Below are 72,089 nucleotides of genomic sequence, written 5' to 3' on the forward strand. Positions count from 1 at the left end.
CAAAATAAACAGGATAGGGTTACTTTTGTTTCCACCTATAGTGTAATCAGTGGACAAGTTGAACATAATATTAGACGATTTGCTACTCTCCCCATTGCGGTGAACAAGCGCTGTGAGCGCGAAACGGACGTCCGCAGGGGGACCCAGACCTGGCGCCCACTTAACCTGCTCTGAGCATCTGGCTGTCATTCAACTGTAAGTGTCTTTTTCTACAATAAAGTACCCTAACTGCAGTGCTGGCTCAAGCCCCCTCTCTCTACACCTATAATATTAGACGACCCTGCATTATATACAGCCCTGTCAGTCAGTCGCAGCTGGCCTTTGGCCCCTTGGTGGTATAATTACTACTGTGCCAGGTGCACATTGTAATACCTATCACTGCATATACCTACCTGTTGTTCACTTCAGTGCACCCACCTACCTATGTGAGCGCACGCAGTATCACTGTGCCTGTCCGGTACCTGTCTGTGTGTGACAGGTGCACATTGTAATACCCTTCACTGCATATACCTACCTGTTGTGTTCAGTGCAGCCACCTACCTATGTGAGTGCACTCAGTGTGATATACCACTCCATGCATACCTGCCATGCCACTCAGCAGGCCTGTTCGAGGTCACGCTGTCATGATTTTGTGCGGCCCTCGACCAAAGTACAGTGTTTAGAAGAAGGCACATGCCATCAACCCCCAATATTGTCAGGAAGTAGTTGACTATTTAACACAGAACACCTCATCTTTCTCAGCTTCCGCACGGAAGCGTGACATATCTTCCTCCTCCTGCTCTGATTCTGGCACCCCACTTAACACTCAGTCGGCCGCCACCACCAAAGTGCCATCACCCCAGGGCTCAGCGGTGTGGAAATTTTTTTGTGTGTCTGCCTCAGATGAGAGCAATGCCATCTGTACTCTCTGCCACCGAAAGTTGAGCCGTGGAAAGACCAAAACTCGCGTAGGGACAACTACCTTACGAAGGCACATGATTACAAAGCACAAACTGCAATGGGATGACCACCTGAGGAAAAGCAGCACACAAAAGCAAAGCCACACACCGCAGTGGAAGATACCAGGCCGCAATTTTTTCTCAAAAAAGGTGATACCTAAACTGTACTTGAAAGCCAAGTGGTGACATCTCTGGCACACAGCATTGGGTCAAGGGTCCATCTGACCACGGATGCCTGGTCTACAAAGCACGCTCAGACCTGCCCAAAGACTAAGTCAGTCCCCACACAAAGCATCTCTGCCTGCACGCCGTGTGACTGCCTGCCCCAAGACTTAGTTGCTCCCCACACAGCACCTCTGTCCGCAGGCCGCTTGACTGCCTTCTCTGCCACCACCAAAGGGTTCCAGTACTCCAGGTGGATTTCTGAATTTTTAAGGCCGCTGCTAGCAGCGGCCGCTATACTACTTTTTCTGGTGCCTGTACATGCCTGCCTAATTTTTCTGGCTGCCAATTCCCCTTCGTGGTCATTACCTTGCCGGGGTGAAGGGGCTTGCATATCACAATGAAGCAATGACCGACGGCTATATGAGTGTCTCGTGAGGGGGGGGGCACACCCACGATAATAAGGTCGTTGCTTCATTGTGGACAGACCAAATTTGATCAGCTGTACAGTCACTGTTGTTCTATCATTGAGCTACCACAGCCCGGCGACCATATGGGCTTGAAAACCACTACAGCCTGAAATCTCGCCATGCTGCGCACCAGTCCAGCACGGCCATCACTACACAAACAGCTGTTTGCGGTGCGTTACACAGTGAGTTTGGTGTGTCAGTGTGAAGCAGTACTCTAATTACACTCCCTGATTGATGTATACACATGCAAGATGTTTTAAAGCACTTTAGGCCTGCAATTTAGCATTCAATGTGATTTCTGCCCTTAAAACACTGCTTTGCGTCAAATCCAGATTTTTCCCTGGGACTGTGATTTCTGCCCTTAAAATGCTGCTTTGCGTCAAATCCAGATTTTTCCCTGGGACTTTTGGCGTCTATCCCACTCATCCATGCAAAAACTCAGATGGTAGACCCCTTGAAACATTGTTTCCATCACTTTTGTGACCAGCTGTAACAAATAGTGGGGCAGCTGTGGCGAACAGCGCCATCACCGCAGCTGCCTCTGTCTCCCTGCCTATCTGGTCACCCGTGACTCGGGCGTCTAGCACGCCGAGGACTGGTTTGTCTGTTGCCCATAAGGTCGCATTGACGCGTGCGCTCGCACACCGTCACGACCTTTATGCGGCGAAGAGGCGTCTCAGCTGACCTGCGGGTCGGCTGACGTCACGCCATGCGCCCGCCGCCGCTGATTGGCCGGGCGCAGGGGGGCGTGCCTCAGGGTCTCCTCGGGCTCTTAAGCCCGGAGGATTCAGTTACAACTTGCTGTTGCGAATACTTCGTGTTAGCGCTCAGACCTCGATAGCTATAATAATAATTGATTGTAGACTATTGATTTATCTGTGTATGACTCTGGCTCGTTCTGACTATCCTTTTGCTCCACGCTCTTGTACTTCTGCCCATCTGATCTTGTTGCCGACTCTGCCTGCTAAACCTTCTGCCTCTGCCTACCGATTTTGTACCTGATCTGTCCGTCTGTTGCCTACCCGATTTGTCTGACCACTCTACTCACCAGTGAGCCCTCGTCACTGGTGAGGTGTTCGCTGTGCTGATAGTTCCCACCAGCTCCTCTGGTGAGGAATAGTCAACTCTATCAGTATTTACTGTTGCACCAAAACACTACTGTGCATTAAAGCTATCACACCTATCCGTGGCTATACCTGTATTATTGGTGATTCTGCAGATCACCGTATAATCAGGTATAGCATCTGTATTATTGATGATACTGCCGATCACCATATAATCAGACATCTGTTTTGCTGACACCCAATCGTTACACCAGCATAAGTGTTTCTAGTTTTCAAAGTTTGCCTCCCCATTAAAGTCTATTGCGGTTCGCGTGAACCGAACTTTTGCGGAAGTTCACAAACTCGGTTCGCGAACCGAAAATCGGAGGTTCGGGCCATCTTTATAAGGGAGTTTTATGAGAAAAATCCTGAAAAACCCAAATTGGAGTGTCCGAAGTCCACTCCTAAGGGAGGGGGTACTGTAAAACCTTGCCGCATATGGCGGCGGAACGCTGAGAATCACGCTGAGGCGTAAGCCTGGGTCTCGGCAAAGCTTTGATGTCAGTAGAGCGCATGGCACTCCTTCCTTATTGGCCAAGTGGCGGACGCGTCCTCAGTATGCGCTCCGCCGCTGTAAACAGTAGCAGCATGCGTACCGGCGTGTCAGCTTATTTGCTGACACGCCGCAGAATGATTGGTTGTTTTGGATTCCGTTGCTTTTGATTGGTTAGTTCTAATATAAGAGTCTCAGTCTTCACCCGTGATAGCCTATGCTGGGCTTATAGCTGAGATTGCGCTCACACCAAGTGCCTTGTCTTGCTGCAGATTTCTGTCTGTCTCTTGACCGAGCTTCTTGCAGATCTAATATCTTGTTGCCGACCCGGATTGTACCTGACTACATTTCTTCTGATCACCTGTTAATGATCCGGCTTGTGCCTGACCTTGCATCTTACTGGATCTCCTGTTGCCAACCTCGGATTGGTAAAGGACCTTGCATGAACGCTGCCTGTCCTGATCCCGGCCTGCTTTGATTACACATCTGTATTGTGAATACACTTTCGTCTATATTGCCTCAGTCCATAGGCTGACTATTCAATAGGTGACTAATAGGTGACTATTCAAGTATACTGTGTCTGCATTACTTTGCTGTGTTTGGTGAATGCTATGTGCCAGGTTGTATGCTACATCTACCTGCAGGGTTGTGTAGTTTGTTGTTGGTTAGGAGTGTATGCAGGTGTTAGGGCTGCGTTATAGGTCAGTCATATGAGCATACAGTCTGACCTATTGCAAGTAACCAGACAAGCCTGACAAGAAGACTTTGTTGCACTCCTGCCAATGTTCCAAGAGAATAGTGATGTGCATAAAAGTCTCTGAACATGCAAATCTCCACTGGAGAAGTAAACTGAACCTTGAACCTAGCTAGCTACTGATTCATTTGCCAAACACCTGCTGATTGGCTCAATTCTTTCTCTTGTTGGATCAGTAAAAATATGAATATTTGGAGAATTTTAGTTTATCACTACACTAACATTCTGCAAATTATTTTTTTTAGCAATGGTAACTGGAAAATCCTTGTATTGGGCTGCTAATGCTCTTTTTTTTGTTTGAAAAAAGTTCTAGTAAAAGCTTGTAATGATCCGCTCAGCTGGCTGCACAGGCAAACAGCTGTTGACCATTCCTCTAGTCTGTGGGCTGCAGGTCTCTGGAAGAGAGACCTGTCTTTCCTTTGCAAGTTTCTGACCTGATGTGAAGAAACGCGGAAGAGCCGCCGCTATAAGTCAGCTGGAGGCGGCTCTTTCTGCGCACGGCATGGCGGAACGCGGAAAACTAGCATGCATAGGCTTGTTGCTAACAGTCTGACCCAGTGCGGGGAGGCCGCCGCCGGTGCTGATGGCGGTGCGACCAACCCAGCGCACAGGTCAGCAAACACATCACAAAACAGTACTGGTGTGGCTGGGACTGATAGTCCACCAAGGTTCAGAATGACGCGCTTGCGCGCAGAGAGGCAGAACTTATATGGCAGTCAGAAAAGGGTCAGCTGACCAGGCTGGTCAGCTGACAACTCTGCTTCGTTTCATTGGTCCAGCTCTTAGGGAGGGGCTGGAGAGTGTGTTAGTATATATACTGCTGACTGTTCAGTTGCTGGTTGTCTGTCGTTGCGATCACAACGTGGTAGCACTCAGGCCTTGTTCGTATCTGTGTTCTAGCATAGTTTCCAAAGGTGTTGACGATCACGGACCTCACACCTTAGCGTTAGGAATTGAACTGTATTATTTGTTATGACCTTTTGCCTGCCTGACTATCCTCCTGAATTCTGATTCTGTACCTTGCTATTTTCTGTTACCCTGTTGCCAAACTCTGCTAGTACCTGAACTCTGTATTTGCCTTCTGACTCTGTACCTCGCTACCTCTGATACCCGTTGCCGAACCCTGCCTGTCTATTGGATTACGAATCTGTCTCCTGAATCTGTACCTTATAGGTCTGTGTGTTAACTACCTGGATTGTCTGACCTCGAGAACTGACCTTACTGTTAGAGGCAGTTCCCAGACCTGTTAGTGACACCCCCTCTTTGGTGTCACTCACGCTCTGTCCTTCCTACTCCCAGCCTGGCTCCGCCCCTTGGGGAGCATCAGACCATTGGAAGGAACCTGTTCTCTGAGCAGTATCTCTTACTGCCTGGCTCTCCTCAAAGTATATTGTTACACCAAACACTCTTACTACTCAGGAGTCCAGAGGTTAGTAGATATATCTGATTATCGGTGATACTGCAGATCATCTATAATCGGGTATATTCTGTATTCTCGGTGATACTGCAGATCACCGGTAATCAGACCCTCTCTGTGTAACACCGATCGTTACAATCCCCTTGGAAAAGATTGTAAGCAATCTGACCACTCCAAGTGGAAATATTGGATTACTGGAACATTCGGATATAAACTCATCTCTGGTTTCAGAGTCCAGTATCTTAAACCTCTTAAAGACACAGCAGGACCCATATTTGACCAAATCGTACAAATCGGAAATTGCCTTTACACTGGGAATTTCGGTTTGGCTGGTCATACTGTAACGATTGTGGAATTCTCTCCGTGATCAGCGCACAAGACGTGCGCTGACCCTGCGGAAATCCTCCACAAGCGTATAATTTGCGGGAACCCAGCAAAAGGTGCAATGGACCTGTAGAGGGAAATTCCTGTTGACAGGGGGAGCTGTGGAGTGCAGAGGAACAGCTCCTCTGCCTTGCCACACACGCCAGACAGGAATTGCATGAAAGGAAGAAACGCAGGGCAAGATAGCCCTGAAAGAGAGAGATCAAAGCAACAGAGGGTATGCATTTTCACCAAACTAGTTGCCACCCTGTGACGATGAACACACAACCATGAAGACAAAGCGAGAAGGCAATCGCCAGAGATGGCGATTGCTAACAGCGACACAAGACCGAATAAGCACAGATGAGGAATGTATGTATATCCACCAATATAGCCGCCAACCTGCGACGGTGGACACACAACAGAAGAAACCAAGTGAGAACGCAATCGCAAGAGCAGCGATTGCGGAAGAGAATGAGCACAGGGACAGATTGTATGTGTGTGCACCAAACTAGTCGCCAACCCGCGACGGTGCATACACAACAGCAGATACGAAGTAGGAACACAATCGCGAGAGAGGCGATTGCCAGAGGTGACACAAGGCTACAGCAAGGCAGAACACGAGAGTAGCAAAGGCACAGCAAATCATACAATGAGGAGATAAGGAAAATAACAAACGCTAGCTAAACGCGAACACCGCACTCATTCGCAACAGTGCACGCGTTTATGCGCGGTCTCCGCGTGATAAGCACAACAGAGACAAGCACGCCTAACTAACCACCGACAGACAAACATGAAACAGAGGACGCGAGCGATTGCTTAACGGTTACCTCACCGAGCCTCCAGCAAGCGTTCGTAGCAGACAAGACAGACACACGAAAACAGGAACAAGCGAGAGATAGGATCCACAGCACCAGCGAAAGAGGCTAGTGTGATCCAGGGAGACAGAACAGAAAGATCCACAGCACTAGCGCAAGGCGAGTGCGATCCAGGCAGACAGAACAGAAGGATCCACAGCACTAGCGCAAGAGGCTAGTGCGATCCAGGAAGACAGAACAGAAGGGGCTACCAGTAACAACCGCTGTTCAGGTTAGCACCCAGACACACAGAACGATTTGCTGTCGACCACCGCTGGGACAGGACAATCGCAACAGACAAACAAAACAGATAAGCAATCCTAACTGCACTAGGGAAACTGCCTAGTGCAGTTCCAGGAATACTCTAAGCTAATCTTCAAACAATGAGCAAGGCTGATACTCCAGGAGTGTTACACAGGACTAAATCCTTATGACCAGCAAAGGACTCTGGGAAACATAGCTCTTTATACTGCCAGTCATCAAAGGAGGCAGGTAGGGGATTTGCATAACGAGTGTATGCAAATTTCTCAGCAGCAGAACAGACCAGAAACTTGTAATGGAAAGACAGGTCTCTCTTCCAGAGACCTACAGCCCACAGACTAGAGGAATGGTCAAACAGCTGTCTGCCAGTGCATCCAGCTGAGCGGATCATTACATACTGTCTATACTGACCACAAGAATTTGTAGTACATTGAGGGCGCTAAGAGACTTAGCCCCCGACAGGCTCGGTGGTCATTGTTCTTCTCGAGATTCAGATTTGTAATCACGTATACCCCTGGTAGTAAAAACATCAAAGCTGATGCTTTGTCCAGATGTTTTGAGCCCGAGACAGCACAGCCCTCAGACCGAGAAACCATTCTGCCGCAGAAAGTGGTTCTGGCCGCCACTGAGACCTGGAGGGACTGGACTAAGACGTTGAGTCCTTTCCAACAGGATGTACCTGAGGGAAAGCCTGAAGGAGTCATGTTTGTACCACTGCCTTTTCGTCTACAAATACTGCAGTTGTTTCATTCTCACAAGAATGCTGGGCATCCTGGAGCCACCAGAACTCAGGACCTCGTAGCGAGATGTGCCTGGTGGCCTTCATTGGCAACTGACTGCAAAGAGTATGTAAGAGAATGTGCAGTGTGTGCGAGAAGCAAACCCTCCCGTTAGGCACCTTTCAGGACATTGCAACCACTGCCAGTCCCGAGGGAACCATGGACCCATCTGTCCATGGATTTCGTGGGCGAATTCCTCAGGTCTGAGAGCATGACGGTCATTTGGGTGGTAGTCGATCGTTTCAGCAAGATGGCCCATTTTGTCCCCCTTAAAGGACTCCCCTCGGCCCAAGAGTTGGCCGATCTCTTCATCCAACATATTTTCCGGCTGCATGGTATTCCGGAAAATATAGTGTCAGATCGGGGAGTCCAATTTGTTTCGAAGTTTTGGAGGGCATTCTGCCATTAGTTAGACATGGAGTTATCTTTTTCATCAGGCTACCACCCACAGACCAATGGCCAGACTGAGAGAACCAATCAATCTCTGGAACAGTTTTTGAGATGTTATGTGGCAGATGTTCAGACTGACTGGGTCAAATTCCTGCCATTTGCAGAATTTGTACACAACAACTTGAAGAGCTCCTCCTCAGGTTTTTCTCCATTCCAGGTGGTAACTGGAAGATCACCTAAGTTCACCCCATTGCCAGTGGCTGCCACCCCGTTTCCAGCCCTGGAGGATTGGCAGAGGTCCTTAAAGCAGACGTGGGGAATGGTAGAAAGAAACTTGAGGAGGGCTTTTCAGAGTCAGAAGAAACAGGCTGATAAAAGACGTTCCATAGAGTGGGAATTCCTTCCAGGTGACTTGGTCTGGGTGTCCACACGACATTTGGCTCTGAAGCAACTGTCTCCCAAGTTAGGTCCCAGATTTGTGGGTCCGTTTCCTGTGATCAGGAAAATCAATGATGTCACTTATGCCATTGATCTCCCCACCAGCATGCGAGGGGTGAGATCATTCCATGTGTCCTTGCTCAAGCCGGCAGTGCGCGTGAATTCCGCTCCCCCCCTGTGTTGATTGATGACCAACCTGAATAAGAGATTGAGAAGATTCTTGACTCCCGACTTGTGCAGAACTCCGTGCAGTATTTAGTGCATTGGAAAGGGTATGGCATTGAGGAGAGAACTTGGGTGCCAGAATGTCGTATGCATGCAGAGGAGTTGAAAAGGGAGTTTCATAACTTGCATCCTGAGAAGTCGGGCAGGAGATGTCTGGAGTCCACTCCTCGGAGGGGGGGGGGGTACTGTGAGAGATCGCGGAAAAGCTGCCGCATGTGCTACTAAGGAGCTGCTGATTCCGCGTCCAGTGCGGCGGTTTGCACGCGGAAGCGTGTGTCTGGTGGCAGGGCTGAACGCGGAAATGCCGCTGCATGCAGCAATAGTAAGGCGGCTGGTTCCGCGTCCAGCGCGGCGGTTTGCACGCAGCAGCGTGTGTCTGGTGTGGCTGAGTCTGTTAGTGCACATAGGCTTAGGAATACACGCGTGCGCGCTGAGAGGCAGAATTCTTATACAAAGCAGGAAGAGTCAGCTGACCACGCCGATCAGCTGACTCCAGAGCAGGATACTATTGGTTGAGCAATTAGGGGTGGTGCTGGAGAGCACTACTCCATATATAGTTTCTGCTGGTCACTTGCAAGTTGTCTGCCGTTGCGATCACTACGTGGAAGCACTCAGACCTAGTCAGATCCTTCAGTGTGTTTGAACCAGGTGGACCTGGGAATTCACACTTAGCCAGATTATTTGAATTGTATTCTGTTTATGCTTAAGCTAGTTCCAGGGTGTAGAGACCAAGGACCTCACACCCAGCTTAGGGAACTGTGTTATCATCTGTGTTATACATTCAGACTAGTTCCAGGGTGTAGAGACCAAGGACCTCACACCCAGCTTAGGAAACTGTGTTATCATCTGTGTTATACCTTCAGACTAGTTCCAGGGTGTAGAGACCAAGGACCTCACACCCAGCTTAGGGAACTGTGTTATCATCTGTGTTATACCTTCAGACTAGTTCCAGGGTGTAGAGACCAAGGATCTCACACCCAGCTTAGGGAACTGTACTACCATCTGTGTTATATTTCAGACTAGTTCCAGGGTGCTGAGACCACAGACCTCGCACCCAGTCTAGGGAACTGTATTATCATCTGTGTATATTTCAGACTAGTTCCGGGGTGCTGAGACCAAGGACCTTGCACCCATAATAGGCATTGTTTGTTATATGTTATGACTTATAGCTGTAACGATTGTGGAACTTTCTCCGTGAGCAGCGCACAACCCGTGCGCTGATACAGCAGAAATCCTCCACAAGCGCATTATTGCAGGCACCCAGCAAAAGGTGCTACGCACCAGTAGTGGGAAATTCCTGTCGGCAGATGGCGCTGGGGAGTGCAGAGGAACCAATCCTCTGTACCTCCACAAATGCCAGACAGGAATTGTACGAAGTGCAGAACGCAATCGCCAGAGAAGCGATTGCGAATGAGAACGAGCAAAGGGACAGGTTGTATGTGTGTGCGCCAATCTAGTCGCCACCCCGCGACCGCGCACATACAACAGCAGATACGAAACAGAAACGCAACCGCAAGAACGGCGATTGCCAGAAGTGACACAAGGCAGATCAGAACAGAATACGAGGATAGCAAAGGCACAGCAAACCATGCAATGAGGAGATACGGAAAATAACAAACGCTAGCTAACCGCGAACACCGCACTCATTCGCAACAGTGCACGTGGTTATGCGCGGTCTCCACGTGATACGCACAATAGAGACAAGCATGCCTAACTAACCATCGACAGACAAACATGAAACAGAAGACGCGAACGCTTGCTTAACGGTTACGTCACCGAGCCTCCAGCAAGCGTCCGTAGCAGACTAGACAGACACACGAAAACAGGGACAAGCGAGAGATAGGATCCACAGCACTAGCGAAAGTGGCTAGCGCGATCCAGGAAGACAGAACAGAAGGATCCACAGCACTAGCGCAGGATGCCAGTGCGATCCAGGTAGACAGAACAGAAGGATCCACAGCACTAGCGCGAAGCGAGTGCGATCCAGGTACAGAGTAGCAGAACAGAAGGATCCACAGCACTAGCGCAGGATGCTAGTGCGATCCAGGGAGACAGAACAGAGTAGCAGACCAGAAGGATCCACAGCACTAGTGCAAGGCGAGTACGATCCAGGAAGGCAGAACAGAAGGATCCACAGCACTAGCGGAAAGTGGCTAGCGCGATCCAGGGAGACAGAACAGAAGGATCCACAGCGCTAGCACAAGATGCTAGTGCGATCCAAGTGAGACAGATCAGAAGAGATAGCTGGTAGCAACCGCTGCACCAGCTATACTCCAAGAACAGAGATCAGAACGATTTCCTGTCGACCACCGTTGGGATAAGACAATCGCAACAGACAAACAAAACAGATAAACAATCCTAACTGCACTAGGGAACCTGCCTAGCACAGTTTCCAGGAATTACTCTAAGCTGATCTTCAAACAAAGAGCATGGCTGACACTCCTCCAGGAGTGTTACAGAGGGCGGAATCCTTATGACCAGCCAAGCATTGTGGGAAAGACATAGTACTTATAGTACACGCCTCCAATGAATGTGGCCAGGCAATTTGCATGACAACGTATGCAAATTCCTCTGCAAGCACAAGCTGCAAAACTGACAGAAGCTCTTCTTTCCAGAGTCCTGCAGCATGCAAACCTAAACAATGGTCAAAAAGCTACCTGCCTGCACAGGCAGCTAAGCGGATTCTCACAGTACCCCCCCCCCCCCTCCAGGGTCGAATTCCAGACGACCCTCAAAACTGCTATTAGCAAAAGACTCCAACCGAAGACTCATGAAGGTCGGGACAGCCCGACAAGGTCCAATTCCAGAGTCAGTCCACCCGAAACCGACCTCATCGGAAACAGAAGCCACCGAAACATGCCCAGTAGCACTGCAAGTCTCAGCGTAACACCCATCAGGACTGTGGATACCAGAGAAGAAGCCACCGACACCCTCCAGACAATACCCACCACCTTCCAAGGAGCGTCCGAAAATACCGAATCTGCCACAAAACCTGTTCGAAGTGTCCCTTACAACACAAAAGTCACCGTTGATCTTATCCAGGGTACCAAGCAAAATTTCTCCCGGAATCTCCCAGAACCTTTTGAAGCTCCACAGAGATCCCAAGAGGGCAGAACAATCACCAGGCTCACATGGAGAACTATCAAGAACCCCTATGGAACCAATGACAATTCCAGACTCAGAATTACGAGGACACCCATCAAGATCAAGACTTTCAGGGACCACTTCTGGGCAAGGCCACATTGACTCATCCAGAGTACAGGGTGCAGAATCAGCACTTCCCTCAGAGCAAGAAAGGGGCTCACAAACGTCAGTGTGAAAGGAAAACATGTTTTCATTCATGGTACAGGGCAGGTTCAGAGAAAGCGTCTCTGAATAAGGCAAAGAAGGTTCAGCTCACAAACTATGTCCCAACAGAGGACCTAACCTATATGTACAAAATAAGTGACATGAGGAGTCACTGGTCAATCAGCTGGATTGTAGTCTTGTAAACCAGTGATTAACAGGTCTCCAAAAAACATATATACAAGTATGGGGAGAGACTTGACACAAGTGTCATAACTGTCAGTCTCACTTAAGTACTGATACACATATATACAGTGGTGTGAAAAACTATTTGCCCCCTTCCTGATTTCTTATTCTTTTGCATGTTTGTCACACTCAAATGTTTCTGCTCATCAAAAACCGTTAACTATTAGTCAAAGATAACATAATTGAACACAAAATGCAGATTTAAATGATGTTTTTTATTATTTAGTGAGAAAAAAAAACTCAAAACCTACATGGCCCTGTGTGAAAAAGAAATTGCCCCCTGAACCTAATAACTGGTTGGGCCCCCCTTAGCAGCAATAACTGCAATCAAGCATTTGCGATAACTTGCAATGTGTCTTTTACAGCGCTCTGGAGGGATTTTGGCCCACTCATCTTTGCAGAATTGTTGTAATTCAGCTTTATTTGAGGGTTTTCTAGCATAAACAGCCTTTTTAAGGTCATGCCACAACATCTCAATAGGATTCAGGTCAGGACTTTGACTAGGCCACTCCAAAGTCTTCATTTTGTTTTTCTTCAGCCATTCAGAGGTGAATTTGCTGGTGTGTTTTGGGTCATTGTCCTGCTGCAGCACCCAAGATCGCTTCAGCTTGAGTTGACGAACATATGGCCGGACATTCTCCTTCAGGATTTTTTGGCAGACAGTAGAATTCATGGTTCCATCTATCACAGCATGCCTTCCAGGTCCTGAAGCAGCAAAACAACCCCAGACCATCACACTACCACCACCATATTTTACTGTTGGTATGATGTTCTTTTGCTGAAATGCTGTGTTACTTCTACGCCAGATGTAACGGGACACACACCTTCCAAAAAGTTCAACTTTTGTCTCGTCGGTCCACAAGGTATTTTCCCAAAAGTCTTGGCAATCATTGAGATGTTTTTTTAGCAAAATTGAGACGAACCTTAATGTTCTTTTTGCTTAAAAGTGGTTTGCGCCTTGGATATCTTCCATGCAGGCCGTTTTTGCCCAGTCTCTTTCTTATGGTGGAGTCATGAACACTGACCTTAATTGAGGCAAGTGAGGCCTGCAGTTCTTTAGATGTTGTCCTGGGGTCTTTTGTGGCCTCTCGGATGAGTTTTCTCTGCGCTCTTGGGGTAATTTTGGTCGGCCGGCCGGCCACTCCTGGGAAGGTTCATCACTGTTCCATGTGTTTGCATTTGTGGATAATGGCTCTCACTGTGGTTTGCTGGAGTCCCAAAGCTTTAGAAATGGCTTTATAACCTTTACCAGACTGATAGATTTCAATTACAGTACTTTTGTTCTCATTTGTTCCTGCATTTCTTTGGATCTTGGCATGATGTCTAGCTTTTGAGGTGCTTTTGGTCTACTTCTCTGTGTCAGATAGCTCCTATTTAAGTGATTTCTTGATTGAAACAGGTGTGGCAGTAATCAGGCTTGGGGGTGACTACAGAAATTGAACTCAGGTGTAATAAACCACCTTTAAGTTATTTTTTAACAAGGGGGGGCAATTACATTTTCACACAGGGCCATGTAGATTTGGATTTTTTTTTCTCACTAAATAATAAAAACCATCATTTAAAACTGAATTTTGTGTTCAATTAGGTTATCTTTGACAAATAGTTAATGATTTTTGATGAGCAGAAACATTTAAGTGTGACAAACATGCAAAAGAATAAGAAATCAGGAAGGGGGCAAATAGTTTTTCACACCACTGTATGCATGAAGAAAAAATAAAAATACGTTGCTGTGAGGTGCGAGGTGCCAAGACAGAGCAGCTCTGTCTTGGGCTATATTGCTGTGGGACTTCTTGTGGTGGGGGGATACTTTTTATGATTTGTACACTGTGTGTTCTATTTCCTGACAAAGCTCTTGTTTTATAGAAGTAGCAGTAGGGTATTGTACCGTGTTAGCCATCAGTAAAAGCAAGAAGTTTTAAATCAGGATGATACCATTTATTGGCCAACTACAAATGAATAAGAATAAACAAGCTTTCGGCCTTGCAGCCTTCGTCAGGTTTACATCCTGTTAGTTTGCAAGCTGGTTTTACAGACAGCTTATATACATGCAACATCAAAAGGGAAAACAGATATTTTTTTCAAGCATAAATACATCATTAAGATGCCTTAATACAAACAGACCATCTAAATGGGGTAAGATAAGGATCCTTGTTTACTTTATTGCTCACAGACCTGGTATTAGGATTGACCCAGAGTTATCGTAAATTCTTAGTTCACAAGTTCAGCTAGGGTGGCTGAGACAGTTCATATATCATCAATCTCATACCAATATAGAAAGTTGTTGTCCTTATTCAAACCCTTCTGCACAGCTTTGAAACAATTTATAAATTTTGTTTCTGCTATTAATCGGTCATTTGACGTTTTGAAGCCGCCCTTCAGGGCAGTGACATGAAGATCATCCATGCTGTGTCCGTTGGACCGAAAGTGTGTAGCAACTGGGAGTCCAGATCTGGTATCATTAATAGTGTGCCTGTGTCCATTCATACGTTTGCGCAGAGTTTGTCCAGTTTCTCCCACGTACATGACATTGGGGCATTTAGCACACATGATCAGATATACCAGATTGGTGGACCCACAAGAAAATTTACCTTGTACTCTGTACTCCTGTTGTGAACATGGTATCGTTACCCTTGTGGCTGGAAAACATCTTGAAACCTCTTGTCTGTAAAAGACCCAGCTACTTACAGGATACCACCCACCTCCTGAACAAACTGTCAGCCATCGGCCCAGTACCTAAGGGAACCATACTGGCCACGATGGACGTGGAGTCCCTGTACACGAACATTCCCCATGATGATGGTATTGCGGCCTGCCGTAAATATCTTCAGGGTCAGGGCATACCTGTAAAGCCTATTACTGGACTGATCAAATTCATTCTCACTCATAATTATTTCACTTTTGGACAGGACCTCTATTTACAGCAGATGGGCGTGGCAATGGGTTCGCGATTCGCTCCACAGTATGCAAATCTATTCATGGCCAAAATCAAAGAGGAATACCTCAATGCATGTGGCATAAAACCCTTGGCCTACTTCCGCTTTATTGATGATATTTTAATCATCTGGTCCGCAAGTGAGGATGATCTTCTCCAGTTCCACAGGAACTTCAATGCCTTCCATCCTACAATCAAATTGAAACTTATCTACTCTCACACAGAGATTAACTTTCTGGACACCACCATATACATCAGGGGTAACAACATACAAACCTCTGTGTATCGCAAACCTACAGACCGTCCCACATACCTAAGATATGACAGTTTTCATCCCAAGCACATTAAGAACTCTATAATTTACAGCCAAGCTATAAGGTACAACTGGATTTGTTCTGACAGGATGGACAGAGACAAGCACCTGGATCACCTTAAGAACACTTTCATTAAACAAGGTTACAGTCCTCCCATGGCTGAGGCCCAAATCAGGAAAGCCAGCAACATCCCCAGGACTGAACTCCTGAAATATAAGCAAAACCAGAAAGAGGAACGTGTCCCTTTGGTTGTCACCTACAACCCACACCTGGAAATCTTAAGAACGATTGCTAAGGAACTTCATCCCATTTTACACAAGGATCACAGACTGAGAACGACATTCCCTAAACCTCCACTCTTGTCATATCGGCAACCACACAATCTAAAACAGATGATTGTCAGGAGCTCTTTGAATAGGCCTCAACAAAACGGAACATCACCCTGCCGACAAAAAATATGTGGGACCTGCAGACACATTTACTCCACTGACAGGGTAACGATACCAGGTTCACAACAGGAGTACAGAGTACAAGGTAAATTTTCTTGTGGGTCCACCAATCTGGTATATCTGATCATGTGTGCTAAATGCCCCAATGTCATGTACGTGGGAGAAACTGGACAAACTCTGCGCAAACGTATGAATGGACACAGGCACACTATTAATGATACCAGATCTGGACTCCCAGTTGCTACACACTTTCGGTCCAACGGACACAGCATGGATGATCTTCGTGTCACTGCCCTGAAGGGCGGCTTCAAAACGTCAAATGACCGATTAATAGCAGAAACAAAATTTATAAATTGTTTCAAAGCTGTGCAGAAGGGTTTGAATAAGGACAACAACTTTCTATATTGGTATGAGATTGATGATATATGAACTGTCTCAGCCACCCTAGCTGAACTTGTGAACTAAGAATTTACGATAACTCTGGGTCAATCCTAATACCAGGTCTGTGAGCAATAAAGTAAACAAGGATCCTTATCTTACCCCATTTAGATGGTCTGTTTGTATTAAGGCATCTTAATGATGTATTTATGCTTGAAAAAAATATCTGTTTTCCCTTTTGATGTTGCATGTATATAAGCTGTCTGTACCACCAGCTTGCAAACTAACAGGATGTAAACCTGACGAAGGCTGCAAGGCCGAAAGCTTGTTTATTCTTATTCATTTGTAGTTGGCCAATAAATGGTATCATCCTGAATTTAAAACTTCTTGTTTTATAGAGTGAAACTAGTCCTAGTCGAACGACACTAGCACTGTAAATTGTATATATCACCCATTTCTACCCCAGCTCTATACCTTCTGGGAAGGCATTTGTTTCATGGCTATAATACTACTGTGTAGGAGCATACAGGTCTCTCTGTGATTGATGGCAGTCTCACACTTAGCCTCCATCACAGTTATGTTACAATACTCCTATTTTGCCATGTGCTTTTGCAATTACTTTTAACAGTACTTTGCTGTGGTGGGACTAGCTACACCCCAGTATCCTCTGACTGATTGCCAGCACTGGGGGGGATCAGCAAAGACCTCGCACCTCACAGCAACGTATTTTTATTTTTTCTTCGTGCATATATATGTGTATCAGTACTTAAGTGAGACTGACAGTTATGACACTTGTGTCAAGTCTCTGCCCATACTTGTATATATGTTTTTTGGAGACCTGTTAATCACTGGTTTACAAGACTACAATCCAGCTGATTGACCAGTGACTCCTCATGTCACTTATTTTGTACATATAGGTTAGGTCCTCTGTTGGGACATAGTTTGTGAACAAATATTACCTGTACTCCCATTCGGTTTGTTTATGCTAAAGAAGATTCAGCATCAGATTTGCAAAACCGAAGCGCTGTCTCACTCTTAGATTCGGCTAACATCGTCGAATCCGAGGAGTCAGAACGCAAAACCTGCGAATCAAAATTCCCTTTAGGTTGTGAAACTGACGCTTCCCTAGCGCAAATCTCCGCGATCTGCAGAGCAGACTGCAAGGCATCTAGGACCGAAACACTGGAGCAACTGTCCCCAGGCAACGGGCCCTTACAGGTGTGAACAGGGTGAGACAGAGACTCATTTGCAGAAGAAATAGTGACATCAACAGGATAAACTTTATTAGGCATATTAATTTTACTTTTGACGCTGCATAGTCGAGAAATTTTTCCCATAGCAGGGTGACAGACGGAAGATCTCAAAGATCTGTTTCTAAATGACAAAGGATCCCACACATCCTTGAGGAAACCGGCAGACTCATGCCGATCACAATCTGCAGGAACATCCGAGAAACAGGCATCAGATCGCACAGATTCAAACTGCACACTGTCAGGAGAGAATCCTTCAGGATTCGCACAGGAATCAACCACAGCGGCACACTCATTCATTTCAGATTGCACAAAGTCAAGACTCTCATGCTTTACCCCAGAAAGGCAGGAACAATCATACGACAACGATGTCTCTTTATTGGAATCAATTGGTTGGTGTGTGTGCAACTCATCCAAAATCGTTTGCCATACATAGATCACCAGATCCACATCATCCTTGTCACATTCATCGGAATCAATCAGAAGGTACATAGAATCGAGACAAGCATTCAAGACATCTTCGCTTTTTGCGATGTAAAAATCGCAAAAGGCTTTCCAATCAAAATCAAATTCCTCCAATAAGGCCCCAACATCCCAGGAAGCAAATGGGGGTTCAAACAGGCCAGTATCCAGATAATCTCCATATGGGTGGAGTTCAGGAACAAGAACAGATTTTTTAACTGCTTTAATATAGTGTGCGATCCTACCTATAGCAGGATCCACATAAGCTTTGGATTGGGGCAAAAAACCTGGAGATTGAGCAACATCATCATACACATCATTAGGGAGTGTTTTATTCAGATGCTTGCGCTTTTTAGTTTTTCCCTTTTTTGTAACTTTGCATGTCTGCTGTTTAAAACCTGAAGTGGCAACAGACACATTGAACTTATTGTCATACCGAAAGGTTTTGCATGGAAGGGAAAGATCAGCTGACTTATCAGCAGCTACACTGTCAATCAGAGCAGGTGGAAAACCAGGAATTTTAAACCAGTGAGAGAATATCACTGCAAGAAACTGGTACAGATTATCATTCCAAGAATTGGTTTTTAGCACATCATATGCCCAGGTGAACAAATCGTCTTTTAAGAGCACATAGGCAAACAGAAGAGCCGACGTGGACGGATCAGAAATCTGAAAGGTGGGATTCAGACAAAACCTCACACATTCAGAAAGAAATTCCGCCTTGGTCTCTGAATTTAGCCTTTTAAAGCTCTTAAAAACACAGGACCCAAACTCGACAAAATCGTACAAATCAGAAATTCCATCTACACTGGAGTTTTGGGTTGGGCTGGTCATACTGTAACGATTGTGGAACTTTCTCCGTGAGCAGCGCACAACGTGTGCGCTGATACGGCGGAAATCCTCCACAAGCGTATTATTGCAGGCACCCAGCAAAAGGTGCTACGCACCCATAGAGGGAAATTCCTGTCGGCAGATGGGGCTGGGGAGTGCAGAGGAACCAAACCTCTGTACCTCCACAAATGCCAGACAGGAATTGTACGAAGTGCAGAATGCAATCGCCAGAGAAGCGATTGCGAATGAGAACGAGCAAAGGGACAGGTTGTATGTATGTGCGCCAATCTAGTCGCCACCCCGCGACCGCGCATACACAACAGCAGATATGAAACAGAAACGCAACCGCAAGAACGGCGATTGCCAGAAGTGACACAAGGCAGATCAGAACAGAATACGAGGATAGCAAAGGCACAGCAAACCATACAATGAGGAGATACGGAAAATAACAAACGCTAGCTAACCGCGAACACCGCACTCATTCGCAACAGTGCACGCGGTTATGCACGGTCTCCACGTGATAAGCACAATAGAGACAAGCACGCCTAACTAACCATCGACAGACAAACATGAAACAGAGGATGCGAACGCTTGCTTAACGGTTACCTCACCGAGCCTCCAGCAAGCGTCCGTAGCAGACTAGACAGACACACGAAAACAGGGACAAGCGAGAGATAGGATCCACAGCACTAGCGAAAGTGGCTAGCGCGATCCAGGAAGACAGAACAGAAGGATCCACAGCACTAGCGCAGGATGCCAGTGCGATCCAGGTAGACAGAACAGAAGTATCCACAGCACTAGCGCGAAGCGAGTGCGATCCAGGTACAGAGTAGCAGAACAGAAGGATCCACAGCACTAGCGCAGGATGCTAGTGCGATCCAGGGAGACAGAACAGAGTAGCAGACCAGAAGGATCCACAGCACTAGTGCAAGGCGAGTGCGATCCAGGAAGGCAGAACAGAAGGATCCACAGCACTAGCGGAAAGTGGCTAGCGCGATCCAGGGAGACAGAACAGAAGGATCCACAGCGCTAGCACAAGATGCTAGTGCGATCCAAGTGAGACAAATCAGAAGAGATAGCTGGTAGCAACCGCTGCACCAGCTATACTCCAAGAACAGAGATCAGAACGATTTCCTGTCGACCACCGTTGGGACAAGACAATCGCAACAGACAAACAAAAGAGATAAACAATCCTAACTGCACTAGGGAACCTGCCTAGCACAGTTTCCAGCTTACTCTAAGCTGATCTTCAAACAAAGAGCATGGCTGACACTCCTCCAGGAGTGTTACACAGGGCGGAATCCTTATGACCAGCCAAGCATTGTGGGAAAGACATAGTACTTATAGTACACACCTCCAATGAATGTGGCCAGGCAATTTGCATGACAACGTATGCAAATTCCTCTGCAAGCACAAGCTGCAAAACTGACAGAAGCTCTTCTTTCCAGAGTCTTGCAGCATGCAAACCTAAACAATGGTCAAAAAGCTGCCTGCCTGCACAGGCAGCTAAGCGGATTCTCACAATAGCTTTTCCGACTACTCCTCTGTCTTCTGATTCGGTACCTCGCATATCTGATATTCCGTTGCCAGATCCTGCTTGCCTTGGATACCGAATCAGCCTTCTGTCTTTGTACTTTATCTGTCAGTGTGTTGCCGACCAGGCGAGGCCGACCTTGAGAGCTATCTCTCCTGTTAAGAGATAGTCTCCAGACCAGATAGTGACATCCACCGTCAGGTGTCACTCACTCTCTGGCCTTCCCTATCCTTAGCCTGACTCCTCCCATTGAGGAGCCTCAGGCTGCTGGAAGGTTCCTATGCTCTCTGAGCCGTGTCTCTTCACTGTCAATTATCACCTGCTGCTATGCAGGTGTGTTACTCAAAGTATTACTGTTACACCAAACACTCACATACCTATAGGTGTCCAGAGGTTAGCAACATATCTGTATTATCGGTGATTCTGCAGATCATCAATAATCAGGTATATATCTGCATTCTTGGTGATACTGCAGATCACCAATAATCAGATTCTCTCTACGTGCTGACACCAATCGTTACACCGACCTTTTAAATATCCGCGTGAACACGGATATCTGGACGCATTTTCCGCAGATATCCGACCTATTCGGATATCGGGATAGACAAACCGGAAGTGCCCTTTAAAATCGTTTTTTGAACATTAAACACACCTCCAACCCTCCTCCTCCTCGTTCATGGATCTTGTCTTCCAGGGATTTGTAGGTTGTCAAAAGCAAGCTCACATACATTGGCCAGGAATCAAACCCAGATTAACTGCTTGGAAGGCAGCTATGCTCACCACTATACCACCACTGGCCAGGATTCAAATCCAGGTCAACTGCTTGGAGGGCAGCTATGCTTACCACTATACCACCAACATTACAGGGTGAAGCCAGCCAGTTCACTCATCTCTTCAACTACAAGAAAGGCCCAGGAGTAGTCTTAGCAACCGTAATATCTATGTTACGGCAGGTCCCTTATTACACTTTCTCTTACAGGGCTATGGAAACCGTTTTGCCCATGCGATAAAGCGAGGTGCAAAAATGAAATCATGCCTAGCAGAGGATTGTTTCAATCCATCAACCGCTGGGTTATGGGCCCAGCACACTTCCGCTGCGCCACTCTGCAGTCTGCTTACACTTGTATACAATCTTCAAGTTTAAGAAGGGTACATTAGTTCCCTTGACAAAACACAAAGCTGCCCCTGGGTGGGCTTGAACCACCAACCTTTAAGGTTAACAGCCAAATGCACTAACCAATTGCACTACAGCGACTGTGCACATGGGTGCTGCTAAATGGCTATCTAGGGTTCTCTTCGGACAACTGTTGAACACAAAAGGCAAGGCTGTCCCTGGGTGGGTTAGAACCACCAACTTTTTGGTTTACAGCCAAATGTGCCAACTGATTGCACCACAGAGACTGTGTATGCTGTTGCTGCTAAATGATTTTATGGGGATGTATGTGTGTCTTTTGGAGGGAGGAAGTAAGTCTGCTCCAAGAAGTTTAACACCACTTTTTCCTACAACAAAGCATTCACAGTGGTGCAGCAGAAGCATGCTGGGCCCACAACCCAGAGGTTGATGGGTTGAAACCATCCTCTGCTAGGTGTTCTTTGTTTTTCACACCTTGCTTTACCACATGGGCCAATTGGCGGCCATAGCCCCTTAAGAGAAAGTGTCATTAGGGAATTGCTGTAACATAGATTGTAGTGTAACTATTTCAACTAATGTACCCTTCTTAAACTTGAATATTGTACACAAATGTAAGCAGACTGCAGAGTGGTGCAGCAGAAGTGTGCTGGGCCCATAACCCAGAGGTTGATGGATCGAAACCATCCTCTGCCAGGCGTGCTTTATTTTTTGCACCTTGCTTTATCGCATGGGCAAAACGGTTTCCATAGCTTTGTAAGAGAAAGTGTAATAAGGGCCCTGCCATAACATAGATATTACTGTAGCTAAAAATACTCCCGGGCCTTTCTTGTAGTTGAAAAGATGAGTGAACTGTGACACCACACTTAATAAAAAATAAAAAAATAAAAACAGCAAACAGCGAAGCTTCCCCATAATGGAGCATTGGATTTGGTAAAGTCTTAAGCCAATGTGTTGTAAGCCACAAGTAAGCTTTAGGTTAGCAGGAAGGGTTGCATGGCCAACTAGCTTTTCATCCTTCCCACCCTTGCCCTGGATTCTTCCAGACTTCAAATTGCTGTCCTTTGCTGTGTGTGTTACACCAGCATCATCCAGGGGGGCACATGATCTTTCTGATTCTGAAGTCTTGAATTGAAGCCTGTAAGCAGTATCATCATGTGTCCTACTGCTTTCATCTAGCAAATTAGGCAAATAAGCAAGCTCATTTTTCTCTTGGGTACATCACAATGGTACTGTAATGATTGGTGTAGCAACACAGACGTCTGATTATTGCGTGATCTGCAGTATCACCAATAATCAGACACTATACCTGATTATGTGGTGATCTGCAGAATCACCAATAATGCAAGTATAGCTGGCAGAGAACTGAGTGTATAGTGCTTGGTGCAACAGTAATGTAACGATTGGTGTCAGCACACAGAGAGAATCTGATTATTGATGATCTGCAGAATCATCAACAATACAGATGTATGTGATGAATAGCAAAAAAGCCACCGCATGTTCTGACAGTAAGGCGGCTGATTCCGCGTCTGATGCGGCGGTTTGTCCGCGTCAGCATACGTCTGAGTTGTCTGGAACTGGTGGTGCACATGGGAGGAATGGCGTGGGGGGCGCCGCTTGTTCTGACGGTAAGGCGGCGGATTCTGCGTCCAGTGCGGCGGTTTCCCCGCAGCAACACATGTGTCTGGGCTGTCTGGACCTAGTAGTGCACACAGATGGAGAGCTACGCGCACGCGCGCTGCAAGACAAGCTCTTTATACCAATAGGAGGAAGATCAGCTGATCAAGGCGGTCAGCTGATTCCTGCTCAGTCAGTGATTGGTTGATGGGAGCTGGGCGGTGCTGTGGAGCGCTTTACTATATATATCTCCTGCTGTTCAGTTGCTGGTTGTCTGGCGTTGCGAATGCCTATGTGTTAGCACTCAGACCTTAGTCAGATCCTTCAGTGTGGTGGAACCAGGAGGACCTGGGAATCCACACTTAGCCAGTTTCTGTATATCATCTGTGTTATTCTCTAGCATAGTTCCAGGGTGTTGAGATCACGGCCCTCACACCCCAGACTAGGAATACTGTATATCATCTGTGTTATTCTCTAGCATAGTTCCAGGGGGTTGAGATCATGGCCCTCAGACTAGGCCTTGTTCTGATATCTGTTATGACCTGTAGCTTTCCTGACTATTCTTGTGATCTCTGATTTGGTACTTAGCATATTTGATACTCTGTTGCCGAATCGGCCTGTCTGACCTTCTGGCTGTCACCCCCCTCAGGGTGTCCAGCCTTCCCGCAGGGGTCCCCTGCTCTACAGAGGGGACACTGCTCCTTATCAGTCAGGGACTCCCTCTCCAGGTGTCCTTGACTGCAGTAGAGTCTTCTCTACTTATTGGACCACCTGCTACCCTGGTGGTCCAAAGGTTACTGTTGCACCAAAACACTTACACACTCAGGTGTCTAGAGGTTAGACATATTTGATTATTGGCGATTCTGCAGATCCCCAATAATCAGGTATATCTGTATTCTTGGGGATACTGCAGATCGCCAAGAATCAGATTCTCTCTCTGGTTGCTGACACCTATCGTTACAGAACGCCAGACCAAAACAATATGGACGCACTTAGCACTCGTCTGGATACACTCACCACCTCGGTGGAAAATCTCATCAGAGTGATGGACGGTCAGCAGGCCCAGATCTCTGCTTTATCTGGGTCACTACAAGTCCTGCAGACGACTGTCAATTCAGTGCGATCCCCTCCAGTCACAGACTTGAGAATGTCTGTACCGGAAAAGTTTTCTGGCCATAGATCTGACTTTCAAAATTTTAAGAATCGTGTGATGTCATTTTTTGAATTGAGGCCTAATCTGTCAGGGACAGAGGCACAGAGAATTACCTTTATCAAAACCTTACTCTCAGGGGATGCTGAAACCTGGGCGTATAATTTACCAACAGGGCATGAAGCACTTAGGTCAATTGAAGAATTCTTCAAGTCCATGGCCATAATTTATGACGACCCAGACATTGCGTCTACCTCTGAGCGGAAGCTAAAAACCTTACGTCAGGGCAAGGATCCAGTGGAGGTCTATGCGGCTGAGTTCAGGAAGTGGTCAGTGTCGGCTAGGTGGGGGGCTTTTGCACTACTAGATTGTTTCTTATCGTGGTTGTCAGGCGCAGTTTCTGGGCTGATGTTGGGATACCCTGAACCTAAGACACTTGAGGAAGCAATCTCTCTGGCAGTGTGTAACGATCGGTGTAACACAGAGAGGGTCTGATTACCGGTGATCTGCAGTATCACAGAGAATGCAGAATATACCCGATTATAGATGATCTGCAGTATCACCGATAATCAGATATATCTACTAACCTCTGGACACCTGAGTAGTAAGAGTGTTTGGTGTAACAATATACTTCAAGAACGGCACCTCAGGAGGAGGTGCAGGAGCAGTAAGGAGTACTAGCATCAATAGGAAAAACAGTTGAGTCAGGCACTGCAGTGATTGCTGTTTTAATGGTGTTTCAGGTTGAAGTAAATCACCATGGTTGTATCAAAAATTGTGACATTTAAAAGGTAGGTACAAAACATCATCATCAATGAAAAATTCGTCAAGTGCAAAATTCGTCAAGTGCAAACATCTTGTGCATTCAAACAGTTGCAAGAGGAGGATGTCCTACCATGTCAAGAGGTGGCGGTGGTGGGTGCAGGGCAAAAACGGTAGCCTAACGGCCGTTTCGCACGGCGGTGCTTCTTCCGAGGCTGATCCACGTTTATACACATGAGAACACAGGCTTTTATTTCCTGTGTCATGAACTGGGGGCGGGTACGCTATGACGTACGCATTTCCGGCCGCATGCGTAAAAACGTTGCCATTAACCAGGCGTTTACGCGTACAAAAGAAAAACGCGTTACCGTACGCGTAAAAAACGCGCGTCAAACGCGAACCATGCAAGTCAGCATGGAACGCATGCGGACGCGTAATTCCGTACGCGTGCAATCTAGAAAAGAGGTGTATTCACCATCTAAAAGGAGCAAATTTCTCCGGATTGCAAAATTAATCGCGAGAAAATAGAGAGGCCGTTTGAGGCTAACTGTGAGGTACAGTGACTCAAACGTGCATGTGGAACGTGAGATTGCATAAAAACGCCGAAAATGCGAGGGGGGTAGAAAGGAGGAAAAGATTACTGGACAACGGGAGCAATTATTACAAGGATCATCCATCCTTGTTGCAAACCTGTTTGCGAAAAGTAGCAAAATTTAAAATTACATATAAAGAAATACATATTTGCTTAAGAAATAATCTCAATGCATAGATGGCTGCAGTTATGGGTCTAAGAAACATGCCAAGTCATTATGGTCGTTAAAACCCAATGGACCTAGGGCTTCACTTTTAATGATCAATAATGACTCTTTTCTTAATAGGAGTCGAGAGCGATCTCCTCCCCGTTTGGGAATCATAACTTGTGCCAGACCACAAAATTTTAGTACGTTTGGGTTGCTTTCATGTATTTCTCTGACATGCTCTATCATTCTCGTGGCGCCTTTGCCGTTTTCGACGGAACGCCAATGTTCTTGTATTCTCTCTTTTAGGGGGCGAGTGGTTTTGCCAATATAAAATCGGCCACAAGGGCACCACAGAGCATAGACCACAAATTTAGTATTACAGGTAATTAAGTCACGCACTGTCCACTGCAAGGCACCTACACGATAAAACGTGCCGGTGCACATAAATTGGCAATGGGAGCAGAATTGACATCTGTGGTTGCCCTTAGGCCGACATCTTTGTAACCAGTTCTCGGTGGAATTAGGCGTGCATTCACTTTTAGTGACATAGTCCCCAATTGTGGGCGCACGCCTGAATGCTACTAGGGGGGAAGGAGGCAACAAAGATTTCAGAATGGGATCTTTAACTAGGACGGACCAATTCTTTTTGATAACGTTTCTAACTGTGTTGGCCATTTGTGTATAATTAAACGTGAAGGCGATTTTATCATCGCGTTTAGGGCCTCGATCCTTGAACAGGAGGTCATCTCGATTTTTATGTAGAGCTTCACGGAAGGCAGTATCTAAATCATTCTCGGAATACCCTCTACTACAAAGTCGCTTCTTCAAAGCATTTCCCTGAGCTATAAAGTATTCCAATTCTGAATTATTTCTCCTCAGACTGAGGAATTGGCCGTAAGGCAATGATTTAGTAACATGGTCAGGGTGGAAGCTGTCCCTTCGCAGAAGCGAATTGGTTGCTGTGGGCTTGCGGTGACCTCTCACCATAAGGCGAGAACCGCAAACCCGCAGCTCCAAATCAAGGAAGGCAATTTTGTCGGGGCCTATTTCAAACGTAAAGGCCATATTGACCTCGTTCAGATTGAGATAATCTACAAATTGGGTAAATTCTGAAGGGGACCCAGACCAGAACACCAGGACGTCGTCCACGTACCTGGACCATCTCCTGATACAGCCTCTGTAGGGATTACGTCTACTGTAGACGTAATCCTCCTCTCCGGCCGCTAGGAATATATTAGCGTATGCGCATGCGACCGGTGTTCCCATTGCGGTACCTGACACTTGCATATACCACACGCCGTCAAATTTAAACGCGTTGTGAGTGAGAACAAAACGCAAACAGTCGCATACAAACGTGACATGATCATGATCGGACCAAACCCGGTTTAAAAACTGTTCGACTGCCTCTATGCCAGCATTATGGGGTATGCGGCTATAGAGGCTTTCAACGTCGATGGACATTAATAAGTCACCTGGTGACCATTCATAATTTTCGATTCCATGAAGGACCTCTAAAGTGTCTGACATATGTGAAGGCACTAACTGTAAAAGAGGTCTCAGGAGATGGTCCAGGTAACGAGAAAGTCTCTCGGTGACAGAACCGACACCTGAGACGATCGGACGTCCTGGTGGTCTGGTCCGTGATTTGTGAATTTTGGGGAGACAGTACCATACTGGTTTTCGTGGAAATTCGGGAAGCAGATTAGTTGCTAAACTTGGGGTCAGAAAACCCCTTTCGACCCCTTGCCTCAGGAGTGACCTTAACGCCCCTTGATATTTGAAAGTGGGATCAAAACTAAGTGATGTATAGACTCGGGGGTCCCGCAGTTGCCGCATCGCCTCCTCCCTACATTGGGTGGCCGACATGACAACTACGGAACCACCTTTGTCCGACTTTTTTATCACCAGATCGGGACGATTTTTTAGCCATTTAAGGGCTCTAATTTCGGGCTCAGTAATGTTTGGGGGCAATTTAGGATAGCAAAGTGCTTTCATTTCATTCTCCACTATGGTCTGGAAGTGATCTAGGCTTGATCCAGTTTGTACCGTAAAGGGCTTGGTGGATTTACAGGCCCTGTACGGTTGTTTTACTTTAGGTAGGAGGGTAAGCTGATGGGGAGGGGAAATGGGTACGGAAACAGAGGTTAAGGAACCAGGGATGGACGGGGAGGGGGGAGGGGAGGAGGGTGGGTAGGATGGTGGGGAGGAAGGGGAAGGAAAAGGGGCGCTGGGATCAGTGGAAAGACAGTCAGACATCATGTTGTCTAGTTCCTCCTCTATTCTTGTATCAAGTTCCATTTCCTGTAAGATTGTTAGAATGTCCTGATCTTCTTTTGACCATGTAAACTGGGTACTGAACCCCAAAGGGCTAATTTCATCAGCTTGGCTCTGAATTTTCATGCTGTTAGGCGTCTGAGTCCCCTGCTTCTGAAAAATTTGCTTGATATTCACTTGTCGTATGTTTTTGTATAGATCCACTTTAAATTGCGCAAAATCAAATTCTTGAACGAGTGAAAAATTAAGTCCCCTCTGAAGTAGAGGTATACATCCGTCTTTCAGCTCCACATCTGAGAGGTTGATAACTTCCAAGTTGGGTGATATTTCTGTGATTACCGTCTCCGATAACGGCGCCTGTTTTGGTCTCTCCATGTTACTCTTTTCCTTTTTGGCTTTCTTTTTACCTCTTCCCCTCCTGATGCGCCTTCTAAAGGGGCCCCCGGTGTATCTTTTGGTGGTCCCTTAGGGGTGTTAGGGACTTTCTGAACTGGTACTTCCTCGCCACTCGAGTCTGAGTCGGTAGTCCAATACCCTGATGGTGGCTTGCGGGGTGGAGTTTGCCCTCTAGGAAACGGTTTCCTTCTAAAGGTAGCTTGCCAGGCGAAATATTTACCCAGAGCAAAGTCCTCTTTATCCCTAAGAAATTTTCGTAATTTTCTTTCTTTGATGTTGTTTTGCAGGGAAGTTAATTTTTTATCAATTTTCCCAACGGTTCCGGAAAACTTTTCAGGATTCACCAGTGTTTTATATTGCTGTTTAATCGTATCAATTTGCTTAGTAACATGGGCATGTTCCTGTTGCGTTCTTTCTAAAACGATTCCTTGAAGTACTGCGGCATGAGTTAGATAGGCCTTCCGCCATTTTTCCACGAAGGCGGGGTCATCTTGATACTCAGATGGTTCCTCATATTTACGGAAACCTCTTGCAGAGATATGATCATGCTTATATTGCTTTAAGGTCTCCACTGTCCAGAATAACTTGACCTCCCTCTCGCATAGTCGGTCTAGTCTGGTTTCCAATACCCGTGCACCCACCGCTTTATTGGTTTTAGATGCTACTGACAGATTCTTAAAGAAGTTCGTCAGATCCGTCCTTCCTGAAGCGACTGTGTTGTCGTTTTCCTCAGTGATATCCTCCTGGATTTCTGCTTCCTCATCTATATCGATGGGATCCTCTCGGCTGGACATATTCGTGTGCTCTGGCAGTCAGTACAAGTAGATCGATTCAAAGAGGAAAGGGTTGCCGGCACTACAAAGTCTGAAACCGTATCACTGGGAATAAGGAAGGAGAGATGTTCTAAAGGCCACCTTGTTATTGTAATAGATACTGCGTGCTCATGACAGATACAACCATTTTTGATACAACCATGGTGATTTACTTCAACCTGAAACACCATTAAAACAGCAATCACTGCAGTGCCTGACTCAACTGTTTTTCCTATTGATGCTGATCCAATGTGTGTATTCCATTCATCTGTCAAGAGCACGCAGTATCTATTACAAAATCGATAAAAAATTAACTTCCCTGCAAAACAACATCAAAGAAAGAAAATTACGAAAATTTCTTAGGGATAAAGAGGACTTTGCTCTGGGTAAATATTTCGCCTGGCAAGCTACCTTTAGAAGGAAACCGTTTCCTAGAGGGCAAACTCCACCCCGCAAGCCACCATCAGGGTATTGGACTACCGACTCAGACTCGAGTGGCGAGGAAGTACCAGTTCAGAAAGTCCCTAACACCTCTAAGGGACCACCAAAAGATACACCGGGGGCCCCTTTAGAAGGCGCATCAGTAGGGGAAGAGGTAAAAAGAAAGCCAAAAAGGAAAAGAGTAACATGGAGAGACCAAAACAGGCGCCGTTATCGGAGACGGTAATCACAGAAATATCACCCAACTTGGAAGTTATCAACCTCTCAGATGTGGAGCTGAAAGACGGATGTATACCTCTACTTCAGAGGGGACTTAATTTTTCACTCGTTCAAGAATTTGATTTTGCGCAATTTAAAGTGGATCTATACAAAAACATATGACAAGTGAATATCAAGCAAATTTTTCAGAAGCAGGGGACTCAGACGCCTAACAGCATGAAAATTCAGAGCCAAGCTGATGAAATTAGCCCTTTGGGGTTCAGTACCCAGTTTACATGGTCAAAAGAAGATCAGGACATTCTAACAATCTTACAGGAAATGGAACTTGATACAAGAATAGAGGAGGAACTAGACAACATGATGTCTGACTGTCTTTCCACTGATCCCACCCCCCCTTTTCCTTCCCCTTCCTCCCCACCATCCTACCCACCCTCCTCCCCTCCCCCCTCCCCGTCCATCCCTGGTTCCTTAACCTCCGTTTCCGTACCCATTTCCCCTCCCCATCAGCTTACCCTCCTACCTAAACTAAAACAACCGTACAGGGCCTGTAAATCCACCAAGCCCTTTACGGTACAAACTGGATTAAGCCTAGATCACTTCCAGACCATAGTGGAGAATGAAATGAAAGCACTTTGCTATCCTAAATTGCCCCCAAACATTACTGAGCCCAAAATTAGAGCCCTTAAATGGCTAAAAAATCGTCCCGATCTGGTGATAAAAAAGTCGGACAAAGGTGGTTCCGTAGTTGTCATGTCGGCCACCCAATATAGGGAGGAGGCGATGCGGCAACTGCGGGACCCCCGAGTCTATACATCACTTAGTTTTGATCCCACTTTCAAATATCAAGGGGCGTTAAGGTCACTCCTGAGGCAAGGGGTCGAAAGGGGTTTTCTGACCCCAAGTTTAGCAACTAATCTGCTTCCCGAATTTCCACGAAAACCAGTATGGTACTGTCTCCCCAAAATTCACAAATCACGGACCAGACCACCAGGACGTCCGATCGTCTCAGGTGTCGGTTCTGTCACCGAGAGACTTTCTCGTTACCTGGACCATCTCCTGAGACCTCTTTTACAGTTAGTGCCTTCACATATGTCAGACACTTTAGAGGTCCTTCAAGGAATCGAAAATTATGAATGGTCACCAGGTGACTTATTAATGTCCATCGACATTGAAAGCCTCTATAGCCGCATACCCCATAATGCTGGCATAGAGGCAGTCGAACGGTTTTTAAACCGGGTTTGGTCCGATCATGATCACGTCACGTTTGTATGCGACTGTTTGCGTTTTGTTCTTACTCACAACGCGTTTAAATTTGGTGTGGTATATGCAAGTGTCAGGTACTGCAATGGGAACACCGGTCGCATGCGCATACGCTAATATATTCCTAGCGGCCGGGGAGGAGGATTACGTCTACAGTAGACGTAATCCCTACAGAGGCTGTATCAGGAGATGGTCCAGGTACGTGGACGACGTCCTGGTGTTCTGGTCTGGGTCCCCTTCAGAATTTACCCAATTTGTAGATTATCTCAATCTGAACGAGGTCAATATGGCCTTTACGTTTGAAATAGGCCCCGACAAAATTGCCTTCCTTGATTTGGAGCTGCGGGTTTGCGGTTCTCGCCTTATGGCGAGAGGTCACCGCAAGCCCACAGCAACCAATTCGCTTCTGCGAAGGGACAGCTTCCACCCTGACCATGTTACTAAATCATTGCCTTAAGGCCAATTCCTCCGTCTGAGGAGAAATAATTCAGAATTGGAAGACTTTATAGCTCAGGGAAATGCTTTGAAGAAGCGACTTTGTAGTAGAGGGTATTCTGAGAATGATTTAGATACTGCCTTCCGTGAAGCTCTACATAAATTGCTCCCGTTGTCCAGTAATCTTTTCCTCCTTTCTACCCCCCTCGCATTTTCGGCGTTTTTATGCAATCTCACGTTCCACATGCACGTTTGAGTCACTGTACCTCACAGTTAGCCTCAAACGGCCTCTCTATTTTCTCGCGATTAATTTTGCAATCCGGAGAAATTTGCTCCTTTTAGATGGTGAATACGCCTCTTTTCTAGATTGCACGCGTACGGAATTACGCGTCCGCATGCGTTCCATGCTGACTTGCATGGTTCGCGTTTGACGCGCGTTTTTTACGCGTACGGTAACGCGTTTTTCTTTTGTACGCGTAAACGCCTGGTTAATGGCAACGTTTTTACGCATGCGGCCGGAAATGCGTACGTCATAGCGTACCCGCCCCCAGTTCATGACACAGGAAATAAAAGCCTGTGTTCTCATGTGTATAAACGTGGATCAGCCTCGGAAGAAGCACCGCCGTGCGAAACGGCCGTTAGGCTACCGTTTTTGCCCTGCACCCACCACCGCCACCTCTTGACATGGTAGGACATCCTCCTCTTGCAACTGTTTGAATGCACAAGATGTTTGCACTTGACGAATTTTGCACTTGACGAATTTTTCATTGATGATGATGTTTTGTACCTACCTTTTAAATGTCACAATTTTTGATACAACCATGGTGATTTACTTCAACCTGAAACACCATTAAAACAGCAATCACTGCAGTGCCTGACTCAACTGTTTTTCCTATTGATGCTGATCCAATGTGTGTATTCCATTCATCTGTCAAGAGCACGCAGTATCTATTACAATAACAAGGTGGCCTTTAGAACATCTCTCCTTCCTTATTCCCAGTGATACGGTTTCAGACTTTGTAGTGCCGGCAACCCTTTTCTCTTTGAATCGATCGCAGTAAGGAGTACTGCCCAGAAGAAAGTTCCTTCCTATAGCCTAGACTCTCTCGGGGGAGGAGCTAGGCTAAGAGTAGGAAGGACAGAGCGTGAGTGACACCAATAAGAGGGTGTCACTAACAGATCTGGGAACTGCCTCTAACAGTAAGGCCAGTTCTCAAGGTCGGACAATCCAGGTCGTTAACACACGGACAGATAAGGTACAGATTCAGGAGACAGATTCGTAATCCAATAGACAGGCAGGGTTCGGCAACGGGTATCAGAGGTAGCGAGGTACAAAGTCAGAAGGCAAATACAGAGTTCAGGTACTAGCAGAGTTTGGCAACAGGGTATCAGAAAATAGCAAGGTACAGAATCAGAATTCAGGAGGATAGTCAGGCAGGCAAAAGGTCATAACAAATAATACAGTTCAAATTCCTAACGCTAAGGTGTGAGGTCCGTGATCGTCAACACCTTTGGAAACTATGCTAAAACACAGATACGAACAAGGCCTGAGTGCTACCACGTTGTGATCGCAACGCCAGACAACCAGAGAATGACCAGCACCAGTATATATACACCAGTGCTCTCCAGCACCTCCCCTAAGTGCTGGACCAATGAAAAGAAGCAGAGTTGTCAGCTGACCGGCTTGGTCAGCTGACCCTTTTCTGGCTGCCATATAAGCTCTGCCTCTCCGCGCGCACGCGTGTCATTCTGAATCTAGGTGGACTACTGGTCCCAGCCACACCTGTCGAGACTTGCAATGTCCCTGCAGAGCCATGCGCGGGGTTGGCCGCACCGCTACCTGCATAGGCAGAGGCGGTCTCCCCGCGCTGGGACAAATTGTCAGTGCCAGGTCCATGCGTGCTATCCATGCCATCCACGGAAACAGCCGCCTTGCTCTGAGTAGAAGCGGCGGCTTTTCCGCGTTTCTTTACAGTACCCCCCCCCCCCCCCGAGGAGTGGACTCAGGACAGCTCCTTCCAGGCTTCTCAGGGTGTAGGGTGTGGAACTCCCTTCTCAAATTATCAGCATGCATGCGACCCTCAGGTACCCATGTTCTTTCCTCAATACCATACCCCTTCCAGTGCACCAGATACTGTACCGAGTTCTGCACTACTCGTGAATCTAAAATCTTTTCTACCTCGTACTCAGGTCGGTCATCTACCATCACAGGAGGAGGAGGAGTGGGAGCCACATGGACTGCTGGCTTGAGTAGGGACACATGAAAGGATCTCACGCCACGCATGCTGACCGGAAGATCAATGGCATAAGTGACATTGTTGATTCTTTTAGCTACCGGAAATGGACCTACAAACCTGGGGCCCAACTTGTCTGAAGGCTGCTTCAGGGTCAAGTGACGTGTGGACACCCAAAACAAATCTCCTGGTTGGAACCTCCACTCTAAGGAACGTCTCTTGTCAGCTTGACCCTTTTGACTCTGAAACGCCTTTTTCAAATTGTTTCTCACGGTCCACCAAATGTCCTTAAAAGACTTTTGCAAGGCCTCCAGAGCTGGAAATGGAGTGGAGGCCACTGGCAATGGGGAGAACTTGGGCAATCTCCCATTCACTACCTGAAACGGAGAGAATCCAGAGGAAGAACTCTTTAAATTATTTTGTGCAAATTCTGCGAAGGGCAGAAATTTGACCCAGTCATTCTGCGCCTTGGCAACGTAACACCTCAGAAATTGCTCCAATGACTGATTAACTCTTTCAGTCTGACCATTGGTCTGTGGGTGGTAGCCTGACGAAAATGACAGCTTCATGCCCATTTGGTCACAAAATGCCCTCCAGAATCTAGAAATGAATTGGACTCCCCGATCTGACACTATGTTTTCTGGAATGCCATGCAGCCGGAAAACGTGGATGATGAACAAGTCGGCCAATTCCTGGGCCCAGGGGAGTCCTTTCAAGGGCACAAAATGGGCCATTTTGCTGAAGCGGTCGACTACCACCCAAATGACCGACATGCCCTGAGATCTGGGAAGCTCATCCACAAAATCCATGGACAAGTGGGTCCACGGCTCACTCGGGGTGGGCAAAGGCTGCAACGTACCTACAGGTGCCAGCCGGGAGGGCTTACTTTTTGCACAAACCGCACACTCCCTAACAAACTCTTTACAGTCCGCTGTCAGAGAAGGCCACCACGCACACCTGGCCACGAGATCTTGTGTTCTAGATGCCCCAGGGTGTCCCGCATTCTTGTGCGAATGGAACATCTCCAAGACCTGGAGACGAAATTGTAGCGGAATAAACATAACCCCATCCGGCTTCCCTTCCGGGATGTCCTGCTGGAAGGGACTTAAAGTCTCCTTCCAGTCTTCCCAAGTTTCAGTTGTAGCTAGCACCAATCTTTGTGGGACAATGGTCTCAGGAACAGAGGGCTGTGCGGTCTCTGGTTCAAAGCACCTGGAGAGGGCATCTGCCTTGGTATTCTTGCTTCCCGGAGTGTACGTAATAATAAATCTGAATCTTGAGAAAAACAGGGACCATCGAGCCTGACGAGGGCTCAACCTTTTAGCCCCCTCGATGTATTCCAGATTTTTGTGATCAGTGTAAACCGTGATCGTATGTTCTGCTCCTTCTAACCAATGACGCCACTCTTCAAAGGCCAGTTTAATGGCTAAGAGCTCCCTGTTGCCTATATCATAATTTCTCTCTGCTGGGGAGAACCTACGAGAAAAATAGGCGCACGGATGCAATCTACCCTGCAAGCTTGACTGCTGAGACAGCACAGCCCCCACTCTGACCTCCGAGGCGTCTACCTCAACAACAAAAGGAAAGGAAGTATCCACGTGTCTTAGGATGGGGGCCGAGCAGAACAATTCCTTCAAGGTAGAAAATGCCTGAAAAGCCTCAGGGGGCCAGTGAGTGGTATCCGCCCCTTTCTTTGTGAGACTGGTGAGGGGCGAAATGACTGTGGAGTACCCCCTTATGAACCTTCTATAGTCATTTGCAAAGCCTAAAAACCACTGAAGAGACTTCAACCCAACCGACTGAGGCCATTCTAGAACAGCGGAGACTTTGGCAGGGTCCATAGACAAGCCCGAGGTGGAAATTATGTACCCTAAGAAAGCGACAGATGTTACCTCGAATATACACTTTTCCAATTTAGCGTAGAGCAAGTTCTGTCTCAGTTTGTCTAACACAAATCTAACATGGATCCTATGCTCAGAGAGGTTGTTGGAAAAAATGAGTATATCGTCAAGATAAACTAAAACGAATCTCCCCAACACCTCTCTGAAGACCTCATTGATGAGTTCTTGGAAAACGGCCGGGGCATTACACAACCCGAAGGGCATCACTAGGTAGTCGTAATGCCCGTCGGGTGTGTTAAAGGCCGTTTTCCACTCATCGCCCTCTCTAATTCGTACCAGGTTGTATGCCCCTCGTAAATCTAACTTCGAAAAAATCTTAGCGTCGGTGACCTGCGTGAATAAATCGTCTATTAAGGGTAACGGATATCGATTCTTCACTGTGATTTTATTCAGGCCCCGGTAATCAATGCACGGTCGCAGGCCCCCGTCTTTTTTCTTTACGAAAAAGAAGCCTGCCCCGGCCGGCGATCGGGATGGGTGGATAAAGCCCTTAGCCAAATTTTCACGGATATTGTGGAGATATATTGGGGTGCTGATGCTGTTAAGGATAATACAGTAATATATTTTCATTTTCCCATTTTTATATCTGCTGTGGTATGTCAAAGGTGTAGATATGCAGGCTAGATTCCTGGACTGTTCATGTATTTGTGTGGGTGGGTCACTAGACCTACATTTGCATCTAAAGAGGTCTTCAGTGAATATGACCAGTCACCTTCAATAGGCAAGGAAGCAGCTCATTAAGCCACTAGCAGTCACTTTTGATCTACTGTCCCAGGTGTGATTGTCTGCGTCTGTCTACAGGATTACAGGCAAACTGCTACCTGTAACCAAAATTCAATCTTTTCATGGATGTGCTAAAATACACTTTAACCAAGGAAATAATGTGGAGGAAGCTTTTTGATGTCTGCAGAGTTCAATGGGTGAGATTGTGTCCTGCCAAACTTCAAGAAGCTAAAACAGGAACCCCCTTTGAAGTTTGCATATCACAAGAAGGATTATGACAAGCGTTCGGTGATGTCACAAATGGGGAAACTGCATTAGTTCCTGGGGGCTGGACATTAAATGCCCCAGGGGACACTTCGGACTATTTAAGGTGGCCCAGGACAGCCACCGGTGTCTTCTCTCGGAGGTAGCGAATAGCTAGGGATGATCGCGACTCCTGGTCGAAACGGCGTCCTCCCATCAAACAACGTTCTAACCTAAGCTGGTAACGTTCTTTTTTCCCCCGTTTATTTTTACGCAAATATCTGTGTGTGTTATCTTTGTAACTTTTATCTTGTAACAATTTTTTACTTTGTTTTTTGTAATCTTTTTGTATATATTAAGTTCTGCACTGTTCTATGTTTTTCTGGAATATTAAATTATTATTTAATAAGCTTGACTTCTGCTGTACTAAACTAACACTCATAGCCTAGAAGAGACTGAAGTGTAACCGTGTATAAGTTCATGCCTAATTGTACGCTTGAGCAACACTACCGTATGAAATTGATAATGTCATTTGTGACGCACGGACTATCGAGGCGATCGATGCAAGAACTGTTAATACTACTTGTGAAGTGCTGAGTAGCAATGTGTGTAATGATACCGATAATGTGGATGTTTTATGTGATGTCCCAAATGACAATATATGTAGGGCTGATAATGCTGATGTCATATGTGTTGTACTACATAATGCTGTGTGTCATGTGGACACTCCGTCAGCTGCAGGAGTAACCAGCGGCGCTCGCTGGGCTGCAGCAGGTGGACTGTCCACTGAAGGGGCAGATGGCACTAGGCCAGATCAGTGGTGCTCAGCAGAGCTCGAATATTCGAGTAGCTCGAATATTCGAGCTCTTTTCCAGCTATTCGAGCTCGGTATTCGAGCTCCGAATAGCTGTAGCTATTCGAATGGGCTATTCGCGTACACTCGAATAGCCCATTCACTATTCGAGCTATTCGAGCAAACGGCGCTATTCGAGCTCGGTACCGAGCTCGAATAGCGTCATAGCCCAGATTGATGTCCTTAGAGCCAATCAGAGGGCTCCCAGGCCCTCTGACGGCAGCCAATCACAGAGGGGGACCCTGGCCAGCCCCTACCCTATAAATAGCGGCCGCCATGTTACGTTTCTCCGTGCTTGCCTGAGACTTGTACAGAGAGAGAGTTGCTCCTTTGTGCTTTGGCTTAGCAAGAGCTCTATTGTGGTCATTTACCTAGCGTTTTTGCTCACATACACCTCCTATACACACCTATATTGTTGTTAGTTAGTTAGACATTGTATTTTAGTTAGTAGCATTTGTGTTACATAGAGACAGGCCAGCTGCTGCAGGCTTACAGCTTTAGGCCTCAGGGCCTTGCCTGTGTGGGCAGCTGTCCTCCTGTCCTCTGTTTATTTCTCTCTATTCTATATATTTCTGCTGTCCTTTACTACTGATTGTATTAGTATTGTAGTTATATACTGTAACTGTACTAGGACACTCACTGTCACTGTTCATAGGCTACTAGCTGCTCCTGCGTGTGTGCACTCACTTTCTGTGTACACACTACACACACTCTATTTCCTTCTGATAACTGATTGATTATTGTAATTGATTATTGTAATTAGTTAGTTGTACTTACTGTTACTACTTACTGTACTAGGAGTCTAGGACACTCAGTCACTGTTCATAGGCTACTAGCTCCTGCGTGTGTGCACTCACTGTCTGTGTACACACTACACACACTCTATTTCCTTCTGATAACTGATTGATTATTGTAATTAGTTAGTTGTTTGTACTTACTGTTACTACTTACTCTTACTGTACTAGGAGTCTAGGACACTCAGTCACTGTTCATAGGCTACTAGCTCCTGCGTGTGTGCACTCACTGTCTGTGTACACACACTACACACACTCTATTTCCTTCTGATAACTGATTGATTATTGTAATTAGTTAGTTGTTTGTACTTACTGTTACTACTTACTCTTACTGTACTAGGAGTCTAGGACACTCAGTCACTGTTCATAGGCTACTAGCTCCTGCGTGTGTGCACTCACTTTCTGTGTACACACTACACACACTCTATTTCCTTCTGATAACTGATTGATTATTGTAATTGATTATTGTAATTAGTTAGTTGTACTTACTGTTACTACTTACTGTACTAGGAGTCTAGGACACTTAGTCACTGTTCATAGGCTACTAGCTCCTGCGTGTGTGCACTCACTGTCTGTGTACACACACTACACACACTCTATTTCCTTCTGATAACTGATTCATTATTGTAATTAGTTAGTTGTACTTACTGACTGTTACTACTTACTTACTTACTGTACTAGGGACACTCACTCAGTCACTGTTCATAGGCTAGCTCCTGCGCGTGTTTGCGCGTGCGTGCGTGCACTCACTGTCTGTAGTGTACACACACTAAATTTACTTGTGATTACTACTGATTATTGTAACTGCTAGTTGTACTTCCTGACTGTTACTACTTACTTACTGTACTAGGGACACTCACTCAGTCACCTCACCCACCAACCCACTCCATTAAAGTACCCCACTTTTCACCCGCCCTTTTAAAAAACTTTTGTCTATACGCCCAAAACATCGAAGATGTCTGGAAGTGGCAGCCAGCGCGGTTTGGGCAAGGGGAAGGGCAGCAAGGGAATCAGGAGGAGAGGGAGCAGCATTGTGGCAGGCCGCGGCCGCGCCACCATGCACAGTTCCGCAGCAGCAGCAGCAGCGTCAGTGGCTAACATTTCTCCCATAGCCACTGGCCGTGGACGCCTTGGGCGCCGCCCAGCAGGAGCATCTGCAACTCACGCTGCAGAGACACAGCAGCAGCAGCGTGTAGCACCTGCTCCGATTTTCCTCCAGCCGGGTCGGAAACGTCCCATTGAGGAAAAGCATGCAGACACTGTGGTGCAACTCATGACGGAGGATGAGCAGCCCGCCATCAGCTCTGCATCCAAGGCCTCCACCCTCACCACCACCCCTGTTCGCAGCAGCCGCCCAGCAGGGCCTGGGGAGGAGGCCAGTTCACCGTCAGTTGGCGACCTGTCATTCAGCAGTCTTTTGACCCCAGGCATCATGAGTCAATTGTCTGCTGTTGTTGGCGATTTTGAGGAGGAGATGCTGATGGGCACTTTGGGGGATGAGGGATTGGACAGCAAGACTGTGGCGACAGTCAAGCAGCCCATCCATGCATCAGGAGAGGAGTTTGGGGGGTCCTCATCCCAGCAGGACATGTTTCAGGAGGGGGAGGATGATGATGACCCGGTGACAGACAGAGACTGGGTGCCACCACCTCCAGGGGATGTCGTCCTCAGCAGCTCTGAGGAGGAGGAGGAGGATGCTCTTGTGGGCCTTGCAAGGAGGCGCATCATTGCAAGCATTGGCAGCAGCAGTAGGCAGGTCCCACAGCCTGCTGGTGTCTCAGGCTCAGCAGCAGCAGCATCTGCCAGTACCACCACCAGCCGCACCCAAGCCCCCCAAGCCCCCCCCCCAACCACCACAGGGAGACAGGCAGCAGCGCTTCCATGCCGTAGGGGGATGTTTCTGTCACCAATCTGGCGATATTTCACCATGCCCACTGTGTACAGCAAGTACGCCACTTGCAACCACTTTCAGCGGAAGTTGAGCAGAGGTGCAGACCCCTTAAAGTTCAGCACCAGCTCGCTCATCAACCACCTTGCTGCGAAACATTTCCACCAGCATGAGGAGTTCCAGAGACTGAAGGCATCTGGTGCTGGCAGTGGCACCACACCCATCACTGCACAGCCTTCAGCAGCAGCAGCAACAGCAGCCACCCGCCCTCCTGCTCCTCCAGCAGCACCAGCAGGAGTGCGGAAACGCACTGCTCCTCCCCCCTCTGCAACTCCTGCCGCCGACACTGAGGCCTGTTCTGGCAGCCAGTCCTCAGTGGCCTCCTCCGCTGTGTCTGCTGATTCCCGTGCCAGCAAAAGGCCACGCCAGAGCCTTTTGAGCGAGTCCTTCCAGGGGGTGGTTAGGGCTCTGCCTCCCAGCAGCCGTCGCGTGCGGCAGCTGAACGGCTTGCTGGCACGGGCCATGTGCTCCCAACTCCTGCCGTACATGCTCGTGCAGGAGGGGAGCGACATTCGTGCGCTGCTTGCTTGCGCAGCCCCAGACTGGCAGCTCCCCAGCAGACACTTTTTCTCCCGCAAGGCCATTCCTGCACTGCACCGCTTTGTGATGGCCAATGTGGAGCGAGGGCTGGAGCACGCGGTTGGTGAAAGGGTCCACGTCACCATGGACTCCTGGAGCAGCCGCTTCGGGACAGGCCGCTACCTGTCCTTCACTGTCCACTGGGTCAGCTTGGTGGAAGGGGGTGAGGATGGGAGAGCAGCAGCGGGCACAGCAGCAGCAGCAACACAGTGGGTGGTGCCACCCCGCAGGGTCAGGGGAACTGCAGCAGGTTCCTCCGATCCTCTGCCATCCTCCGGCACACCTGGCAGCAGCTTGGCAGTGGCGGGCCTTCACGCTGCTGCTGAGGCGGGGGGCCTCAGCAGCAGCGTGAAGGCCCGCCACTGCCAAGCGCTGCTGCACTTGGTCAGCCTTGGGAAGACCAAGCTGACGGCAACACATGTGTTGGCCAAACTCCAGGAGCAGGAGAGGATTTGGCTGACCCCCAGAGGCCTCAGAGTCGGAGAGGTGGTGGCCGACAATGGGGCCAATCTGGTTGCCGCAATAGACAGGGGAAACCTGACCCACATCCCCTGTCTTGCCCACGTGCTGAACCTGGTGGTGCAGAAGTTCTTGCGCACCTACCAGGGGATGGGCGAACTGCTGGAAACGGCAAGGAACGTTGTGCGTCACTTCCGGCGCTCGGCTGCAGCCTGTGCGAGCCTGGAAGACGTGCAAAAGGAGCTGGATCTGCCACGCCATCGGCTGATCCTTGACGTTCCGACTCGCTGGAACTCCACCCTGGCGATGTTGGAGCGTCTGGTTGAACAGAAGCACGCTGTCAACCAGTACCTTGCCCTGGCCACTGTTTCCGCCGCTCAGAGAAGGGACAAGACCAGCAACATCCCGTCCATCGTCCCCGATGATGACTGGAGGCACATGCAGCAGGTGTGCTTAGTGCTGGCTCCCTTTCTGCAGGCCACTAACATGGTGAGCAGGGACCATGCTATGGTCTGCGAGTGGGTGCCCCTGGTTTGTCTGCTGAACAGGGCCCTCGATGCTTTGCTGGAACAGGGAGCGGCAGCCTTGGACCAGCAGGAGCGGCAAGCAGCTGCACAGTCCACCTCTGAGGGGGAGGAGGAGGAGGACTTGGTGGAGGTCCCTGACCTTGCTGGTGATGAGGGGGAGCAGCACAGTGCAGCTGAGTTGGTGCGGGGGTGGAGAGAGGATGAGGCTGACGAGGCAGAGGAGGAGGATGAGGACATCAGCACTGCCGTCGATGTGCCAGCAGACGTGGCCCGCCTCTTCCTAATGGCAGCGCACATGCTGACGTGCCTGCGCAGAGACCCCAGGGTGATCCAGATGAAGCAGAGGGAGGACATCTGGATCAGCATGATGTTGGACCCACGCCTCAAGGGGAAGTTGAGCCAGTTCCTGCCGCCTGCAGGAGGAGACCCAGCGCAACAAATAAGGAGCTTGCAGCAGGCCCTTGTTGAGCGCTTGGAGGAAGCCTTCCCCGAGCCTTCCACCCCCACTGTCCAGCAGCCAGCACAGAGGCAGTAGCAGGTGCCTGCATCCAGCAGCAAGCGCCCCACAGACCTGCTGTCTCTCAGCCATGAGCTCTACAGGACTGTAGAGGCTCCGGCAGCAGTGACTAGAGAGGAGGTGCATGCAGCAGCATCCTCCACCGGTCACAGCCAGCGCCTGACCCGCATGGTGGCTGACTACATGGGGTCCTACAGCGGGCTTGACAGCGATGCCCCTGTTGATCCCATGGAGTATTGGGTCAAGCGCCTGGAGATCTGGAGCGAGCTGGCGCAGTACGCCCTGGAAGTGCTGTCTTGCCCCCCTTCCAGCGTGCTGTCCGAGCGCTGCTTCAGTGCAGCTGGTGGTGTGGTCACCGAGAAACGCTCACGTCTGTCTCACAAGTCTGTGGACAGACTGACGTTTCTCAAGATGAACCAGGCGTGGGTGGAAGGCGAGTTCCTGGCCCCTGTTGTCGGCGAGAGGGGGACATGAACTGGCTAAGAACCATCGTTAATGTGCCTTACCACCCTTTACCACCTCCTGGCTCCTGCTCACTAAGCCAGCCTGGTTCACTTTGACTATTACGTCGCCTGCAGCCACACATTTTACACCTACAGTGGGCTGCTGTGTACTGCCCTTCTGCTGTCTGTCTGTGTTTCCCACTGCCAGGGTACACAGATTTACCTTCTGCTGCCACTCTGCCACCAGCTATTACGTCAAACAATAGCTATATATCTGTGTAATTTGTTTTACAAACAAAACCAAAAAACCATTAAAAAAAAAAAAGGTTTAATTTTTCTGAGGTGCCCGGGTTGAAAACTGTGTTGTCCCAGTTGTGTATTGGACACGATGTGGGCTGCACGACCGCTGTCTGGGACCTCCTGTTGTGTTCATTTACGGCCTGGTATCACCGCTAGGTACCAGGGCTATTATGTCACGCTGCCTGCCTGCTGCCACACTCACACTACTCCTCCATTCCTCCTGCTGCTGCTGTCTGTCTGTGTTTCCCACTGCCAGGGTACACAGAATTACCTTCTGCTGCCAGTCTGCCACCAGCTATTACGTCAAACAATAGCTGCACACATAATTACTCCTCCATTCCTCCTGCTGCTGCTGCTGCTGTCTGTCTGTCTGTGTTTCCCACTGCCAGGGTACACAGATTTACCTTCTGCTGCCACTCTGCCACCAGCTATTACGTCAAAAAATAGCTATATCTGTGTAATTTGTTGTAAAAACAAAACAAAACAAAACAAAAAAAAAAAAAGGTTTAATTTTTCTGAGGTGCCCGGGTTGAAAACTGTGTTGTCCCAGTTGTGTATTGGACACAATGTGGGCTGCACGACCGCTGTCTGGGACCTCCTGCCTGCTGTGTTTATTTACAGCCCTGGTATCACCGCTAGGTACCAGGGCTATTATGTCACGCTGCCTGCCTCATTGACTGCCTGCTGCCACACACTCATCCGCCTCCTCCTGCTGCTGAATTTACCTCCTGCTGTCTGTGTGTTTCCACTGCCAGGGAGCACATACAATGGCGCTTCCAACATGCGTGCGCCACCAGCTATTTGTTACGCTCAAAAATAGCTGCGTTTCTTTAAAAAAAAAATTTGAAAAGAGAAATAAGTGAAGAAGAAGACGATATTGAAGAAGAAGAAGATGAAGAAGAAGAAGAAGATGAAGAAGAAGAAGAAGATGAAGATGATGAAGAAGAAGAAGATGAAGAAGAAGAAGATGAAGAAGATGAAGAAGATGAAGATGAAGAAGATGAAGACGAAGAAGATGATGAAGAAGAAGAAGAAGATGAAGAAGAAGAAGAAGATGAAGAAGAAGAAGATGAAGATGAAGAAGAAGATGAAGAAGATGAAGAAGATGAAGAAGAAGATGAAGAAGATGAAGAAGAAGATGAAGAAGATGAAGAAGAAGAAGATGAAGAAGAAGAAGAAGATGAAGAGGATGAAGATGAAGAGGATGAAGAAGATGAAGAAGAAGAAGATGAAGAAGATGAAGAAGATGAAGAAGAAGATGAAGAAGATGAAGAAGAAGATGAAGAAGATGAAGAAGATGAAGAAGAAGATGAAGAAGATGAAGAAGATGAAGAAAAAGAAGAAGAAGAAGAAGAAGAAGATGATGATGAAGAAGATGAAGAAGAAGAAGAAGACAATATAAAAGAAGAAGAAGATATAGAAGAAGATATAGAAGAAGAAGATATAGAAGAAGAAGATATAGAAGAAGAAGAAGAAGAAGATATAGAAGATAAAGAAGAAGAAGAAGAAGTATATACAGTACTGAACAAATTTCTGGACACAACTTCTCTTTTCAACTTTTTTTTTTTAAAGGAACATCCCCACATAATCACTTGCTGTTGTTACTTGGAAAAAAAGAGGTTTCTTGCATCATTCACCCTCAAAACAAGTGTTGGAAGCTATTTAAGGCCATTTCGAATAGTCAGCTCGAATAATGAGCTCGAATACCGACTCGAATAGTGAGCTCGAATTCCGAGGTCGAATCGAATAGTAAAAATTATTCGACTCGAATATTCGACTGACCTCGAATAATTTACTATTCGAATTCGACCTAACTCGAATTTTGAAAAGGGGTATTTGAGCACCACTGGGCCAGATCCTTCCCCTTCAGATGGTTTCCAGACCAAAGGTGATGTGGTTTATGATACGTGTAATGTAGACGCTCCCTCCGCTGCAGTGGTAACCCGCAGCGCTAGCGGGTCTACAGCAGAGGGACTGTCCACCGAAGTGGCAAATGTTGCTGGGTCAGCCACATCCAATTCGGAATCTGGCCCGGAGGGCCCAGGAGCCTCTCCGTCTGTAGCCTTCCTGGAATGTGTGACAGGTAGCACTGAGCTCTCTGGGGCTGTTCGATTTGACAGCAGCCTGGAAGAGCTCAGGGGGCTAGCCAGCAGGTCACCAGCTGGGGGGGGGGGGGGCGGGCTGAGAGGGTCCTGGGAAGTTATTCCCCCTGAGCTGTCCGAAGTGGAGGAGGCAGACCGGCAGATAATCGTTCCCCAAAGGGACCGAGAGATAGCTCCTGCCACTATAGAGGAAGTGCGTGTAGCGACGGTTGGAACCCTTCCCCAGCTGCAGCACTGTCTCTATGGTCGCCAATTCACGGTTGTCACTGACTCACATTCCCCTGGTTGGTTACGTCAGGTTGCCAAGGGCAACGACACATTGCAGCAACCTGACCTAGCTTTCCACTCGTGTAGCTTGGAGCTAACTGACAGGTGGGGAACCCTCCTGAGGATGCTAAAGGGTTACCCCACTCGGCCGGGCCGTCAATGTAGGCTTTGGCAGGATGATTCGTTAGAACCACCTGATTCTCGGCTGGTACAGAATTCCGTACAGTATCTGGTCCATTGGAAAGGGTATGGGGTGGAGGACAGATCTTGGGTACCTGAAAGTCGCATGCATGCTGAGAAATTAAAGAAGAGGTTCCATCAGTTAAATCCTGAGAAACCAGGTAGGAGGTGTCCGGAGTCCACTCCTCAAGGGGGGGGGGGGGGTACTGTGAGAGATAGCGGGACTGCCGCCGCCGCACTGGGCAGCATGGCGGCCGCCGCCGCTTCCCAGCCGGCTGACTCTGTCGTTCATGCGGAGCAGCCGGCACACTCTCCTAGGGACACCGCCGCCGCGACTGGCGACACGGCGGCGGGTCCCGCATGGCGGCAGGCGGACTCTGGTCTGCAAACGGACGCAGAAATGGGGCCTGGCCTCTCGTCCATGCAGAGGCAAAGGGTCGCACGCGCGCGCCAAGAGGCAGGATTTTTACCTCCTACGTAGGAGGATCAGCTGACTCAATAGTCAGCTGACCTCAGGAGGTGTCCTGATTGGTTGGGGCTCTGGGGCAGCACTGAGTAGCTCTTCAGCTACAAATACAACTTGCCTGTCAGTGGCAGGTTGTCTGCTGTCGTGATTACACTGTTTGTGTTAGTGCTCAGACCCTAGTGCAGTGCCCAGGTGTTGATACTAAGGATTTCACACCTTAGCTTAGGAATACTATTGTATATTGATCTGTGTTTTGACTCTGGCTATCCCTAACTACTCTATCTCTTGCTGATCTTGTACCTTTGCCTATCTGATCCTTGTTGCCGACCTCTGCCCGTTTACCGATTACGCTTCTGCCTTCTGCTCCTGTACTGTTGCCGTCATCTCTGTTGCCGAACCCTTGCCTGTCTGACCTTTCTCCCTTCAGTGGAATGTCTCCCACTGGAGGGTTATCTCTGAGGCTTGCCTCTCCGAGACGCCTGCCCCAAGCAGACGATTACTGCTAGGGGCCGAGATTCCTCGCTCAGCCTGGTTAGAGGATCTCACTCACGGGGTTCCCATTCAGAGGTAACTGACACCTATCGTTACAATGTATACCTGATTATGGATGATCTGCAGAATAACCAATAATACAAGTATGACTAACCTCTGGACACCTAAAGAAGTGTAAGTAATTGGGGCAACTGTAGGCTATCTCCCGTGAGACGGGAGACACAGATAACTCCGGCCAGAGACCACCTGAGGAGCAGGTGGCCCTCGGGTGTGCAGGTACTATCTCCTTAAGAGAGGGGATAGAGATAATCTGGCAGCCAGTGATTCCCTAGTACACTGGTAATCAGACTGTACTGCAGCCAGGGGACTCCTATGGGATAGAGGCCACTGGCTGTACTGCAGGAAGGACTCTCTAAGGAGCAAGAGGTCCTTGCAGCTAACTGACACTTGGTGGAATAGTGTCACGGGTAGTACAGACAGACCGAACACTCGAGGGATGAGTGACAGCCAGAAGGGTCGGGCAGGCCATGTCGGCTACACACGAGCAGATAAGGTACAAAGACAGAAGGCTGATTCGGTAGCCGGGTACAGGCAAGGTTGGCAACTGGTAGGCAGAAAGGCAGAGGTAACGAATCAGAAAGCAAGAGAGAGGTCGACAGAGCAAATGGTCATAACAGATATAAAGCACAATCCTAGTCTGGGGTGTGAGGTCCTTGGTCTCGACACCCAGGAACTAGTCTAAGGAATAACACAGAACTGGTCTAAGGTATAACACAGCAATGACACAGTAATCCTAAACTTGGGTGTGAGGTCCTTGGTCTCAAAACCCTGGAACTGGTCTAAGGTATAACACAGCAATGACACAGTAATCCTAAGCTTGGGTGTGAGGTCCTTGGTCTCAACACCCTGGAACTGGTCTAAGGTATAACACAGCAATGACACAGTAATCCTAAACTTGGGTGTGAGGTCCTTGGTCTCAACACCCCGGAACTGGTCTAAGGTATAACAGCAATGACACAGTAATTCTAAGCTTGGGTGTGAGGTCCTTGGTCTCAACACCCTGGAACTGGTCTAAGGTATAACACAGCAATGACACAGTAATCCTAAACTTGGGTGTGAGGTCCTCGGTCACAACACCCTGGAACTGGTCTAAGGTATAACACAGCAATAACAAGAGCGTATTCTGGCTAAGTGTGAATACCCAGGTCCACCTGGTTCTAACACACTGTAGGATCTGACTGAGGTCTGAGTGCTCACACGTAAGTATTCGCAACGGCAGACAACCAGAGACTGACCAGCAAGATCTATGTATACTGCAGCGCTCCTCAGCGCCGCCCTGCGCCACTCAGCCAATCAGTAGCTGCGCTGGGATCAGCTGATCACTCTCCTACTGGCATAAAGGACCTGCCTTCTCCATCTGTGTGCACTAGAAGGCCCAGGCAAACCAGACACATGCTGCTGTACGCAAACCGCCGGTCTGAACGCGGAGACAGCCGCCCCGCCGCCAGACTGCGCGGCGGCATCTCCGTTATTCATTACAGTACCCCCCCCCCCCCCCCCTGAGCAGTGGACTCCGGACACTTCCCACCCGGCTTCCCAGGATGTGAGTCATGAAATTCTTTCTTTAATTCTTCCGCATGCATGCGACAATCTGGCACCCAAGTTCTTTCCTCCACACCATATCCTTTCCAGTGGACCAGATACTGCACAGAATTTTGCATTAAACGAGAGTCCAGAATCTTTTCAATCACATATCCAGGTTGGTCACCAACCATCACAGGAGGGGGGGGAGAGGAATCCACGTGCACTGCCGGCTTCAACAGAGACACATGGAATGATCTCACACCTCTCATGCTGGCTGGGAGATCAATCGCATAAGTAACATTATTAATCTTCCTGGTCACTGGGAATGGTCCTATGAATCTAGGACCCAGTTTGGGTGACAGTTGCTTCAGGGCCAAATGCCGAGTGGATACCCACACCATGTCCCCCGGGGAAAACCTCCACACTACATATTGTCTCCTATCTTCCTGTGTTTTCTGAGGTAGAATGGTCTTAGGCTCAAAACACCTAGATAGAGCGTCAGTTTTGATATTTTTACTACCTGGTATATGCGTAACAGGAGATTGGGAAAGACAGAACCCGTCAGCAAATTCCGCACACTGCACTGCCACTCCTCCGACCTGTATCTTGGTAGCACAAACAGCAACTCTCCCCAAACAATGCTGATGACAATGGGCTGACCATCTCTGCAATTGACCTGAAGCCCAGTCAATCTGAGGAGAGTGAAGTTGCAACCAGGGCATACCAAGAACAACGGTGGAGGTTGTCATCGGCAGAACCAGGAACTGTAATCTCTCTTTATGCAATACCCCTAAACCACACACCAACAATGGGGTTCAGAAAAGAGGTTGACCACTCTGCAATGGAGAGTCATCTACTGCAGTGACCAGAACCTGCTGGTCTAGTGGGAATAAGGGAATCCCCAATTTCTTTACGAAATCGTAATCTATGAAATTAGCCGCAGAACCGGAGTCAACAAAGGCTTCTGTGGAACTGGTCCGACCCTCCCATGTAATAGAGCAGGGAAGGAGCAGACGATTATTGTTCAGATGTAAAGACCGCTCGCCTATGGTATGAGCTCTGACTACCCCTAGGCGGCAGTATTCTCCTGACCTTTTAGGACAATTCTAGACAACCTTGCCCTCCTCAGTATCACATAGATCAAGTTTTCCTGACCTTCTGTGGCTCCCTTTCACTTGTCTCAGCCCCGAGTATCCGATCTGCATCGGCTCGTCTGGGGGTGACGAAGGGAGAGAAGAGTCTTATGAGACAGACCTTATAGCATTCCTACCACAAATCTGTTTCTGGTAGCGTAAGCGGCAATCTATCTGCACGGCTAGAGAAGGTGCCTCGTCGACAGATTTGGGTTCAGGATGTCCTATCATCACATCATGTATTGCATCCGACAATCCTGCCAAAAAACAGTCTAGTAATGCATATGCTCCCCACCTAGCTGAGCCAGCCCACTTCCTAAACTCAGCGGCGTAATCCTCAACCGATTGCCTGAGCATCTTGAGCTTCTTTTCAGCAGTGGAAGCAATATCTGGATCATCATATATAATGGCCATGGCCTTAAAAAATTCCTGAACGGATGATAACGCCTCATGCTCTGCATGCAGGTTGTATGCCCATGTTTGTGAATCACCTGACAACAGGGCCTTTATGAATGTTACCCTTTGAGACTCCATTCCTGAGGAAGTAGGCCTTAACTCAAAATAAAATAGTACCCGATTCCTCAAATTCCGAAAGTCAGATCTATGGCCAGAAAATGTTTCAGGTACGGACATGCGAATGTCCGTGACTGGAGGGGATCGCACTGTATTTATAATTAATTGAAATTCCTGAATAGCCCCAAATAGCTGATTGATCTGAGTCTGTTGGTTCATAATTACCCCGGAAAGATTGTTTACCGCGGTGGTCAGGACTTCAACATGACTATACAGTGCGTCCATAATGTTTTTTGGTCTGCCGTTCTGTAACGATTGGTGTCAGCACACAGAGAGAATCTGATTATTGATGATCTGCAGAATCATCAACAATACAGATGTATACCTGATTATGGATGATCTGCAGAATCACCAATAATACAAGTATGACTAACCTCTGGACACCTAAAGAAGTGTAAGTGATTGGGGCAACTGTAGGCTATCTCCCATGAGACGGGAGACACCGATAACTCCGGCCAGAGACCACCTGAGGAGCAGGTGGCCCTCGGCTGTGCAGGGTCTATCTCCTTAAGAGAGGGGATAGAGATAATCTGGCAGCCAGTGATTCCCTAGTACACTGGTAATCAGACTGTACTGCAGCCAGGGGACTCCTATGGGATAGAGGCCACTGGCTCCACTGCAGGAAGGACTCTCTAAGGAGCAAGAGGTCCTTGCAGCTAACTGACACTCGGTGGAATAGTGTCACGGGTAGTACAGCCAGACCGAACACTCGAGGGATGAGTGACAGCCAGAAGGGTCGGGCAGGCCAGGTCGGCTACACACGAGCAGCTAAGGTACAAAGACAGAAGGCTGATTCGGTAACCGGGTACAGGCAAGGTTGGCAACTGGTAGGCAGAAAGGCAGAGGTAACGAATCAGAAAGCAAGAGAGAGGTCGACAGAGCAAATGGTCATAACAGATATAAAGCACAATCCTAGTCTGGTCTAAAGTATAGCACAGCAATGACACAGTAATCCTAAGCTTGGGTGTGAGGTCCTTGGTCTCAACACCCTGGAACTAGTGTAAGGTATAGCACAGCAATGACACAGTAATCCTAAACTTAGGTGTGAGGTCCTTGGTCTCAACACCCCGCAACTGGTCTAAGGTATAACACAGCAATGGCACAGTAATTCTAAGCTTGGGTGTGAGGTCCTTGGTCTCAACACCCCGAAACTGGTCTAAGGTATAACACAGCAATGACACAGTAATCCTAAACTTGGGTGTGAGGTCCTTGGTCTCAACAACCTGGAACTGGCCTAAGGTATAACACAGCAATAACAAGAGCGTATTCTGGCTAAGTGTGAATTCCCAGGTCCACCTGGTTCTAACACACTGTAGGATCTGACAGAGGTCTGAGTGCTCACACGTATGTATTCACAACGGCAGACAACCAGAGACTGACCAGCAAGATCTATATATACTGCAGCGCTCCTCAGCACCACCCTGCGCCACTCAGCCAATCAGTAGCTGTGCTGGGATCAGCTGATCGTCCTGATCAGCTGATCCCTCTCCTACTGGCATAAAGGACCTGCCTTCTAGCGCGCGCGCATAGCTTTCCATCTGTGTGCACTAGAAGGCCCAGGCAAACCAGACGCATGCTGCTGTACGCAAACCGCCGGTCTGAACGCGGAGACAGCCGCCCCGCCGCCAGACCGCGCGGCGGCATCTCCGCTATTCATTACAAGTAACTGATTAGTTTGACAAGACCTCACCAGAGGAGCTGGTGGGTACTATCAGTGAGCACCTCACCAGTGACAAGGGCTCACTGGTGAGTAGAGTGGTCAGACAGGCAAGGATCGGCAACAGGCAGTCAGGTACAGTACAAAATCGGCAGACAAAAGAGTAGTGATATAACAGGCAGAGTCAGAAACAGAGTCAGATGGGCAGAAGTACAGAATCGATAAGCAAGAGCAAGGTCAGAGGTGAGCCAGAGTCATACACAGAATATCAAGTAATAACAATAATACAATAATCCTAGTCTTGTGTGAAATCCCCGGTTTCCTCCCGGATCAAAGCACACCGGATACTGCCTAAGGTCTGAGCGCTAACACAGAAGTATTCATAACAGCAGACAGGTTGCGAGAGATTCCTGAAGGCTTCTGAAGCAGAGGAGACCCCACGGCCGTGCCCCCTTCGATCAGCCAATCCGGAGTGCTGTGAGCCTCCTCTGACGTCAGCCGACCAGCAGGTCAGCTGACGCGCCTCCTCCCAGCATAAAGGTCCTGTCTGTGCGCGCGCCCGCACGATACAGCAACCCTATGAGCAAGTGACAGTCCCGTCCTCGGCGTGCTAGACGCCGGAGGAGCGGGTGAAGCGCCCGACCAGGAAACCGAGGCAGCTGTGGAAGTGCCCACAGCTGCCTCTTCAGAAGACATTACAGTACCCCCCCCCCCTTGAAGTGTGGACTCCGGACACGGTCCACCAGGTCTCTCAGGATGCGATTTATGAAACTCTTCCTTAAGTTCCTCTGCATGCATGCGATGACCCGGCACCCACAATCTCTCCTCAGGCCCATACCCCCCAGCAGAGGGCTGTTTTAAAGCCAAATGCCGAGTAGACACCACACCAAGTCACCTGGTGCAAACTCCCACTCTACAGACCGTCTCTTATCTGCCTGCTTTTTCTGGGTCAAAAAGGCCTTCTTTAGATTCCTTTTGACCATACCCCAGATCTCCTTCAATGTTCCCTGCCACCCTTCCAGAGCCGGAAAAGGAGATGACACCACAGGCAGTGGAGAGAATTTAGGTGATCTCCCCGTTACAACCTGAAATGGGGAGAACCCTGAGGAGGTACCTGCTAATTATTATGGATAAATTCTGCGAAAGGTAGGAATTTTACACAATTCATCTGGGCATCTGCCACATAGCACCTTCCGCCCTGATTTTGGTGTCCAGGTACTGCTCTTTTTGGTTTTGCTATTTGTAGGTTCGGTGTTTTCAAATGATGAATAATTAGATCTGTTGTGAAAAAATTCTTTTAGTCGTATCCTCCGAAAAAATTCTTCCATGTCACTACAAAATTCTGTTTCATCAAATCTTTTGGTGGGGCAAAAAGTGAGTCCTTTAGATAGAACAACTAATTCAGTCTTGCTTGGGTTATAGCTGGACAAGTTAACCACAGGTAAAAGTAAGAAAAAGAAATTCGACAGCCTTAGACTCAAAGCTGCAAACATTCTGGAGAATGATACAAGTGAACCCCATTCAGAGCCTAAAACTGCCAAACTTTTACCTGTGGTTAACTTGTCCAGCTATAACCCAAGCAAGACTAGTTGTTCTATCTAAAAGACTCACTTTTTGCCCCACCAAAAGATTTGATGAAACAGAATTTTGTAGTGACATGGAAGAATTTTTTCGGAGGATACAACTAAAAGAATTTTTTCACAACAGATCTAATTATTCATCATTTGAAAACACCGAAACTACAAATAGCAAAACCAAAAAGAGCAGTACCTGGACACCAAAATCAGGGCGGAACAAGAAATTAGAAGAATATATTGACAACTTTAGGAAAAGAATCAAGTTGGAGATACTGGACAAGCAAATACAGACACACTACAACCTCAACACTCAAGAAAGGAAAGCAATACTGAATCTTAAAAGCAATAACAACATAGTAATTAAACCAGCTGACAAAGGAGGAGCTGTAGTGATTTTGGATAAATCCACCTATGTTCAAGAAGCAAACAGACAGCTCTCCAACAACACCTACTACAAAAGACTAGAAACAAACCCCACGCTACAATACTCAAGGGAATTGAAGAATATGCTTAATGATCTTTCCTCAGTATCATCTAACATACTTACATTAATACCAGATAATCCGAAAATAGGCACCTTCTACATCTTACTAAAAATACACAAAGAAGGAAACCCAGGTCGACCTATCATCTCTGGTTTGGGGACACTAACAGAAAAGATATCTGGCTGAGTAGAAAACATTCTTAAACCCATGGTAAGGAATACAGCCAGCTACATCCAGGACACCACTGACCTTCTTAACAAATTGACTGCCATGGGTCCAATCCCAGAGGGTGCTATCCTGGCTACAATGGATGTTGAATCCCTTTATACCAACATTCCACACGAGGACGGTATTGCAGCTTGTCAACATTTCCTTCAGTTGAATGATCTACCAACAGAGCCCACACTACAACTTATCAAATATATACTAACTCATAACTATTTTTCATTTGGGAATGATATATATCTACAGACAATGGGCAGTGCTATGGGAAGTAGAATGTCACCCCAGTATGCAAATTTATTTATGGCCAGATTGGAGGAAAACTTCCTTTCAACGTGTGAAATTAAACCATGGGCTTACTTCAGATTTATAGACGATATCCTATTAATTTGGACAGCATCACAGGAAGAATTGATCAAATTCCACAAAAACTTCTCAGAATACCACAAGAACATCAAGTTAACTCTCAACTTTTCATCCTCCCATGTCAGTTTCCTGGATACTACAATTTATATACAAGATAGATTTTTAGAAACATCCATGTACCGTAAACCAACTGACAGGCATATTTACCTCAAGTGGAATAGTTTCCACCCGGAACACACCAAAAAATCTATTGTTTACAGCCAGGCTCTGAGGTATAACCGAATATGTTCTATTTCAGAGGACAGAGACAGACAACTTATGTCACTACGTAAAATATTCATAGATCAGGGATATCATCCACGAATCGTTGATGATCAAATACACAGAGCAACTTTAAAATCTAGAGAGGAACTATTGAAGTACACCCCAAAGACTGAAAACAACAGAGTCCCAATAGTGGTCACCTACAACCAAGATTAAAGACACTGAGGAAGATATCGAAAGCCCTGCAACCAATACTTCATAAAGACAAACGCCTGAAAGAAGTTTTTCCTGATTTACCAATGCTTGCATTTAGACAACCTCCCAATCTGAGACAAATGATTATCAGAAGTGCATTATCTACACCAGAAACTCCAGGCACATTACCCTGCAATAACGCAAGATGTGAGACCTGCCCTTATATCTTGTGCACAAGCCAAATACAAATACCAAACTCACAGAAATATCATCAAATATCAGACCAATTTTCCTGTGAATCATCCAATGTTGTATACATGATACGCTGCATGAAATGCCCCTCAAGAGGAATCTGTATAGGAGAAACAGGACAAAAACTGCGCACAAGAATGAACCATCACCGCTTTAAAATTAATGAGGGTAAAATGGACACACCAGTGGGTCAACACTTCTGTGAACCAGGACACAGCATGCAAGATCTAAAAGTACTTATTCTTAAGGGTAACTTTAAAAATGAACAAGCAAGAAAGATTTCTGAGTACAAATGTATGAAAATGTTCAAGACATTAACAGAAGGTTTAAATTGTGGAATGGGATTCATGACTCCTTATGTAACATGATTGACTTGGCTTCACTATCTTCAGAAACCTGCTAAATTTCATGTTTGCTTGCATAAGCTCACTGGCGGCAGCCTGCTGATCACCTGACATCTAACTGCTAAACAGCAACCAGTACAACTGCCATCTTCATGCAGCTTCCCTGCATCAGTGTTTTACTACAGCTAACATCTAGAAATATGCCTGAAGAAGGGGACTAGATCCCAGAAAGCTTGCATTATTTAACTTTATCAGTTAGCCATTAAAAGGTATTACTTTTACAAGACTTTGTTTTTTTCTACCTACATATATTGTTTGGCTAACACGGTACAGAAACCTTTTTACTACTATCAACAAAGTCTTTACAATCAGAAACCATAGAGGGCCACCAGACACATCTGTCTAGTAACTCCTGCGTTCGGGCAACCCCAGGGTGACCTGCATTCTTATGGGCGTGAAAAACATGAAGAATCCTAAATCGGAACTGAAGTGGCACAAACAAAACCCCATCTGGTTTCCCCTCCGGGACCTCCTGCTGATATGGGCTCAAAATAGATGCCCAATCCTTCCAGGTCTCAGTATCAGTGGGGTCAGAGGACAGATTAGGCGACCCCTCCACTTGGATCTCGGTAGCGCCTATTGTGACTTTCTCCAAACAATGATGATGAAAGTAGGAGGACCAGCTTAACAATTGTCTGGAACTCCAGTCAATCTGAGGGGAGTGTTTTTTAAGCCACGGCATACCCAGTATCACAGTGGAAGTAGACATCTTGAGTACCAAGAACTGTATACGTTCCTTATGCAACACCCCTAGCTGACATAACAATACAGGAGTCTGAGTGAACGGTTGTTTCCCCTGCAATGGTGAATCATCCATGGCAGTAACTACAACCTGACGTCCTACAGAAAGAAGGGGAAAACCAAACTTAACAGCAAAATCATAAGCCATAACATTAACTGCTGAATGTAACAAATATAGCAGCAGCTACTGCCGCCGCAGCTGCCTCCGTGCCCCTGCCCGTTCCTCCGGCGTCTAGGACGCCGAGGACGGGACTGTCTTTTGCCCATAAGGTTGCTGTCTTGTGCGGGCGCGCGCACAGACAGGACCTTTATGCTAGGAGGAGGCTCGTCAGCTGACTTGCTGGTCGGCTGACGTCTGAGGATATTCACGGCGCCCCGGATTGGCTGATTGCAGGGGGCGTGCCTGTGAGGTCTCCTCTGCTTCTTAAGCCTTCAGGCTTCAGTTATTCCCTATCTGCTGTCGTGAATACTACGTGTTAACGCTCAGACCTTAGACTAGTATCCGATGTGCTTTGATGTGGGAGGAAACCGGGGATTTCACACAAGACTAGGATTACTGTTTATTATTGTATTGATTACCTGTGTATGACTCTGGCTAAACTCTGACCTCGCTTTCGCTTGCTGATTCTGTACTTCTGCCTATCTGCCTATAGTTACTGAACCTCTGCCTGTTTACTGATTACTCTTCTGCCTCACGATTCTGCACTGATACTTACCTCTCTGTTGCCGAACCTTGCCTGTCTGACCACTCTACTCACCAGTGGGCCCTTGCCACTGGTGAGGTGCTGCCTAGTGACTGATAGTACCTTACCAGCTCCTCTGGGAAGGTTTAGCCAACACTATCCAAGTCACTCGTTAGTACCTTCTCCAGCTCCTCTGGGAAGGTTTGATCAGATCCGTACAGTCAGTGTACTGATAGTACCTTACCGGCTCCTCTGGTAAGGTCGCGCAAAACTATTAAGTTACGGTTGCACCAATCATTCCACACACAGTCAGTGTTAGCTATACTGGCATTATTGGTGATTCTGCAGATCATCTAATAATCTGGTATAGTGTCTGTATTGTTGGTGATTCTGCAGATCACCAAATAATCAGACGTCTGAGTTATAACACCCAACCGTTACAGAACAGCAGACCAAACATACAATGGATTCACTGGTCAGTCGTATGGACGACTTATTGACTGCAGTCAACAGACTGTCTCTTAGGGTCAACACTCAACAAACTCAGATTTTTCAGTTGTCTGGGGCTGTAAAAGACGTTCCAGTATGGACTGCACCAGTGTCATCCCCTTTCAGTCTGGAACTATAACGATCGGTGTAACACAGAGAGAATCTGATTACCGGTGATCTGCAGTATCACCGAGAATACAGATATATACCCGATTATAGATGATCTGCAGTATCACCGACAATCAGATATATCTCTAACCTCTGGACACCTGAGTAATAACTTGAGTGTTTGGTGCAACAGTAATACTTTGAGGAGAGCAACCGTAAGAAGGGCGCAAGGCCGTAAGAGGTACTGCCTAAAGAACAGATTCCTTCCAATGGCCTGCGGCTCCCCAAGGGGCGGAGTCAAGCTGAGAGTGGGAAGGACCAGAGTGTGAGTGACACCAGAGGTGAAGTGTCACTGACAGATCTGTGAACTATCTCTCAACAGGAGAGATAGTTCTCGAGGTCGGACAGGCCAGGTCGTAACACACGGACAGATAAAGTACAGAGACAGGAGACAGATGCAGAATCCTAAGACTAGCCGAGTTCAGTAACAGAGGATCAGAATGACAAAGGTACAAAATCAGAGATCAGAGGAATGGTCAGGAGAGCAGAAGGTCATAACAAATAATCAACAATTCCTAGACTAAGGTGTGAGTTCCATGATCATCAACACCTTGGAAACTGGTCTAGATAATAACACAATGATAACAGAATTCCCTAGACTAAGGTGTGAGTTCCTTGGTCATCAACACCTTGGAAACTGGTCTAGATAATAACACAAATGATAACAGAATTCCTAGACTAAGGTGTGAGCTCCTTGATCATCAACACCTAGGAAACTGGTCTAAAGTAACACAGATACTGACAAGGTCTGAGTGCTACCACGTAGTGATCGCAACGCCAGACACCAGAGAAATGACCAGCACCCAGTATATATACACAAGCGCTCTCCGGCGCCTCCCCTAAGTGCTGGACCAATGAGAACTGAAAGAATTGTCTGCTGACCAGCCTGGTCAGCTGACCCCCTTCTGGCTGTCATAAATGCTCTGCCTCTCCGCGCGCGCACGCGTCCTTCTGAACCTATGTGGACTATCAGTGCCAGCCACACCAGACATGTGTTGTAATGCCTCTGATGTTTTGGATGTGGAATCCGCCGCACCGCTGTCTCAACGTGCGGCGTTTTCTCCGCGTTCAGCAGTACAAACAGAAGTAGGCCTATGCGTGCAAACCGCCGCGTCGGACGCGGAATCCGCCGCCCTGTTCTCTGGGCATGCAGCGGTTTCTCAGCGTTCCGTCAGGCCAGTGAATGCAGATCCCTGCGCGCAAGCTGCCATGTTGAACGCGGAATCAGCCGCCTTACTCTGAGTAATTGCGGCGGCTTTTCCGCGTTTTCTCACAGGAACCCAGATTTCCTCTCCCCGAGAGATTTTATGGGCAAAAAAATGATTTTTTTGAATTTCAAAAATCGGTGTCTTTCGCACTTTGAATTATGTCCTATAGCTTCAGGGTCAGAGCAACAGAAAGTCATTTTACTTAAGACATTGTTATCAGGAGATTCACAGTCATGGACCTATAGTCTCCCAGATAATCATGAAGCGTTGGCATCTGTGCAAGATTTTTTTAAAGCTATGGCAGTTATATACGATGATCCCAATTTAGCTATAACGTCAGAGCAGAAGCTTAAGACCCTCCGACAAAACCATAACACTGTTGAGGTATTGTAACGAAAAATCCGCAACGCCGGATGGATTGCGGAAATATGGTCGCATCCAGTCCGGCAAGCGGACCTTTCAACGCGGGATGCGGAAATTCGTCCGCATCCGCTGCGCAAACCCGTCCGAGCACTCTGCTCCAAACTCACCAGCATGCTGCTCACCAGGGCTCTGCCATCTTGCCTCTAGGGGGTGCGCGCGCATGCCAGACATGCCTTTATACTCTTAGAAAGCGTGTCAGCTGACCTGGAGGTCAGCTGACATTTTAGCCTGCTCTGATTGGTTGCTGCCCGGGGTGGAGACTTCTCCCCCAGGCAGTATATAAGGAAGTGCTTTTCAGTCACACTTCGTCTGTGTTTGCGATACCCTGTGTCAGCACTCAGACCTAGTCAGCCTTGTCTCTGGTATTGTGTTATATATTGGTTTATCACCAATATATACACATATTATTCTGTTTGATTTATCGTGTATGATTCTGTGCCTGTCTTGACTACTCTTCTGCTTCCTGATTCTGTACTTCGCCAGCCCGTACCATTATCGACTATTGGCTTGGTTTCCGACTATTCTCTTGTCTCACATTTCTGTACTGCTGCCGCCTGATCTGTTACCGAACCTCATTTTGTCTGACCTTTCTCCCTTCAGTGGAACATCTCCCACTGTAGGGTTCTATCAGAGGCTTGCCTCTTTGAGACGACCTCCACTAGCAAACCCTTGCTGCTAGAGGCCGAGACTCCTCCACTCCGTCCTTTGGAGGATCTCACACACGGGGTTCCCATTCAGAGGTAACCACACCTCTGAGGAATTACGGCGTGGTGGATATTTCCACAGACTTGAATTTACGCTGTATATTATTATTGTTGTCTGCTGTTCCAGCTTGCTGGAGGTTGTATCTCTGTGCCCTATAGATATACTCTATTGTACCAAGCACCCTCTTGCATATGATTGTATCGTGTCATGCTATACTTGCATTATTGCCGATTCTGCAGATCACCATATAATCAGGTATAGCATCTGTATTATTGGTGATACTGCAGATCACCAATAATCAGAATATCTGTGCTTGCTGACACCAATCGTTACAGGTATATGCAGCAGAGTTTACAAGGTGGCAGTGATGGCCAGATGGGGGCAGCATGAGTTACTTGATTGTTTTTATCAGGTTTATCTGATTCAGTGGCCGATCTAATGTTAGGTCATCCCGAACCTAGGTCCCTTGATGAAGCTATAGCATTAGCTATTAAAATTGACCGTCGAGTTCGATTTCAGAGACGGGTTCGGGGTAAATTCAGGGAGTCCAGGGAAATCCCATCTCCTTCACGCAATAATTTGGGTTTCTCGGAGCACATTGTGACTTCCAGGCCTGAGAGACGCAGGGGATCAGATTCCCTAACAGAATCTGATCTCAAGTGTACAGATTGTTCACAGACTACTGAGGGGTTCTACCGCTCCCTGATGGCTGGTAGTATCATGGTTGGTGATTCACTCATCTCTTCGGGAGATGATAGACTTCTCCTTCCCTGTATCATTAGTTGAGGAGATAGAGTCCAGGAGACACAGGCCTTTGTGGACTCAGGTTCAGCGGCTAATTTTATGAGTTATGATTTTACACTCCAGCTTGCCCTTCCTATTCAGTCTTTGGATCAACATGTTGTGGTTACCGCAGTAGATAATTCACAACTGCAGGACAACCGATCTCCTTTACAGACCCCGGTAGTGATATGTCAGATCAGAGCTCTCCACAAGGAGAAGATTCAGTTTCTCGTTATCAAAATGGCAACCACCTCAGTGATCTTAGGGATGCCTTGGCTTGAGAAACATTCTCCTTGTATTGACTGGAGTTCCAGACAGTTGTTAAGCTGGTCCTATTTTTGTCAAAACCATTGTTTGGGAAAAGTCACGATTTGTACTACTAAGGTTCAAGTGGAGGGGTTACCTAGCCAGTACTCAGACTTCGCGGACGTATTCTGTCCTCGAGCTGCCGATAAGCTTCCGCCTCATCAAAGCTTCGACTGCCCCATAGCGTTAAGATCGGGTTGTGTGCATCCTAGGATTCATCTATATAATTTATCGGGACCTGAGAAACTTGCTATGAAGGAATATATTGCTGATAACTTGGCCAAAGGCTTTATTCGGCCGTCCAAATCGGGGCTGGTTTCTTTTTTGTCAAAAAAAAAGGCCGGTGGTCTCAGACCATGTATCGATTAAAAGGGTTTGGATAGGATTACGATAAGGAATCGTTATCCGTTGCCCCTGATCGACGATTTATTCTCTCAAAGTTACAGATGCTGGTGTGTTCACCAAACTTGATCTTAGGGGGGCATACTACCTGATTCAGATAAGAGAAGGTGACGAATGGAAGACGGCGTTCAACACGCCCGACGGGCATTACGAATATCTAGTGATGCCCTTCGGGTTGTGCAATGCCCCAGCCGTCTTCCAGGAGCTCATTAACGAGGTTTTTAGGGGAGTATTGGGGCAATTCGTCTTGGTCTATTTAGACGATATTCTCATTTTTTCCCGTACCTTATCTGAACATAGGGACCATGTGAGATATGTATTGAACAAATTACGACAAAACTCCCTCTTCGCCAAGATTGAAAAATGTCTCTTCGAGGTCTCCAAGGTACCTTTTCTTTCCTGGTCTCCACGAAGGGATTAGCTATGGACCCCGATAAAGTTTCTGCGGTACTGGAGTGGCCTCAGCCTGTGGGTCTGAAGGCACTCCAGCGATTCTTAGGCTTTGCCAATTATTATAGAAGATTCATAAGGGGTTTTTCTTCTGTAGTTGCACCCCTTACCGATCTTACCAAGAAGGGGGCGGACACCTACAGCTGGTCCCCAGAGGCCCAGGCTGCATTCTCATTACTCAAGCAGTTGTTTTGTTCCGCCCCCATCCTAAAGCATGTGGATGCGTACCTTACCTTTGTGGTGGAAGTGGATGCTTCAGAAATCGGAGTGGGGGCTGAGTTGTCCCAGCCCTCTGGCTTGCGGGGCAAATTGCATCCTTGCGCATACTTTTCCAGAAAATGTTCCCCCGCCGAAAGAAACTATGATATTGGCAATCGTGAGTCATTAGCCATCAAACTTGCCTTCGAGGAGTGGCGTTGAGGGGGCTGAGCACACAATAACAGTTTATACAGATCACAAAAACTTAGAGTATATTGAAGGTGCCAAACGTCTTACCCCCAGGCAAGCCCGGTGGTCACTATTTTTTACACGATTTAGATTTGTTATCACGTTGTAACGGTTGGGTGTAGCAACTCAGATGTCTGATTATATGGTGATCTGCAGAATCACCAATAATGCAGACGCTATACCTGATTATGTGGTGATCTGCAGAATCACCAATAATACCAGTATAGCTGAAAGGGTGCTAGAGAGTAGTGCTTGGTGCAACCGTAACTTTATTAGTATTGCAAGACCTTACCAGAGGGGCTGGTAAGGTATTACTTATACACAGACTGTAACTAAATAATTTGGTGAGACCTCCCCAGAGGGGCTGGTGAGGTACTATCAGTACACTGACTGTATAATAGTGTACAAGCCCCAGCAAGCTGGAGATACTGATACTGAAGAGATAGAATCTCCCGAGGAGCGGGTGATTCAGACTGTGCTGCAGCCTAGTGATCACCTGAGGAGCAGGTGATTAAGACGGTACTGCAGCCTAGAGGATACCTGAGGAGCAGGTGATACAAACAATACTGTAACTAATGATCACCTGAGGAGCAGGTGATTAAGACTGTACTGCAGGCTAGTGAACACCTGAGGAGCAGGAGTTACCAACAGTACTGCAACTAATGATCACCTGAGGAGCAGGTGATTTAAGACTGTACTGCAGGCTAGTGAACACCTGAGGAGCAGGAGTTACCAACAGTACTGCAACTAATGATCACCTGAGGAGCAGGTGATTATAAACTAGAAATCCCTCACCAGAGGCTGGCCCACTGGTGAGGACAGAGTGGTCAGACAGGCTAAGTTCGGCAACAGAGAGGTAAGTATCAGTACATAATCGTGAGGCAAAGGATAACGGATAAACAGGCAGAGGTTCAGCAACAAGTCAGATAGGCAGAAGTACAGAATCAGTGAGCAGAAGCGAGGTCAGAGTTTAGCCAGAATCATACACAGACAATCAATAACAATAAGCAATCTCCTAGTATAGGTGTGAAGTCCTTGGTTTTTAACACCTGGGATCTAGTCTAAGGTCTGAGCGCTAACACAAAAGTATTCACGACAGCAGACAGTTACTGAATGAAGCCCGGAGGCTTAAGAAGAAGAGGAGACCTCACTGGCACGCCCTCTACTATCAACCAATCCTGGGCGCCGTGAGACTCCTCTGACGTCAGCCTCCCAGCAGGTCAGCTGACGAGCCTCCTCCCAGCATAAAGGTTCCGTCTATGCACGCGCCCGCGCGAGACGGCGACCCTTTGATACACAGAACGTTCCGTCCTCGGCGTCCTAGAAGCCGGGAGGATGGGCAGAGGCACGGAGGCAGCTGCGGTGGCAGTGCAGTTCGCCACAACTGCCCCGTTGCTCGTTACACACGTACAGGCCAGGTAGCACAAATGTGAAGGCGGACGCTCTTTCAAGATGTTTTGAACCCGAGTCTGTACAGTCACTTACTCCTGTTGGCATTCTTCCTGAAAGTATAGTGATTGCAACTTTGGGACTTCAGGTTGAGCAGACTGCCAGTGCAGGTTTCTCTTTGATAGATAGTGAAAGACAAATGGAGGATTGGAAAGTCATTCCAGCAGACAGAGAGTGGACTCTCCCAATCAGGTCCAGGAGGTTAAGATTCTTTTCGACCTATCAGTCTGGGTATTGTGATAGTTAGGGTAAACAAAATGCCCAGTGATGGTTAGGGTAAACAAAATGGGGAAGAAGACTCAGGAAGTGTGTGTGTGGGGGGGGGGGGGGTACTGTAACAAATATAGCCTCCATGTCCCTGCCCGTCCCTCCGGCGTCTAGGACGCCGAGGACGGGTGTAACAATGGTAGCGGCAGCACCGCCGCCGCAGCTGCCTCCGTGCCCCTGCCCGTCCCTCCGGCGTCTAGGACGCTGAGGACGGGACTGTCTTTTGCCCATAAGCTTGCTGTCTTGCGCGGGCGCGAGCACAGACAGGACCTTTATGCTAGGAGGAGGCTCGTCAGCTGACCTGACTGGTCGGCTGACGTCTGAGGAGACTCACGGCGCCCCGGATTGGCTGATTGCAGGGGGCGTGCCTGTGAGGTATCCTCTGCTTCTTAAGCCTTCAGGCTTCAGTTATTCCCTGTCTGCTGTCGTAATTACTACGTGTTAACGCTCAGACCTTAGACTAGTATCCGGTGTGCTTTGATCTGGGAGGAAACCGGGGATTTCACACAAGACTAGTATTACTGTTTATTATTGTATTGATTACCTGTGTATGACTCTGGCTAAACTCTGACCTCGCTTTCGCTTGCTGATTCTGTACTTCTGCCTATAGTTACTGAACCTCTGCCTGTTTACGGATTACTCTTCTGCCTCACGATTCTGCACTGATACTTACTTCTCTGTTGCCGAACCTTGCCTGTCTGACCACTCTACTCACCAGTGGGCCCTTGCCATTGGTGAGGTGCTGCCTAGTGACTGATAGTACCTTACCAGCTCCTCTGGGAAGGTTTAGCCAACACTATCCAAGTCACTCGTTAGTACCTTCTCCAGCTCCTCTGGGAAGGTTTGATCAGATCCGTACAGTCAGTGTACTGATAGTACCTTACCGGCTCCTCTGGTAAGGTTGCGCAAAACTATTAAGTTATGGTTGCACCAATCACTCCACACACAGTCTGTGTTAGCTATACTGGCTGTGAGAAAACGCAGAAAAGCCGCCGCGCGTGCTCAGAACAAGGCGGCTGATTCCGCGTCTAACGCGGTGGTTTGCACGCGTGGGCCTACATCTGCTAGTATGGCTGAACGCGGAGAAACCGTCGCATGCCCTGATAGCGGTGCGGCTGGTTCCGCGTCCAGCGCGGCGGGTGGTGCACAACACATGTCTGGTGTGGCTGGGACTGATAGTCCACACAGGTTCAGAAGGACTCGCGCGCGCGCTGAGAGGCAGAACTTTTATGACAGACAGAAGGAAGTCAGCTGACCAAGCCGGTCAGCTGACGATTCTACCAGTTCCCATTGGTCCAGCACTTAGGGGAGGCGCTGGAGAGCGCTGTGCTATATATACTGGGTGCTGGTCATTCACTGGTTGTCTGCCTTTGCGATCACTACGTGGAAGCACTAAGACCTTTTTGTCAGAATCTGTGTTACCATTCTGTTATACTTCAGACTAGTTCCAGGGTGTTGATGATCACGGACCTCACACCCAAGATTAGGGACTTGTGTTACCATTCTGTTATACTTCAGACTAGTTCCAGGGTGTTGATGATCACGGAGCTCACACCTAAGACTAGGCATTGTTATTATCTGTTATGACTTTCTGCTTTCCTGACCTCTCTTCTGATCACTGATTCGGTACTTCGCTATATCTGATACTCTGTTGCCAAACCCTGCGTGCCTTAGGATTACCGAATCAGCCTCCTGTCTTTGTACTTTATCTGTCCGTGTGTTGCCGACCTGGCTTGCCCGACCTCGAGAGCTATCTCCCCTGTTTAGAGATAGTTCACAGATCAGTCAGTGACATCCTCCAATTGGTGTCACTCACTCTCTGGTCCTTCCTTCTCCCAGCCTGACTCCACCCTTCGGGAGATTCTCAGGCTACTGTTAGGTTCTTGTTCTCTAGTGCAGTATTCCTTACTGCCTTTGTACCTGTTCTCCAGGTATTGTCCTCAAAGTATTACTGTTGCACCAAACACTCATATCACTCAGGTGTCCAGAGGTTAGCAATATATCTGATTATCAGTGATACTGCAGATCATCAATAATCAGGTGTATATCTGTATTTTTGGTGATACTGCAGATCACCAATAATCAGATCCTCTCTGTGTTACACCGATCGTTACACTGGCATTATTGGTGATTCTGCAGATCATCTAATAATCTGGTACAGTGTCTGTATTGTTGGTGATTCTGCAGATCACCAAATAATCAGACGTCTGAGTTATAACACCCAACCGTTACACTGAACCCGAGTCTATAAAGGTCTGGGTAAAGTGGACTTGACCTTCCCAGGTAATAGAACACGGGAGGAGCAGTCAATTGCTCTTTAGAGGTAAGACTGAATCGCCTAGGGTAGTACCTCCAACTACCCCTAGGCGATGAAGTTTTCCGCCTTCTTGGGACAATTTTGTACTATATGCCCCTTCTCTGCACAGTATAGGCAGAGTTTCTCAAAACGTCTCCTGCTTTTCTCCACCTCAGTGAGCTTGGACTGTCCAATTTGCATCGGCTCGTCGAGGAGGGGAAGGGACAGGAGTAGAGAAAGTGATAGAAGCAAATCTCCCTGGGACTCTACCCCGAGTCTGCTTTGATATCGCACTCGGTGATCAATTTTGATTGCCAGGGAAATTGCCTCATCAAGAGATTTAGGTTCTGGGTGACCTAACATCAAATCTGCTACAGCATCAGATAATCCCAACAAAAAACAGTCTAGTAGAGCATACTGCCCCCATCTGACTGACACCGCCCACCTTCTAAACTCAGCCACGTAAATTTCGACTGAATTATGCCCTTGTCTGAGGGTCTTAAGTTTCCTCTCTGATGTGATGGCCAAATCGGGATCATCATATATCACTGCCATAGCTTTAAAAAATTCCTGAACACAGGTTAAAGCCTCATGATCGTCAGGGAGACTGTAGGCCCAAGATTGAGAATCACCAGATAATAAGGTCTTTATTAAGGTGACTCTCTGACTCTCTGTACCCAAAAGACAATGGCCGTAACTCAAAGTATGACAAGCAACGGTGCTTAAAATTTCGGAAATCAGACCGGTCTCCCGAAAACCTTTCGGGAGGAGGCATTCTGGGCTCATTAACAAGAGGGGATGACACTTGTGCATTAGGACCTTTAAGACGGTTAACTGTCTCAGACAGTTGATCAATCTGTGTCTGCTGTGTGTTAACCGTTCTGATGAGATCGTTAACGGTCATGGTCAGAAGTTCGACCCGATTGCACAGTGTCTCCATTGACATTTTTGGTCTGCTGTTCTGTAACGATTGGTGTAGCAACACAGACGTCTGATTAAGAAACAAGTTCATGAACGCTCTACCCCCATTGTAACACATACCAGTCGGAGCAGGATCTAGAGAGCCAATCCTTGAACACACACTAGAGAAGAAGGATCCGCAGACCAGACTTGGCTCAGTGAAAAAATGTCCGTTCTTTTATTAGAAAAATCCACATGACAAGAAATGGTGCAATAAAATCACAGGGTCGACTAGTCGACCCTGTGATTTTATTGCACCATTTCTTGTCATGTGAATTTTTCTAATAAAAGAACGGACATTTTTTCACTGAGCCAAGTCTGGTCTGCGGATCCTTCTTCTCTAACAGACGTCTGATTATTGCGTGATCTGCAGTATCACCAATAATCAGACACTATACCTGATTATGTGGTGATCTGCAGAATCACCAATAATGCAAGTATAGCTGTCAGAGAACTGAGTGTATAGTGCTTGGTGCAACAGTAACTGATTAGTTTGACAAGACCTCACCAGAGGAGCTGGTGGGTACTATCAGTGAGCACCTCACCAGTGACAAGGGCTCACTGGTGAGTAGAGTGGTCAGACAGGCAAGGATAGGCAACAGGTGGGCAGGTACAGTACAAAATTGGCAGACAAAAGAGTAGTGATATAACAGGCAGAGTCAGCAACAGAGTCAGATGGGCAGAAGTACAGAATCAATAAGCAAGAGCAAGGTCAGAGGTGAGCCAGAGTCATACACAGAATATCAAGTAATAACAATAATACAATAATCCTAGTCTTGTGTGAAATCCCTGGTTTCCTCCCGGATCAAAGCACACTGGATACTGCCTAAGGTCTGAGCGCTAACACAGAAGTATTCGTAACAGCAGACAGGTTGCGAGTGATTCCTGAAGGCTTATGAAGCAGAGGAGACCCCCACGGCCGCGACCCCTCCGATCAGCCAATCCGGAGCGCCGTAAGCCTCCTCTGACGTCAGCCGACCAGCAGGTCAGCTGATGCGCCTCCTCCCAGCATAAAGGTCCTGTCTGTGCGCGCGCCCGTGCGATACAGCAACCCTATGAGCAAGTGACAGTCCCGTCCTCAGCGTGCTAGACGCCGGAGGAGCGGGTGAACCGCCCGACCAGGAAACCGAGGCAGCTGTGGAAGTGCCCGCAGCTGCCTCTTCAGAAGACATTACAGGTACATGCTAGGCTGGCTTCAGCACGTAGTGCTGTTGGTGGTATAGTGGTGAGCATAGCTGCCTTCCAAGCAGTTGTCCTGGGTTTGATTCCTGGCCAATGTATGTGAGCTTGCTTTTGACAGCCTAAAAAATCCCTGGAAGATAAGATCAGAGAGAGAGAGAGAGAGAGAGAGATCATCATATCATTCATGAATCCAATTCAAATCCGAGGAATGAACATGAATCATCAACTCACAGGAAGATAGGGACATATTGCAACAGGATCTGGATAGGATGGTGTAACGAAAAATCCGCAACGCCGGATGGATTGCGGAAAAATGGTCGCATCCAGTACGGCAAGCGGACTGCCAACGCGGGATGCGGAAATTTGTCCGCATCTGCTGCGCAAAACCTTCCGAGCGCTCTGCGCCAAACTCACCAGCATGCTGCTCACCAGGGCTCTGCCATCTTGCCTCTAGGGGGTGCGCGCGCACGCCAGAGACACCTTTATGCTCCTAGAAAGCGTGTCAGCTGACCTGGAGGTCAGCTGACGTTTTAGCCTGCTCTGATTGGTTGCTGCTTGGGGTGGAGACTTCTCTCCCAGGCAGTATATAAGGAAGTGCTTTTCAGTCACACTTCGTCTGTGTTTGCGATACCCTGTGTTAGCGCTTAGACCTAGTCAGCTCCCGTGTGATAATCCGGCAAGACCCCGGCTCTTGTCACATTTAGTCAGTCTTGTATTTGATATTGCGTCATATACTGGTTCATCGCCAGTATATACGCATATTGAATTGTTTGATTTCCTGTGTATGATTCTGTGCCTGTCTTGACCACTCTTCTGCCTTCTGATTCTGTACCTTGCCAGCCCGTACCGTTATCGACTATTGGCTTGGTTTCTGACTATTCTCTCGTCTCACGTTTCTGTACTGTTGCCGCCTGTACTGTTGCCGAACCTCTATTTGTCTGACCTTTCTCCCTTCAGTGGAACGTCTCCCATTGTAGGGTTATCTCTGAGGCTTGCCTCTCCGAGACGCCTGCCCTAGCAGACCGTTACTGCCAGAGGCCGAGACTCCTCCACTGCCTCATTGGAGGATCTCACACATGGGGTTCCCATTCAGAGGTAACCACACCGCTGAGGAATCAACGTGTGGTGGACATTTCCACTACTTTGTGAATCTATACTGCATTATTTATTACCGCATTATTCATGTGTCTACTACCTTGTTTTGATCAGCCCGCATTATTAGCAATTCCGCAGATTGCTATATAATCGGGTCAATCCTTGTTTTATTGGTGATTCTGCGGATCCCCAATAATCAAGGCTCTGGGTGTGACACTGATCTTGTCTGATCGTTACAAGCACTAATATTGTTAGTGAGCCTTCCGCTGATTTACTATCAGGAAGATACTGATTACTTTGCTCAAATATATCTGCATTGGTGGTGATACTGCAGATCATCACGTAATCAGATATCTGTGCTCTTGCTGACATATTGTTACAGATGGCTATATGGGCACACAAATGGCAGATGAAATTCAATGTTGAAAAATGTAAAGTCATGCATTTTGGTCGTACCAATGGTCTAGCACCATACAAAATAAATGGGATACAGTTGGGGACATTAATTTTGGAGAAGGACTTAGGAGTAGTCATCGACAACAAGTTAAATAATCGTATTCAATGCCAAGCTGCTGCAGCTAAAGCTAACAACATTTTGGGATGCATTAAAAGGGAAATAAAAACTCGAGATGCTAGCATAATATTGCCCCTGTTTAACTCTCTAGTAAGGCCACATCTAGAATATGGAATTCTGTTCTGGGCACCACATTACACAGGAAAGATATAGCAGTTTTAAAGCAGGTGCAGAGGCGAGCAACAAAATTGATACGAGGAGGTATGGAAGGTTTTACTTACCAAGAAAGGTTAGATAAACTGTTTTTTTTTAGTCTAGAGAAAAGACACCTTAGAGGGGATCTAATTTACATGTATAAATACATCAGAGGGCAATATAAAAGCTTGGCAGATGAGCTTTTTGTTCCTAGGCCTTCTCACAGGACTAGAGGACATGAACTGTGCATGGAGGAAAAATGTTTTAGCCATTTATTTAGGAAAGGGTTCTTTACAGTAAGAGTGTAATGATCTGCTCTGCTGTCTGCACAGGCAGATAGCTTTTTGACCATTTGTTAGGTCTGTTAGGTCTGAGTGCTGCAGGTCCCTGGAAATTCCAGACCTGCTCTGCTGCTGAGGGATTTGCATACATTGGTTATGCAAATCATCTAGCTGCTGGCAGTATAAAGGTTGGGATCACCCACAATCCTTTGCTGATCATTCCTTCAGGGTTTGTTGAAACACTCCTAGAGTGTCAGCCATGCTATATCTTGTCAAAGTTATCTTAGAGTACCGTATTTTTCGGACTATAAGACGCACTTTTTCTCCCCCAAAAGTAGGGAGAAAAAGTGACTGCGTCTTATAGTCCGAATGTAGCAGTCTTACCTATTCTGGCGCGTGTTTCTTTCCTGCTGTAAATGATCTTAATGAGGTGTGCAGCGGGCTACAGCAGCAGCAGCGAGATCCACTGTTTCCAAGCGGCAGCAGCCGCTGTAATGATCTGCAGCGCTGGCCCTTTGATCTTCTTTGTTTGTGCCCGATCAGCTCGATCCCCAGCCGGTGGCTCCAAGCGGCAATAGCCGTGGTAATGATCCGCAATGTGGCTCTTTAATCATTTCTGGTCACCGACATCATCCCCGCAGCAGCGCGATCCCCGGCCGGTGGCTCCAAGTGAGATATGAGTAGCAACTGTAACTATCCTCCCCGCTGGCCCTTTGATCTCCTTCATTAATCATGGGCGTCATCAGCGCGATCCCGACGGACACATGCCTCTTCAGCCGCTATAGCGGCAGAGTCCTCAGGGGCTTTCGTACTTCCTAGTTCACTTGCGTCACCATATGACCCGCAGCACTGTAGCTGTAGCATGGGGTGACGCAAGTGAACTAGGAAGTACGGAAGCCCCTGAGGACTCTGACGCTATAGCGGCTGAAGAGGCATGTGTCCGTCGGGATCGCGCTGATGACGCCCATGATTAATGAAGGAGATCAAATGGCCAGCGGGGAGGATAGTTACAGTTGCTACTCATATCTCACTTGGAGCCACCGGCCGGGGATCGCGCTGCTGCGGGGATGATGCCAATGACCGGACATGATCAAAGGGCCACATTGCAGATCATTACCATGGCTATTGCCGCTTGGAGCCACCATGAATCACGCTGCTGCTGCCGACCCACTGCACACCTCATTTGGAACATTTGGACCAGCCTGGACCCCCAGACAGCACCCAGCTACTGCCACCCAGGCTGGTGAGATATCATGCAATATAACTTTTGTGGTTAGTTACTGTAGCTGGGAGGGGGGTTTATGTAATGTAATGCAGTGTAGCTGGGATGGGATGGGGGGAGCAGGGGTTTGTGTAGTGTAGCTGGCCTGGGGGGGGGGGGGGGTAGCAGGGGTAAGTGAAGTTTAGTATAGTTTGTGGGGGTATCAAGGGTTAGTGTAGCTTGGTAGTGTAACTTAGACAGGGTCATCTTGGCTGGAGGAAAGATCCATTAGACACTCCTGGACCATGGACGTACCTAGGTTTAGTATATTTTTTTTTCCTGGTTTTTGCCCTTTAAACCTAGGTGCGTCTTATAGTCCGGAGCGTATTATAGTCCGAAAAATACGGTAAATCCTGGGACTGCACTAGGCAGTTTCCCTAGTGCAGTTAGATTGTATATCTGTTTTGTCTGTCTGTTGCGATTGTCCTGTCCCAGCGGTGGTCGACAGGAAATCGTTCTGGTTGTCTGGGTGGTAACC

The sequence above is a fragment of the Hyperolius riggenbachi genome, chromosome 5 (assembly GCF_040937935.1).
Source record: "Hyperolius riggenbachi isolate aHypRig1 chromosome 5, aHypRig1.pri, whole genome shotgun sequence".
Classification (NCBI taxonomy): domain Eukaryota; kingdom Metazoa; phylum Chordata; class Amphibia; order Anura; family Hyperoliidae; genus Hyperolius; species Hyperolius riggenbachi.